The sequence below is a fragment of the Nothobranchius furzeri genome, chromosome 5, assembly GCF_043380555.1.
Source record: "Nothobranchius furzeri strain GRZ-AD chromosome 5, NfurGRZ-RIMD1, whole genome shotgun sequence".
NCBI classification, from domain to species: Eukaryota; Metazoa; Chordata; class Actinopteri; order Cyprinodontiformes; family Nothobranchiidae; genus Nothobranchius; species Nothobranchius furzeri.
Window position 1 is genome coordinate 71,127,231 of NC_091745.1, and position 72,089 is coordinate 71,199,319.

General features: G+C 43.7%; 1 protein-coding gene and 1 long non-coding RNA gene across 6 annotated transcripts; one reads left to right on the forward strand and one right to left on the reverse strand.

The window, feature by feature from the left end:
- The first annotated feature begins 8,608 nt into the window (after window positions 1–8,608).
- LOC139070148 (spectrin alpha chain, non-erythrocytic 1-like) lies at window positions 8,609–12,912 on the forward strand. Of its 5 annotated transcripts, none has more exons than XM_070551859.1 (9): window positions 8,609–8,765; window positions 9,967–10,089; window positions 10,160–10,377; window positions 10,462–10,566; window positions 10,651–10,755; window positions 10,831–10,863; window positions 11,797–11,844; window positions 11,957–12,048; window positions 12,129–12,350. In XM_070551859.1, the coding sequence occupies exons 2-4, from the start codon at window positions 10,080–10,082 to the stop codon at window positions 10,495–10,497; spliced, it is 264 nt and encodes an 87-aa protein (XP_070407960.1). In that variant the 5' UTR covers window positions 8,609–8,765; window positions 9,967–10,079; the 3' UTR covers window positions 10,498–10,566; window positions 10,651–10,755; window positions 10,831–10,863; window positions 11,797–11,844; window positions 11,957–12,048; window positions 12,129–12,350. The 5 variants fall into 5 exon arrangements, with proteins under 5 accessions (XP_070407960.1, XP_070407959.1, XP_070407957.1 ...); XM_070551858.1 differs by having other exon boundaries at window positions 10,490–10,566; XM_070551856.1 differs by lacking the exons at window positions 8,609–8,765; window positions 9,967–10,089; window positions 10,160–10,377; ... (1 more) ...; window positions 10,651–10,755; window positions 10,831–10,863 and adding exons at window positions 11,424–11,588; window positions 12,535–12,747; window positions 12,827–12,912 and having other exon boundaries at window positions 12,129–12,440.
- Window positions 12,913–13,532: 620 nt separating this feature from the next.
- On the reverse strand, window positions 13,533–14,802 carry LOC139070149 (uncharacterized). Its single transcript, XR_011520783.1, has 3 exons — window positions 14,679–14,802; window positions 13,711–13,774; window positions 13,533–13,623 (listed from the first exon to the last, which is right to left on the reverse strand). It is a non-coding gene; the product is annotated as an uncharacterized lncRNA (long non-coding RNA).
- Between the last annotated feature and the right edge of the window lie 57,287 nt (window positions 14,803–72,089).

The following is a 72,089-nucleotide window of genomic DNA, read 5'->3' on the forward strand; positions in this document are numbered from 1 at the left end:
TCATCTGTCTTCCAAAGTGATTAGCTGTCATTGGAGAATTTTTGCACTTTTTATGTTTCTTTTCTAGGTTTCAGATTGAGTTTGACGGCATGTCACACTTCTCTCTCCAAGGCTCTGTGTGCGTTTTGCATTAAACCGGTGAATAACCAACTGCAGACTAATTTAAACAACTGATTTACTCAAAGGGATGGAAAAGTGTTTGGTTCCCAGAGATCAGGAAAAACAGTCACCAGGAGAAAAGAAGAACCTGTGACACTGGCTTCAAGTGGACTTAATGCAGAATATTTTACTGGGCCGTTTTACGCCGAAGAACGGGATTCCCCAGGGATCGCTGTGATGTGCTCGGATTCAGAATGGCCATTCCTGCACTTTCACATCAAGGTAAGTTTGAGAGGTATTGATCTGAGGAGGAATCAATCTCCCAGATAGAGTCTGTTAGTGTTTTATTCATCACTTCATCTGTCAGTCTGTTTATCCAGACACATATCCTCTTATCAAAGGTTTTCCTCTGTCACTAATTGAAATCATCTTTAATTTTTCATTTGCCGCTGCCGTTCTCATCTGGTGACCCCGCTGATCAAGCAGGTGTAACACAGGGATGTGATAACCTTTGCCAAGCTCCTGCTTCTTCACTGAAAAAGCCTCCTGCTGTGACTGATTATATTAATAAAACCACAATATTAGCTATTTGCCGGAAACAATTGAGTATTACCGTGCATTTAAAGTTGGCACAGAATTAAAAGCCACATTTACCTTGTTTAGGCTTGAGCTTGGTGTATCTTATGGACGAAACCAAAAAGTCTGTGCTGTCTCTGACCAGTTTTTTACAAAGATGTTGTAGGCCACGGACAGATTTGTCGAGAATTAGCTTAACTCATCATAAGTTCAGACACACACTACCTTACATTTTCATGTCCCACTTCGGCATCAGCAAAATACAATATAAGCGTTAGTCAAGTTAAAAACTGAAGAACAATGCTAGCTGTAGCTACAGCTAACACTACCCTGGTACTGCTAACACTAGTCTAAGGTGCTGCTAGTGCTAGTCTGAGTTATTCCTAATGCCAGCCCCGAGCTACTGCTAATGCTAGCCAGAGCTACTTTTACCGCTAGCCCAATTAACTGCCCAAGCTACTTCGAATTCTAGTCCAAGTTACTGCTAATGTTAGCCTTACGCTACTGCTAATGGTAGTCAGACCTACTTCTAATGCTACCCCAAGTTACTGCTAATGCTAGCCCTACGCTACTGTTAATGGTAGCTAGAGCTTTGGCTCTTAACATGCCTAACAGCTGTTAGCTGTAATGCTAGCAGTTAGAGAAAAACAGAGTAAGGTTGGAGCACTCACATTCCAAGATGCACTGGGAATGCGAGACAGATCCATAGCTTGCAGTTCAGTCACACACACACACACACACACACACACACACACACACACACACACACACACACACACACACACACACACACACACACACACACACACAAGCCTAGTTCATACTTCTCCCTCTGCGGAAGTGCAGAGACACACAACACCATAATCTGTGGTTGAAAGGGCTTTTCAACAGGCTCACATGGACAGATGGGGTAGAGCCCAACTTTCTAACTATATGTCAAAAGCGAAGGAGGCCGCATGTCTGTGATTGATCAGGATACCACTTCCTTTAACTCATTTGCTGCCAGGCATTTCCTGATCGGTAAGCCCTTCGCTGCCAGCGTTTCTCACTGCTTTTAGAGTTTTTTTAAGAGTCACAGAACGTTGCGTGCTAGGATGATGTAGACGCCAAAACAACCAAAACAAAGCGGAGACTCACCTCTGACATCAGGAAGAATCCACACGTTTCGAGCTTTATCCGTTCTTTCATAATCCGTTGTCAAATTGTGATCGGCAGAAGCTTTTCCGGTTTGCGCCTCACTTTTTTTTTACAGCAGCGGCCCAACACGATCTCCTAATACATGGATTTTCTGCTTCCTAATCACGTGATGTATGACGCATGCGGATGAAGATCGGCTTTAGACCTGAGGTGTTTGTTCTCACGGTGCGGGGGCTTGTTCCGATGCCCACACAGTAAAAAAAATGCAAATGACGACTTTAGTCGTCATTGGCAGTGAATGAGTTAGCATCCTCAACAGCACTGCCATGCCTCCTCAGAAAAAAAGAATGAGAGCCAAATATATCTAGTGACAGACACAAAGTAACATCTCACGGAAAAAGTCAGACGATATAAATGTTAAAATGACTGTGACTGAAGGAGTACGAAGATATGCAGCAGATGTTTTATTAGTGTCGGGGAATTACCGGAAACGTGGGTTTGAAGGTGGTGACTGCATGTAGAGGGGGAGGAGAATGATGGACACATTTGTCCGCATTAAAACGTCTCTGAAATACATTAACACAATATAAAAACACTAGAGACGTGACTGCAATGATAGCAGGATACCCCAGACAAGAGCTATGCCCCCTGCTGTCCTGGCTGAGAATTGCTTCACAACAATGACACACCTACGAAGAAGTATAAAAGGAAAACATCTCTGTCAACACGTTTTTGTGTGAGCGCGAAGTTACTAATGAAGTATAAACTAGGCTTCAACCGCCAACCGGATGCACTGCGAACCCCTTCTTGGTGAACAGTCTTTCCATTGTCAGGCTTCATTATGTGTTTGGACATGCATTAGGGCTCCTGGGCCATTGTGAGCCCCAGAGCAAAGCTGCCCTCCTAGTGGAGGGTAACTCTGAAGTGCTTTTTTTCCCCTTCCACCTGAACCAATCCTCATGTAACCCTCTTATCTCCATTAAGGTAGCGCGACTCAGGGTTGCAAATGACCACAGTCACCAATTCTTGTCATGTGTCTATGCCTATGTATGTCTGATCTCTGAATTGTGTGCACTGAAACTCTAATTTCCCTCTGGGATTAATAAAGTATCTTTGATTTGATTTGATTTGAACAAAGTTTCATCTGATATTTAAAGGCTCAAGAACAATTTCTGTTGTAATAGAACAAATGTAATCCCACTGGATTCACAGGCCTGTACATCTACCATTGACATCCCAGTTTGGCACACAAGCAAAGTAATTAGAAACCCAAATTAGCCACAACACTAAGGTATGATTTGAAAGCTAATTTATTCTTAACATACTGCCAACTTATTTGACACTAGTTAGTGTCAAGGGTTACAATCCAGGAATCCCCTGCTCTCAAACCTCCAAAACACTAATAGTATGCAAATGCCCTTTGACCTGGGTACAATTTACGTGCCATGCTGCATAAATATTCATATAGTCCTCCTTGCTTTAGGGCTCAACACTTTCTGATACAATAAATTGGTCATAATTTATGCACAGAGCTGACTTCTTGTCAGGTGATGTCTGGCTGTTAATTATTATTTGTACTGAACCCGAGCCATTTAAATACGACAAATAGTTTTAATGACTGAAAAAAGAGAGGAAAACTAACTAAACCTGGGTAGTTGGGTCAGTTGTTGTCACCATCTGCACTCAGCCTACCACGTTCGCGGGAGCAGCGGCTCTGTCGCACAAATGAAGCCAAAGTAAAACGTTGATTAGAAGCCAAGGCAGTTAGCGATCAAAAAGGAAATGACTTTTCCTGTAGATGAATTGCATATCAGGATCAATTAATGCTGTGGTGTCTTAATTAAGTCTCTGCAGATGAGAAATGAGCAACTGCTGAGAGGAAACCTGGCACATTCGGACCAATTCTGTGGGTAGAAAACTGAGGCAAGTTAAAGCGTTATTTAAAAGAGATGTCTCGACATGAAAAGAAAAAGGTTGTTTTATGAAAATGCATCAAAACCTATATTTTGTACACAGATATTTTATTATCAATAATCAATGGCTTATTAGGAAGTAGTTCTAATATTCCAGCATACCCTTCTACTGCATCAATACTCTTGCAAGTAATGCCAAATCGCACCCTGGTACTAATTACTTGAGCTGAGTCTTGTCAAAGAAAATATACAAATGGCTACATGTTTATTTGAGAGGAAATCCCTGCATGACTTCACAACCAAATGCACCAGAAGCTCCAAAATGTGCTGCTGTGGGAAGCTTAGGTTGATGCAAAGGTCTAAAAATAACATTTGCGTTAACTAAAAGAACATTTTAGAGATTGGAGCCAATTTTATAGCCTGGCAAGTCATCCTATGTGTAAATATATAGTCTTGCCAATCCATGGTTGTCTTTTAAAAGCTTTTTATAAAACAATGTAAACAATTTGCTGCAATGCTGAGCCAGCATCAGGGAGCCCTAGGTCGTAGATGGTCAGACCGTGGCGGTAATGGTACGCAATCGTGTCCTTTTAACAAGAGATTACATGATGGTGGTATAAAGTGGGTGTGGGGGTGGTCTCTGCACAGCCGCGGACTTCTGTTTAGCTTGAATCAGAGTTGCGCTCATTAAGTTTTTTTGACAAATCACTCCTAAAGGTGTCTGTCCTCCACAGTCCCTGCGCATCCTCTGGTGATCTGAGCTCCAGCTGCATCGCTCCAGTTTATCACCTCAGCTAGTTCTGTGTACAAAGTGAAACTTTTGGCCCGCGTTTACTTTAATTTTCAATAGAGATGCCAGCCGCAGCTCAGCAGTAACTCCCCGCATGATCATGACACCACCCTCTGTTGCGCCAAGGTGTAATATGCATTCACAAGTCGGGTGATGTGGTAATGTTTCCAGCCGTGGCAGCACGAATGCCACAAAATTCCTGCGTCTCCATGCCAGTATTACAATGATTTCCCATCATGGCGTGTCTCCTATAAAGGGCTAAACTGTCTCCGCATGCAGTTGGACAGTGCTAGGTCCAATCAGAGCACAGTGTATTACAACAACATATTCATCGATATGGAAATCAGCCAATGGAGCAGTTCGCCATACATTGTCGAAGAACAAGGAGTACCTCTGTTTCCTATTTTTGTCGCCGCTCTACCGTCATCGTAGAAAATGAAGCTCTGCCGGAATGCTGCTAAGCCCGCCCAATGCTGTGATTGGCCCTACCTTAACTCAGCGGGGCCAATGGTAGACCTGCTCAGGCTACAATAGAGCATGGCTAGACTGACCAGGTGATCAAAATCTATTACAGCTCAAAATGACCTGTGCTTTTATAGTGCCGTTCTGAGTCAGAGGACTCCAACGCACGTTACACGACAGTCATTCATTCACACACATTCACATGCTAATGACGATTCAATTAAATTCAATTCAAAAATACTTAATTGATCCCAGAGGGAAATTGATTGCTGTGGTAGCTCAGAATAATAATAATAATCAAGTCATCAAAGAGTTGTTGTATATTACAATGGCTGTTGGCAGGAAGGATCTCCAGTAGCGGTCAGTGTTGCAGCCAAACTGAAGAAGCCTCTGACTGAAGACACTCTTCTGTTGTCGGACAGTCTTGTGAAGAGAATGCTCAGGGTTGTCAATAATTTTCTTGATTCTCTGGAGAATCCTTCTCTGCATTATCTCCTCCAGTGGTTCCTCAGTCGTCCCCAGAACAGAACCAGCCTTTTCAGGTCCCTGCTTCTGATGCTGCTACCCCAACAGACGATGGCTGAAGAGATTACACTCTCAACAACAGACGTGTAGAAGATCTGCAGCATCTTGCTACAGACACTGAAGGACCTAAGCATCCTCAAGAAGTGCAGTCTGCCATCATTGCATCCTTGGGCAAGACACTTAACCCCCCTTACCTGCTGCTGGTGGTCAGAGGGACCAGTGGTGCCAGTGCTCGGCAGCCTCGCCTCTGTCAGTGCGCCCCGTGGCAGCTGTGGATACATCCTAGCTCATCCCCACCAGGGTGTGAATGTGTGTGTGAACGACTGATTGTGTTGTAAAGTGCCTTGGGGGGGGGGTTCCAGGATTCTAGAAGGTGCTATATCAAGTACAGGCCATTTACTATAAGGCTTTTTTTTTAACAGAAGTGCTATTTCTCCAAACTAAGGCCATGCTTTCAGTGGTCAACAGTAGCTAAGGAAGTATTTATTACTTCAAAAAGGCAGGAAAAGTCTTGTTAATACACCTGTTCTTAAAAAAAGGTATTTTATGTGTAACAGATTTTGTGTCACCGACATTAACCCTTTGATGCATAATGGTCACTACAGTGGACAGGTACTCAAAATTGTTATTTATTTGTTTTTGCTATTAAGCACAGCTGTTAAGACTTTATTGCATTGGAGCCCCTCCATTTGGACTTCAGAAAGCCAAGCCAACATATTTCATGCTCAGAATGCACGCTGCCCACTGAAGTGGACATGTAATAAATTATTTGTAAATTATAAAATTTTACAAAAAATATTAGTTGAAATTTGTTTCATTCACACCTAAAGACGAATGAAAAAAAAAAGTTAAAAAAATCATGGTTGAAGATTTCATAATTCATGCATCAAAGGGTTAATATAAAAAAGCAATAATATCATTAACAAAAACTAAGTTTAATGTATTAACTGAACATATTTTCTTTGCCTTGTTTGTTTGGCAGATACAAAACAGTACACGCGTTCCAGTGTGCAAAGATCTGTGTTCATTCTGTAAGGTGAGATTTCCGACCATATGGTGTGTGTTAAGTGCCTTTGTTAGGGTTTAAATTTACATGAATCACTTTTAACTCTTTAAACAGATTCATTAAAGAACACATCCTTACACACAATTAAAACCACATGAAAAACAAAGGCTGACTGGAAATGAAATCAGGTTTCTGTTGTCCCTGCCGACTCTGCCTCTGGGACAACACGCGGCGACCCAGTCGCATCGGTAATGCATCCAGGGCTCCTGCTGCTGAGCCGATGCTCCCCTCTGCCCACCTGCTCACAGCGCGCTCACCAGAGGAAGGCCTCCCATTGACTCCATGCACACACCTCCATGATTTATGAGCCATCTGTCGCATCTGATGTTCCTGTCGCCTAAGACAGGATGTTCCCGGCTGGCGCTCTACATCGCTCTGCATGGGCACCACCTGGGTATGCCAAGGTCCAGTGTAATTAAATTAAACCAAGCGGGAACAAAGCGGCACCCGTAATGTAAATTTAAAAGGTAACGGGAAATAAAAATCAACAGCAGACGTTGTGGTTTTGCTGTTTTGTGAGTTATTTTTGTGTCAAGAGATAATTAAAAATTGTTACTAGCTCACTTTTGTTTTTCATCACAAAATTACGATGAACATAAATAAAAATCTAAACAAACATTTCTTAACTCCTGATAAAGCTCAGCTGCACCCAGACTTTGGAATTCCCTCCCAGGGCGTCTGAGGACACCACAGACTACTGGTGCTTTTAAATCTGGTCTTAAAACGTATCTTTTTACCAGAGCTTTCGGGTTAAATTAACTTTGTAGCACTTTGAGATTTGTTTCAAATGTAAAGTGCTTTATAAATCAAATGTATTGTTATTAAAGCCTGGGTGCAACATTTGGGACTTGCCTGGCAATGATTTAATCTTATTTTCCTGCTCATTTCAGCCAAAACTAAAGAAGTAGCTGAAGGCATGTTTGCTTACTTATGCATTAGGGTGCAAAAAAAGAAAGAGAAGTTAAAGAAAAATACAAGAAGTGTTAGGGAATAAATCCCTTCATGGCGTCATCCATTCTTGGTGGTTGAGTGGCGAGAGCTGTGGGGGAAAATCCCAGATGGAGGAGGTGTTTGTGTTGGAGCAGCGGGAGAAAAATCAAGCTGCAAAGGTGTAACGTGATGTGGTTTCAGCGCCTCGGTTCATGTATACTTCATGCAGCTGGCTGTTGCAGCATGACTGTTATGTTTTAAAAGTTTCAGGTGTGCTGGTTAACTGGATTTTCTGATGAAGTGGGGCCACTTCCCCGATGCAAGAAAAATATATGCAATCATATGTTAATTAGCAATATATGGATGCAAAAATGTAGGAAAATCTGAGGTGTCAGAATTATATTAGACAACATACCAGCGTTATATAGCGATGTATGTAGTAATACATAAGGAATTGCCCCTTTTCATATATTGGCGAACATGTTTCATTATATATTTATGTAAGTGACCCATCATATGAGAAATTGTATACCACAGAAATGTTTTATCATATATATCTAATTATATATTTTATTTATAATTTTTTATAACATATAGCAATATATGTAATAGTACATAAGTGCTACTTTTCATATATTACGATTTACGTAAAATTATATGTTACATATAAATATGTGATAGTATAATACTTTGCATATAGATACATTTTGTCATATCTTTCATTTATTAAAATTGATAAACAAACAAGCCCCCACAATGCCGCTCAGAAAATGGTCCCAACCCGGAAGTAAGAAAAATTGCAGTTCCACCCTCATCCGCTGGGGGCTGGTACCAGAAGCGAGCAAATCCTCATTGACTCCCATGTTAAAAATGCCATTTTCACAGCAGAAATAAACATGTTTACAGCCTGGTTCAAAAAATGTTTTTTTGTCTAAATTATCTAGTTTATACTCATGACAACTCTGAGGGGGGTGAATTTTTTTCTCACTCTTCTGTTTAAGTGTATTGAAAGCCTAAAATTCTGTATAATTAATGAGCATCCGACACACGTGACCGCCGCCTCAGACCCACGTGACCACAGAGCTAGCTCCGTGGAAAGGCCTCAGTACAGCCTCGGTCTCTCCTGGAAACTGTGTCGGGATTTTGAGTCTCTGTGCTTGTGAATTCTGTTTTGGATAATATTGGTGCAATTGTTGGACAAAATGACTTGCTGTGGTATTAATTGCACTAATAGAGCGTCCAAGGAGTCTCCACTTCATTTTTTTCGGTAAGTTAAAATCTATATTTGTATTTTATGTCACTGCTGCCTTTAAACTAGCTGAGTTTACCGAAGTAGCTAGCTAACTATCAGTTTAACATGTAGCATGTACTGTTTAACCATGAAATTTAAATGTAAAATACGGTAAAATAATTAATAGGGCATATTTAAATGGGTAATAGGGTAAAACCCAGTGCATTTAAGATAAAAATGGGTTGAAATATGACGGGGCGCGCCGCTTGGGGGGACACTTCTGTGCTCTATTCTTTCATCCGGTAATCCCCAGCGGTCAGGCCGGGCAGGCTGATCGATGCGGCGCCTCGCTGCTGCGGGCTGACCGCTCGTGGAACTCGGAGACAGATCTGACCGGAGAAATACTGCAGCTCGTTGAGAAGTCTATAGGGCATACAGCGTTTCCCTTAAATCCCACTGCCACGCCGACAAGATCCCAAGTTTCTTTGTTTTTGTTGGCGCTGTTTACCGAAGAAGCAGCGGGAATACCAGCAACTTTCATCAGACTCGTAAAGTTAGTTTTTGCAGGGGACCCCCTGTATTTTACTGCTCCCTCCTGCAGTCTTCCCCTATTAAAATTTAAAATGTGTAACTTCATGTATTGTGATGAATGACTAATATTCATGTTAACTAAAACGTTAGGTATTTAGGGGGAAAAAACAAAATAATAAACATTATACAGATGTCAAATAAATCAAACTGTAATTAAACTATATATTTTCAAAGTCTTGATTCTGGATAAAATCCAACAACATATGCTTTATAAATAAACACTACACATGGCTTTTACACACACACACACACACACACGTTACATTGTGATTTCTTAGTAAATATTCTATTTGGCGAGAGATAAACTTTATTGTATTTATCCTAGTGAATCTATAATTAAATGGGTAAACTAGCAGTAGTACATCCAACATCAAAGAAAGTAAAATGTTATTATCAGGAGAGGGAGAATGATTAAGTGGTTAGCAGCAGTGTGCTAGACGATGGGCCCCCTCCATGAGGCCACCACAGCTCAGCAGAACATCATTGTAGCTTCTTCTGGGGAGAAAAACACTTACAGAAAAAATAAAGTTAACAGCTGAAATAGCAGGAAATAATACAGTTAAAGAGCAGATTGTAGAAGAAAGAAACCCCTAGGTTAAACTGGTCTGTCTACTGCATAATGCTGAACTCTAACATGTGTCCTCAGGGAAGGACCTGATTGGTGTCCAGAACCTGCTGAAGAAGCACCAGGCTCTGCAGGCTGAGATCACAGGTCATGAACCTCGCATCAAGGCTGTCACCCAGAAAGGAGAGACCATAATGGAGGAAGGTAGAGCAGGTCTGGTCCTGACATGTTTCTGAGGTGTCTGCAGGTTCTGGCTCACTTTGTTTGGGTCCAGGTCACTTCGCTGGTTCAGAACCCTCGGCCCGTCAGAACATTCTTATCCACCACGTTCTAACACCAGACCTGTTAACCCAACAGCAACAAGTGGCTCCAACTGACGATGAGACCGGGAAGGAGCTGGTTCTGGCTCTGTACGACTACCAGGAGAAGAGTCCTCGAGAGGTCACCATGAAGAAGGGCGACATCCTCACGCTGCTCAACAGCACCAACAAGGTTCGTGTGCCCTTCACAGCCGAGGAACGACCTCCAGCTCAGAGCGAACATCTCCACACCTGCTTTGTGTTTGTGTGACTTTAGGTTGTTTTACTTGAACTCGCGTCTTTAGCTGAATGAGGATGGAGAGACGGGTCGGACCTGGAGCAGGTCGAGGTCTTGCAGAAGAAGTTTGACGACTTCCAGAAGGTCGGACTTTTCCTCCTCTCCGTCTTCCAGCAGCAGCTGTCAGATCAGCTCAGGTGATAATCAGCAGGTGCTTTTGTCCTGCAGGACCTGAAGGCCAACGAGTCCCGCCTGAGGGACATCAACAAGGTGGCATGTGAACTGGAGTCAGAAGGTCTGATGGCTGAGGAGGCTCCTATGGTTCAGGCTCAGGTGAGCGTCACCTGTCTGCAGCAGCTGGTCCCTCTCACTTCCTGGTTTGTTAACTCTGCTCGTCTCTGTTTGTAGCAACAAGAACATCTGGGTTCTGCTCCTGGAAAGGTGCGTGTTGTCCTCCGCCTCCACCAGAACCAGACGTGGTGTTTTTGTTACCACTCATTTGTTTGTTTACAGGATGAAGCCGACTCTAACCCCGGCTTTCCACAGGAGTCGTCAGCAGCACGTTTACTGCAGCAGCACGTCATAGCTGCTGATAGGAACCGCTGTGGTCAACAGAACCTTTTCCACCGGAGCCGTCAGCAGCGCGAGTCGGCCACGTCTCAGGAGCAGCATGTCGCGGCCTTTACGCGCCGGTTCTATTTTCTACGCGCGACGCCTCTGAAACGGGTCAAGTTCGACATTTTTGGGGAAGGAAAGACAGGAAATCGGACGCGGAAATTGAGAGAAGCTACCGAGATTTTCAGAATAAAGAACGTACTGCCTTCCGGTTGCTTTACTTTTAAAAAAGGTTACTAACTGTGCGTCCCCGTGAGAAGTTATCACCTAGCTAGCGGTCTCCTTTGTTTTTCAGGTCCGTATTGGCGATTATAAAACGGACAGAACATAAAACACAAACCATGTTGTAATTTTCTCCTGCTTGTTGTTGTGTTTACTGACGAAGTCACTCGAGTGACTTCGTGCTCGGTCGGTGACAGCTGCTCCCCTGCTGCTTCGCGTCTCGTGGGAAGGGCCAAGCAGCAGCTTACGCGAGCAAGACGTGCTGCTGCAGTAACGTGCTGCTGACGGCTCCTGTGGAAACCCGGGGTAACACGGCGTCACCCTAGAAGGTGAGTTCATTCAGCTGATCAGAGGTCACCTCTGATGGCCGCAGTCACGGCCGACCGTGCTGAAATCACACAGGAATTCAGGTGACCCGGCAGGCACCAGGTGCTGGTGAAAGTGGGGACATGTCAGCTGGTTGCCATGGCTACAGTTATCTTTATGCATCTGTATGACTGCTGACTGGTGTGTGTTTCCTGTGACCTTTGACCTCAGACCGTACGGTTGGGCGTTCAGACGACGGCTAACTTTAATTCCATCAAGGTAAGAGGAAGCTCTTCCCTTCCTGTCTGAGCGATCCGTCTCCAGGTTTCCTCGTCCGGCGTCCAGCCCGCTGGCGTCCACCTTCATCTCACTGGGTTTGGTTTCTCTCCAGGAGCTGAACAACTGCTGGCGCTCGCTGCAACAGCTGGCTGAAGACCGGAGCAACATGCTGGGCAGCGCCCATGAGGTGTAGCGCTTCCACAGGTACCCCGCACACTTATGCGCCGCTTACGGGTCAGTAGAGTTTGGACCCACACTCAGACGGAGTTCTGATGTCTTCTCAGAGACGCTGATGAGACCAAAGAGTGGATCGAGGAGAAGAACCAGGCCCTGAACACAGACAACTACGGCCACCACCTGGCCAGCGTTCAGGCTCTGCAGCGTGAACATGAAGGCTTTGAGCATGACCTGGCAGCTCTGGGTGATAAGGTCCGCTTTCCTGATCGGTACCAGGACCCGAGTTGTCTCTGGAGACACGTTCTTCATGGTTCTGGTGACTCCACCCCAGCCGTTCCTGATCAGCGATCAGCGGGGTGCTTTCCTATTTAAGGTGGATGGAGGACACAATTTGACGCCAGAAGATTGCCTCAGTTTTGGTAGTAACCAGCCACTCGTGTTACCTCTAGTGTTCCTAGGATTAATGTTATTTCGTAGTGTTTTTGCTCTTATATTGGATTTACCATTCTTCAGGATTCCTGTCGACCTCATTGGATACTGACCTCTACTCCAGGATTTGGATATTCAACACACGGACCTTATCACCACCCTCCATAACCCACCTCTCATCTCACCCAGTGCCCCATCCACCAGGACGCCCCGCTTCTCTCCACCTCTGCTCCCTCTCCTGCGCTTCCCCCGGCTCTCTACCTCTCTCTCCTCCAGCCAACACATACACCCACCACAGTAAGTCTGAACACCTCTGCCTGCCTACAATGGATTTTGAAACCAGAACCTAAGCTCACCTGTGTTCTCCCTCCTCCAGATGCTGAGCTGTTGTTGCAGTTCCAACCACAGACTTATCTGTGCACCTTAAGTTCCTCCTTATAAATAAATCATTTTTTTCCATCAGTTTTTGGTCAGTGTTGTATTCTGCATGTCTTGGGTTAAGTACCTTCCTCCAAACATGACACTCCTCCTCAAAGAGCAAATCTGTTCAGCACATTCTGACAGACAGACCACCATTCTTCTGTCATGATGCTGTACAGGACATTTTTAGAGTTTTTCTTTTTAAAGATAAATAGGATTACATTTAAATATCAATACTTTCACATTATCATTTTCCCACACTTCTGTATAACTGTATTTTGTTGTTTTTCAATAAAGAATGACAAATTAAGTTTGGATTTGTTGCACACAAATATATATCGGTAAAAAATATCTTCAAAGCTAATGTATACATAACAAGTATGATTGGGTTTTGCAATACGGCACTATTTTAGTAAGATTTTTAAACCAAGTAAAGTTAGTAAAGAACACATTTCTATTGTCTGCTAAGAAACTGTTGGGATTTAAAATGGGCCTGTTGTACAAATAACTTGTAAATGATTATTCCTCACTTTTGTCTTAACCAAAGAAATTCCAGTAATTGAGCAAAAACATTTATTTTTAACACTACAGTTTATAAAACAGGGCGCAAAGTGTCGGCACATGTATGTATGTATGTATGTCGATGGTCCGTCCCAACCGAACCAGGAGACACAGACGTCAGGGAGGCCAAGGTTGTCTCTGCAGCTCTCTGGGCACCACGCCTCACTCAGCTGTCTCCAATGATCCAAATGGCTATGGAGAAAAAATAACAGGTTTGTCATAATTGTTTAAAGTACAAAACCACACATGAAGTGGTGAGACAGGTATGTGGAACTTAACACTTGCTGCTTTGTGTAGCTGATGTTGGAGACACACAGGCTGCCATGGTGACATTTAAACAGATCTAACAAAAAAAATTAAAATTAAAAACTCCCAGACCTCATGTCATATTTACTAATCAGCTATGGCTGATTTATTGTTTGGATCACAGTGAGTTACACTAATTCTAATATATTTTTATTTCTATTATACATACATACTTTTTAACTGTTATTTTCACGACTGTTATCAGGCTCTCTTGTTCTGGTTCTGATGATAATTCCGTGTCTTCCAGTAAGTTATCTTGTGCTTACTTCATCTGTAGAATGTCTCTTTACTTTTGGTAAATTGTACTGAGTCCAGAATAAAGACTAGTTGGCTGTACAAGATACAAACAAGTATAACATTTTGGAAATATATGAAATGTATTTACGCTGCTAATTTAGCTCGAATACTAATAACTGCAATATTTTCCGGACTATAACTCGCACTTTTTTACATATTCTGGCTGGTCCTGCTACTTATACTCCGGAGCGACTTATATAACAAAATATGTAGGCTACACCGCGCTGCTGCGGGCCGACTCCGACCCACACAAGAATGAGTCCCCCTGTCCCGCTGGGAGGGTTTCAAACACCGCCAGCATCTGTTAGAGCCTGTGGCGGGGTGCTGAGGGCCGGCTCAAGCCCAGGAATGAGCTGTCCTCGCCGGCCGGGAGGGTTTGAAACACCGCCATCCTCTCTGCTGGCTGTTGTTCATTCTGTTATGGTTACCGGTGCTTGTGTTGCAATGTGAAACGCTTGGTCTCAGATTTTGTAAGAAAGATAATAAAATGTCCCCCCCAAAATACGACTTAAATATATTTTCTCTTATTCATGATACATTTAATGGCTGGTGCGACTCAGGAGTGATATAGCGCCGAAAAAAACTGTACTGAAAACTTGCTCAAAGCAAAATGTTTTCATTACGGAAATAAATTATAAACTTACCGATTTAAAACTTTTTTAATACAGGTACTTCTCACGAACAGGCGCAGAAAACCTCCACCTAAACTCCGTGTAAGGTTCAGGTCGATGGGTGTTCCAGTTAGCTCCGGTTGGGTTGAAGCTAGGTGGCTACATCCGTTAGCTCGGCTCCCACCTCCGCTTTAGCTTTGGGTTAGCCAGGGTTAGCTTCAGGTTAGCTCGTAGCTAGTTCGCCTGGGTGTCGTCACTCGAGCCCAGCCTTACAGCCACACCCTCAGCGCCTCCTCTCTTCCCTTTTATGGAATTGTCTGGGCTGGACGGAACCTGTGACACGGTCAAAATGGCGGTGGTGGCCACCTCCCATTATAGACAACAAACGTGTTATTGAAGCCAATGGAATCCGTTTGTCCAGTATATGTACAGTCTATGTAAACAAAATGGGCAAATTTTCATATTATGTAATTTCTTGCTATATATGGCCTATATCTCCACATATACATAGTTACACACACACACACACACACACACACACACACACACACACACACACACACACATAGTCAGATATTTGGTGTTCATGTAACTTTGCATATATTTTACAATGATTTATCAGATTTCTATATATTGGATTATATTGTTCAATATATGATTGTTTATTTTACAATATATTTTTCTTCTGTAAGGGTTAATGAGCAGATTGGAGACACTCACAGCCATGCTAATTAAGTATAGCATGGCAGCTAAAAGACGTAATCTATACATCTTCTATGTCCAAGACCATATTTCATCATATTATGGACTTTATTGGGACAGCTCAGTTCTTCATGCTCTCACGTGTGTGTACACACACACACACATTTTAAGTTGCACTAGTGCTCTTGACAACCAGTGAGTCCAAAAAAGTGAGAAACACCACAGAATGGGAACAATCTGAGTTAAAACTTTGTACTTAAGTCAAACTGAGCACTCTCAGCTCTGAACCAGCCATGGTTTATGAAGGTACGGCTGATTTAAATCCGGCTGGATTCGTTCCATGCAGGAAACAAAGACACAACATAAAGTGATTAGACAGGTAAACAGCATGTCAAAGCAGAGCGCATCGCTAATACTAAACAGTCTGATGCAACCGGACATGACTGGGACGAAAAAAACAACAACACAGTTGTCTTCAACTGCTGACTAGATCGTTTTGCAGTGTCTCTTCTAGTTTAACAGCCACAAATGTTCCTGGCTTCCTGGACAGCTGAAAACAACGTTTTATTTCAGTAGTGGTTGTACTTAAGTACCAAGAGAGTGTGACCAGAAACAAATTTCTGCTTCATAATTTATCGAACTGGCAGTGGCTCAAATATAACCTTAACGTACATTTTTGCAAATAAAATAAGAGGATAAAGGTAAACAAAATGTAACTAAATAAGATTGCTCATTTAAACATGAAATGGACTTTCTGCAAATTGGATTTGGTTTGATTTGCTCACTTCCTGTTGTAGAAGTTGCATTCAAAACAAACGTAATTCAAGTTAAAGTTTAGACATTTTAATTTGGGCTTTTGTGCAAAAACTATCAACAATAAATATCTGTCAATAGCTCCTTAAAGACCTCACTTTGGAAAAATACTTTTAATTTGACTGAGATGCTAACGGCTAATCTGTAGTCGATTACTTCTGCTTTCCAGCAACTCTAGATCAATTACTACTGTCTTACAACAAACTAAATCTCAAAAATCATATAAACACGATCTCAAAAGTTGATGTCACATGGTTATTTAGAGCAGACATTAACCATCCAGTCAGAACTAAGCTGTTTCTCTAAAGCAAGACTGTTTAAAGGGCTGTCTACAGCATCAAAATATTATTTGTTCACAACATTTAAAGAAACACTAAAGGAATTCCTGCATCTCTGTCCTACTGGTTGAAAGAATTACAAGAGTTGTGGAAAACCCTGCCGCAGCCTGCTGTAGCTAGCGCAAACAGTGAGCTAACATGAGCCAAATCATACTAAATTAGCCACGAAGCAAAAAGATCCATACTGTTGGACAAAAAACATTATTACTCACAAGCATTAGCAACAAAGCCAGGTCACCATCAGTCCATGATTCTGTAGACTCCTTCAGCTCCATCTCACCTCTAAAAACATTCCTCTTGGACTTTTACTTTCATGATGCAAACAAAATAGCTAAATTCTTCTTCTTTTTTTGTTTGGTAAATGGCTTGTATTTGTACAGAGCCTTCTTAGGGTTCTACAACCCCCCAAAGGTGCTTCACAGCACAATCAGTCATTCACTCATTCACACTGGTGGGGATGAGCTACGATGTAGCTACAGCTGCCCTGGGACGCACTGACAGAGCCAAGGCCTGCTGTACACAGGCGACACCGGTCCCTCCGACCACCATCACCAGCAGGCAAGGCGGGTTAAGTGTCTTGCCCAAGGACACAACAGCAGCATTCTCTGGCTGGACCTGGGATCGAACCCGCAACCTTCCGATTACGGGACAATCTGCTCTACCTCCTGAGCTACTGCTGTCCCTAATACTGATTGCACTAAAAAGGCTAACTACTAGCCTTTATATTAGCTATCGGCGGAGTAAACAGCTAACAGTCATAAAGCAGGTAGAGCGCTCCATTTAGTGAACTTACCTGTCCCACAGCTGGTTAAGTGTGGTTTCTGGTCACCAGAGGCTGGGGCGGATTAAGGACTGAAGAACATCTGGGGCTTAACACACACGCACGCGCGCACACACACACGTGACACGCACTAGTCAACATCATGTATGTCTTGTACCACATAATTTTTAATCTGAAGCTACATATTAAGCATATTCAGGGCAGAATATTGTTCCTGTTAGTGTTTAGTGTGAGATGATGGTAAATATTCCCTTTCTTTCTCCATCAACTTTACCTGACAGTAAGCTAACTTTAGGCAAACCAGCAGCACAACAAATATTTTCAAATAAGACTCACAAACCTGAGTCAACACCAGTCTCATCAAAGCTGGGGTTCTGTCGTTGTACTTTTGGTCTAAAAAACGTCCTTATGTCCATCTTCACTCATGCGTTTCAGGCAGAGACTGTAGAAGAAGCCGGCTGCTGAAGGGCTTCTTCTTCAGTGGTGGAGGCTCAGGCAGGCTGTAAAATGGTAAATGGCCTGTATTTGATATAGCGCCTTCTAGATTCCTAAAACCCCCCAAGGCGCTTTACAACACAATCAGTCATTCACCCATTCACACACACATTCACACACTGGTGGGGATGAGCTACAATGTAGCCACAGCTGCCCTGGGGCGCACTGACAGAGACGAGGCTGCCGAGCACTGCCGCCACCAGTCCCTCCGAACACCACCAGCAGGCAACGTGGGTTAAGTGTCTTGCCCAAGGACACAACGACAGCGACAGACTGAGCGGGACTCGAACCAGCAACCTTCCGATTACGATTAATTGTATACAAACTACTGCCAGCTGCTCCCTCTCTGTTGGACTTTGGTACTGCATGTTACTTCCACGATTTAGATCCGGGGCTTTCCATGAAACATCCGGGGCTTCGGCCCAAGTAGCTGGGCCTAACGCCGCCCCTGATCAGAGGCCTGAAGGGTGCTGTACAATCTGAAGTTACTAACGTTTCTGCATCAAGAATCACTGAAACTCACTTTGAAAGCAATAAGTTGAAGTGTTTGAAATCACATGAAACATGATTTTAATGTTTAATCAGACACTAGGCTGACTGTCCTTGCAGGAGAATTTGTATTCATGGTGTTTTTGAGGGTTGATTTTAGCATTCATTTAAACAATCAGATGCTAAATAAATTTAAAGTATTCAGAATTATTATTATTTGCGGCATGGTGGCATCCTTTCTAGTTTCTTCATAAATCATCAAAAAATCCTAAAAACAAGAATTCAAAACAACCTGAGTTTTAAAAGTTGTGTTAAAAAAATAAACACACCAAGTTAGTTCTTGGTCATGCCAGCTAACATCTGGCAGCCACGCAAGAAGACATCCGATTGATGGATCCACCTGTGCACAGTCACAACCTATTCTCTCAGGACAACTAGAGTTAGTTCACAGCTTTTCCCGTGAAACTATTCTTTTACTTTAATTTTTTGTATTATTTTTCAATCAAACTGGCATGTGGGTGCACTGTGATTCACTCTTAAAAATCTACACTGTTGGTTAAAAGTGTACTTTGTTAAAGCAGAGATGTGAGTTGAAAGCAGTGGGTTAGTAATTAGTGTGTTTTTGTGTCAGTTTCCTTTGACATGCTCAAGATTCTCACTTGCGATAATAAATAAGCTACGTTTCAACAAAAACAAAAACGTATTAATGCAAAAAAAGGCACTCTAGCCTATTTCAGTGAGGAAAACCTACTTTTATTAAACCAAACCGCAACCCAACCCCCCCCCCCGGAATTATTTGCAGCAAAGTGCAAGAAAGGATAAATATTTGATGAGGAAGCATATGTCCTAATGAACGAACAGAGATGTGCAAATGAGTGCAAAAAGGTGAATCTTTACAGAGTGGCTGAGGTTGAGAGGGATGGCCTTCACCAGCAGCTGCAGCGCTTGGCATCAACCCCACCCCCCCTTCCCTCTTATTCCCTGAATGACACCCCCTTGATCTAAGATCACTGAGTCTTCAACTAGAGTTGCTTCATTCTCCTCACCCAAAACACCAGACAGGCTCTGCATTGATGCTATATTTATAAGCAGGTAGCTGCAGAGTGAGGAGAGATTGTGTGCCTCAGGTCTTCTTACCTGCAACCCACAAGTTCACCTACGCACAAGAGCTCAGGTTATCTGATGTGAGCTGTTGTTTGATCCACGCTGACATGCATCAAGTTCGAGCATGTATGTTTAATGCGTGATGACACATCGTTATGAGAGTAATAAAATATAAATGGCCTAATGAGAAAAAAACAACATGCTGTGCACTGCCCTGACCGAGTGGATTTGTTGTGTAACTTATACACTTGCCGAGCTAAAAGTGACTTTGTGTCAAGGAAATGCTAAGTAAATGAACAAAGCGCGATCATCCATCATGCATCTTCCCTTGCTTAAAGTCAACCACCGAAGCTACTTTTGCATGATGATCGCAGCTTGCAGGCCATATGGCATTCCCGAGGCTTTCCTTGGAAAGAATTTTGTACTTATTGTTGCTGCTTGTGTGATTTATTTATTTTCTAATTTGGAGTGTTCAATATGTTTACACAATCTTTGATCAGAAAACGTCCTCCAGGGCTTTGAGTCGGGACAAAAAATTCTGTTTCACAATAAAAGCGTAGGTTCACTGAGAAACGTTCTTTGTTCTTTTTGAAATATGATCGATCAATCTCGGTTTCACATGCCTGCTATCCTATTTGTGTGAATATATAGTCTGGCCACGACACATAGACAAAGCTCAGTCATGGGTCGGAATCTATAGTTGTCTTTCAAACAGTCTGCAGGCAATTGGACAATGAATAAAGTGACATACTCATCACTATAGATCTCAGTCAGGGGGGCAGTCCACCATACACCATTGAAGAAGACATAAATACATCCTTTTGGTGAATAAAGGACTTAAGTATTGTTATGGTTGGCAGTTGTTTCAGAAATTATTAAGAGTAGACAATACTTTCTTTTGCAAGTTTTGTTCAAACCTGCATCACATGTAGCAGTCTCGGGCATCCATCTTAACTCCCTACACTTCTACTTCTTCTTCTACCTATGTTATCCTATCCTATACTGTCCTTAGTGGGAGACCCAAGTACCTCTATCTGCTCTTGACTCAAAGAAAAGCCCAACTAGTCTAATGTTGATGCCAAAGCCATTTCAAACAAGCCTCTGCCATCTTTGTTGTTTTTGTCCTGTTGTAGCAACATCCCACTTATTGTACTAAACTGATAGGGCACTGGGATTGGCAAGACACTGGCTGCAGTTCCTACGGAGCATGGCTAGACCAACCTGCAGAGTGTAGCTTCTGTTATGGTCTGTAGCAGTCTAGATTACTAGGCTACCCACTTCCTGCGTTAGTCGGAAAAAGAAAACAGATGAGGAAACTTTCAGGTCAGAAAAATCTATGACACACTGTAAATTAGCATTCATGGACTCGCCCATCTTATCTTATGACCGCGGATGACTGTGTTGTTTTAGCAGCCAGGAAGTGAGCAGAGCAACATCTCGACTAGTAGAAACTAACCGGTAGCGTAAAAGCTCTTCAACATTGCAGAACACATTCAGGCTTGTGGTTTTCCTGTAGATAAAATATCAACATTCAAATTTTTCGCCCAAGAAAGAAAAGCGAACGGAGGCAAAGGAAGAGTCGTGTTGCTGTTAGCCAATCAGGGGCGAGATGTTTGCATATCATGAACATTATTGAGTAAAACTCCAAATCCGGTCTTTTTCTGCCCACACTCATCTGATTATCTTGCACTTTCTGAAACAGGAGTGCCAGAGTTCACAAAGCAGTCATTCACACTAGACACGCATGCTTCTTCTAATTTCTTTTCAATTTAAAATTTTTATGCTTTTATATTTGGCATCTTGGGCGGGCGGCAAAGAAAGAATTTCATTGTACGGGGAAATGCGTTTCTTCTTTGAATCAAGCTGTGTGGCATATGGCTGGAAAACAACTCTCAAGTCCTACAGTTCTCCTCTACCTCAGATAATATATATAAGTCTGACACAATTTCATTCCTCTGTCATGGCTCGAGGTAAGTGCCTAACCCAAGACATGCAGAATCATCACACAAGTCCAAAATAGTAAAGTAAAATGTCTTTATTATAAACGGGTAACTAAGAACTGCAACAGGGAAGTCCTGTGCTGAGGAGCCAAGACGGCTTGAGTCTTTGAGGTGTCAGGTAGAATGCTGAGAGGAAGTGAAGCCGGGGAGGACGCTGAGCAGAGCGTGAGAGATGTCGTAGGAGTGAGGCAGCAGAGGGAAATCCGAGCAGGAACGTCGGAGGAGGACGAGACGTGTAGAATAATCCAGAAGTGAAGACAGCGAGGGTGAGATGATGATGAGGTGATCCTGAGCGAGACAAACAGGTATAAGGGAATATCCAAATCCAAATCCGAAACTACGATCCAAGGTCAATAATCCAAAACACGAGTTAAACAGGTTTCAAGGTTCAAGTCGAGTGGCTGGTGCTACCTAAACTGGTACAATCATCCGGCGAAATGAAGTGTCTCCGTCCTCCTTTTGAACCCGCGTTCCTGATTAGGGAATTGCCTGCAGCTGTAGTTCCCTCTGCTCCCCACCTGCGGAGAATGAACTTAGGTTCTGGTGAGAGGAGATGATGGAAACTCACCTCTGCTCAGGGACATGACATCCTCATCCACAAACATGGTGCTAAATACCAGGTTTATGAACAGATTCCATGAGGATACCCAGGATTTCATCAGCGTATTAGTTTAAAAATAATCTTTGATTCGCTGACTGATCTGATGTGTGTCCACGCCTGAATGTGTAATAGCTTTGCTGTGTTAGCTGCTTAAAAATGTCTGAGCGGTTGATATTATATTATACTGTACAAGTACGGCAAGACATAAGCAACAAATAAATACTCAACATTAAGTCATTTCTGCGTGCAAACTAAGTCAGTGTGCCCAGCATAAACAGCAGTTTTACTGAAGTTAGTCTGTCTGCTGTCTGGTCGCAGTCTCCCTGGAGTTCCTGTGCTCTGGGGCAACTCCTGGATCTCTGGGACTTGGAGCTCCCTCTGTCTCCTGCACATCTTTAGGGGGCAGATCTGTGGTCACTCACACTCTCTACTGGACGCTCCTATAGAGCTCCGGGAGTTGACGTCACTTCTCCCGGCATGCAACAGTTCAAATCGAAACGGCGCCATATTGGCAGGCAGAAGCCGGCAGCTGGACTATTTGTTATTGTCAGAAAACTCAATCAAACGGGAAATATGGTAGATTCCTGTTGTGCCCCAGGATGCAGAACAGACGTGGACGACATAAGGAATGAGCCATCTACAGGATTCCCCAAGATCCGGAGCGCCGCAAACGTTGGATGATTGTAATAAAACGCACTAGTGACCGGGCTAAAATGAAGCTGTGGGATCCCGAGAGTAAAGGTTTTCACTTATGCAGCGACCGCTTCATATCAGGTACTTAAACCAACGTTTCCTCAACTGTGTGTGGTATTTATTTTAAATACTTTTATTATGATTCTTAGAGGGCTTCCTAAACTTATTTTGGCATGGCTTTTTCTGTCTTATTACTCATAGCAGCAAGTAAACATCACGTAAAACGTTGCCTCGTGAGTTCTGCGTGCTGCCATTTCCGTGTTTTATGATGACAGCAATTAACCGGCTAAGCTGTATTTTATTTTAAGCAATGGTTGATCAATTGTCAGATCACACATAAAAAGCACTTTGGATTGCTATTATCTGTCTCACCGAGACTACTTATGTGTAAATCTGTTATTTGTCCGTCCATCCATCCATTTTCATCCGCGTATCCGGAGTCGGGTTGCGGAGGCAGTATCGTGACTTCCCTCTCCCCAGCCGCCGGAGCCAGCTCCTCCGGGTAAATCCCAAGGGGTTCCCCGGTCAGGTCCGGTGTTGTGCCGGTAAGAAGTCCGCTCCGACAGCTTCTGGCGTTTTTAAAAAGTATCCCAGGGGCACGGTAAGGGTCGGAGATGTTTAGTCTATTTAATTTCTGACTATATAAAACGATTTCTTCTGTTTTAAAGTGTGAAGTAAACTCCGACGAAGTAAAATCCTAGCGGATCCCGTTCACGTTCATGGTTACATCCGTGTTTGTTTACCTTTTTTGCATGCCAAAATGGCATCCACTAACTGAGAGTCACGTGGGGTCTGGAGCTCTATAGAGAAACCTTACATAAACAAGCGCGTGTACACACACAGGTGCTCACATGGTGCTCTCATAAGTATGGACTTGGGCACGTTCAACACATGTCTTAAGGCTATGGTGGGCACTAAATGCACTGTGATTTATTATCATGTGACTGTTCAGTTAAACAATGTTGATTATATATTTCTTCATCAAGTTGACGCAGTGATAACTGGATCTTGCTGTATTGTTGTGTCCCATTTTTTTTTTTTTTACTTTTTCATTTTTTTTCCTTCTCTCTTTCTGCAGGTCTAGAAGCAGACTCTTGTTCATTATTGTTTATTTTTGTGGACCCCCCCCCCCCCCCCAACTTTTGTCTCTTCCTTTCTCTTTCACCTCTGACTCCGTGTCCGGTCGGAATTAAAAAGCATTGAAAAACAATAACAATAAAGTTTTAAGTATCAGGCGTGACATTAAAAGCAGACGCTTTGATGCTCCACCTGAGAGTAAATCTGTAAGGCTTGTTACCAGCATTCAGACATCAGTTCTGTTTGCTTCACAGCCAGACAGGACACGGGGGGAAAAAAAAGAAAAAAGAAGTTAGTCTGCTAAAGAAAAGGAGTTATTATGATTCAATGAACTTCGTCTCTGTGTCTCTTTGTTGTCTTGCCTGAGGCCACATTGAGAAGCTCCTAAGGAAACATCTGGTATTTAAAGGAGACAGTTCTCCCTCTCACACACCTCCACATTTTCAAAAACAAGACCTTGAAAATTGAGTGCCTCGTTACTCCATTCGGCACCACAATTGGCACTAATAATAGTTCATGTCAGAGTAATTAACAAAACTAACCCTAATTAATTGACCAATAAAATGAATGCCTATTTACTTAGCCTTTTTGGACCTACACATTTAATAATAAGGTTCTCTGGAAGTTTTGTGGAAACAAAGATCAGTTGACATTTTTCACAAGAACTAACGGCAAGGCTAAACAGGGTCAACTATGGAGTGTCTTATTGTCTCAAAATCTTTGTAGCAGTTCATGCAAATTATACTTTCTAACCTTAAAAATAGGCATATACTCGTTATTTAAATACATGTGCAGTGGTCTCTGGTAAAAATGTATGCCTTGTGAGTTGATATCTATGTAAAAAAAAACACTTGCGCTCTTGTTTCAGGAAGTAGAACTTAGCTGGATGAGGGAGGGGGCAGTAAACGGCAGGATTTGGAGTCATAGGCCTGGATTTTACTTGTTTTTTTAACCTTGTGCTGATGCAGACAGCAGGCTGCATTGTCGTTCACAGAATTACTGCTACACTGCACTGCAGGTAGTACTGGAGTGTTCCACTAGGGGGCACAATAGAGAACTCAGACCAAACAGAGAGTTTGTGGGTACAACCAAAAGAAACGTGGCATCAATAGAAGAGATTAATTACTGGGTAATTTTGAGATCACAGCAAAAAAAAAAAAAAAAAAAAAAAAAAAAGAATAAATAAATAAAAAGACAACAGTGGTATCGTAGAAATCAAACCAGAGACAGAGTGACCATGGTGAGTGTGTTTTGTTCGTTTTGTGAACTCCGCCTAATGATCACTCGTGTATTGCAGTGTGCGAAGGCGTCGCGTTAATTTCAGGGGATGTGCTCAAACGACTTCTTCATCTCAATGCAAGTTACGCGAGGCAGACATTTTAAACATGTGTACGCGTTGCTAAAAACCAAGTATATTCCAGGCCTTACTCATTATTATTAGAAGTGGCTAACAGCAGCACGACTCTTCTACTGCCTCTGTTCGCTTTGCAACATTGGCGTTTTATCTCCACAAATAACACAAGCCTGAACGCTCCATGTTGTGGGGTTGCTAATGCTAATGGTTAGCTTCTACTAGCCAAAACACATTCGGCTCTCCTAGCTGCAAAAATAAACAGACTTCACCTGTTGTGAGCCAAGATGGGTGAGTCAATGAATGCATGACCTGATTGTTTCCCCGCGGCTAATGCAGGAAATACGGATAAAAGACTTTTTACATTCACCATGCATGTGAAACTCAGATTGACGTGTCATCAATGGCTTCTTCAGTTTCGCTGCAACACTGACCATTGAATTTGGATTGAATGGAACTGAATGCTGCAGCAGTTAGCTTCTGCTGCAAAATTTCAGATAATTATGTAAATGACCATGTAATGTGAATTTTCTGATGGTGTAAAGGTTTATAAACTAATTTGCACACTGAGACTGAAGTTTAGAGACCACACTTGTTCTAACACAGCAGAAATGTTTTCAACTAATCAGTAGCTCATATGTGTCCAAAATAATCTTTGTTTCTCTAGTCAGAGGTTATACAAAGCACCATTTACAGCACGCTAATGATTACCTGGAAGTTATATGAAAACTGGTAATCATATAAAACTAGTTTAATTCTTTATACCCCCAAATAATCACATATTATATAATTTTTGACATGTTAAAGGGTATTCACTATTTTAAGATATATGCAATAGTCTTAAACATTTTATTTTTCCATCTAATTCCAATTAAATCAACAAAAACCTGCCAAATGTGACAACATTTACTGTAATCATCACCTGTAGAATACTGGTTGGGAAAATGGTCATTTAGCCTGTACTTTGAGAGAGGAAGCTGAAGCAGAATGGATCAATATGTCACCTGCAAGCCAAGATAACGACAAGACAACAAAGTACATGGATGCACCCTTAAGGAATTTCTCAAGGCTCACTGTAAATGACCTTCAGTGACTACGTTTACATGCAGCCAATATCTGGGTTATGATCGGGTTAAGGTCGGTATTCGAGTTTCTGAGTTGATCAGAATAACCCGTTTACGAGCGTAAATAGAAAGAGTTACCCCTAACTTTCAAAACCCGATTTAAATGTGGACGTTGCAAGCATCCAAATTTGGAATATTTTAACGGTGACATTGGTTAAAGTCACAGAGAGCCCTGAAGGAAGTATTTTTTTTAGCTGAGAATGAGGACAAATGCACCAAGAGCTCCAGTGACCACAGTACTCATCGAGCAGTGAAACCAATGCCACATTTGCTTTAGGTGTCTGCAGTTAGTTCATGCTGGGGCTCACTCTAGACTTTTGTCCCCATTTTTTCTAGAAACTCTACGCATTCATCCACCTCCCAACTACAACTCACTATTTTTAAATGCAGTTTTAATGGGACTATGTTTATGCATAAAAGTTAAAGAGCTTCTTTCCTTATATTTTTTTGTACATTTGCAGTGGTCTCTAGTAGTAATTAATGCCTTGTAAGTAATACTGGGGGAAAAAAGCTCTGGTGCACATGATTCAGCTTGGAGAATTCAGCTGGAGAAAGTGGCTTTAGAGGACAGGATTTGGAGAGCTACTTCCTGATGTTTGGACATCTCACCTCTGATTGGCCAACAACAATGAGACTCTACCACTGTTGTTTGCTCTGCAACGTTGATGTTTTATCTCCAAATAACTCGAGGCTGAAGGAATTCTGCTGTGTGGTGGAATTGCTAATGCTATCAGTTAGCTTCTACTAGCCAAGGTGTTTTCTACTGTTTCCTGGACGCTAAACCAAAAACAGCCTTCCCTGTCGCAAGTCAAGATAGGTGAGTTAACGAATGTTAAGTGACAGTGTTGTTTGTGTATTAAATAACAGAAAGAGGCATGGAGCTTGTTTAACCAGTAAGAGCTGTATTCACAGAACTGGCGCCAATGCAATGAACGTCCTTCACTTCCTTACTTGGGTCATACCATTCTATGTCCCAACACATGGGGGGGTAAAGGGGCGCTACCATTTACTTAACAGGACATCTTATAACATCTTATAACCCCCCCCTGTTTTTAACCATAAAGCGTAACCGCTGTCTACAGCTCTTACTATAGGTTCAGTCTTTTTGGCACCTTCACCAGCCTGCCGCTGGCCGTCCTGTGCTCTGATGTGGGCGGTGAGACTTCCCTGGGCTTGAACTGCAGTTTCTTTAGGCTCAGTCTAAGCGCCACCTCCCGGCATCTCTCCATGAGCTCCAATAGTTTCCTATCATGGTCTGCCGCTGCTTCCCCATCCGTATCCCCATACCCCACCACCAGAATATCGTCTGCTATAGGTTCTACCCCTTTCAGCCTAGCTAGAAGCTCATGCTGTTTTCTCTGATATATCTCTGGGGCCACTGGCACCCCAAAAGGCAGTTTCAGCCAGCGCTTCCTGCCCAGAGGCGTCCAGAATGTTGTCGCATAACTGCTCTCCTCATCCAGCCGACACTGCAAAAACGTATCGTGCGCATCCACAAGAGTGAAAACACGAGCCTTGGGGAGTTTGTGTAAAACTTCCTCCAATGTGGGCATTATGTAGTGGGACCTCTTTAGAGCTAGGTTCAGTGACTTGGGGTCGATACAAATCATTAATTTCTCTGGCTGCTGGACTATCACCATGCTGCTAATCCAGTCACAAAGCTAATTTGGTTCGGACACTGAGGCTAGATGCCCATCTCTCTCATATTTGTCCAGTTGAGCTTTGACAGCCTCTCTGAGAGCCACTGGAACATTGCGTGGTGAAGCCTGCACTGGCGCTACATCCTTATCTAACACAAAAATGAACCTCACCGGGGAGAGCTTCGACTGGCGCATTAAAAACATCCTCTTAAGTGCTGATCAGGTGCTACCTAGTCATGCGGCCTGAACCGCTGTGCTCTACCACAAGTAGTTCCTTTGGTATGGTAAAATGCATTAATCCTAAACGTTCGCAGGTGTCGCCTGACAACAGGGGTCTCTGACTGCTCCTCACAATCTCAAAGTTCAGCTCATGGGTTTTGCTCCTCACTACACACTCAGTGTTGAATATGCCAACCGATGACATAGACTGGCCTGAAGATAACACTAGTCTGGTCTGGCTTGGTAATAACACAGCCTGAGGTGCTAGCCTCCTCATATCCTTCATACTCATAACGTTGCAGGTTGCCCCAGAGTCTAGCTGGCACCTCTGAAATCCTCCGTTCATTTTAATATTAGCAAACCACTTTTTCCCACACCCCTGCACTGCCCCTATGCTCTCTGTTGTGTATGTGTGCCTCCATGTCAGATGGGCTCATATCTTCCGGGCGTGCGGGTTCTGCGGCATTGACCTGTCTACGGGTCAGACCTCTCTTCATGCACATTTTTGCAAAATGGCTTGCTGTTCCACAGTGGCGGCAATTCCTTCCATTTGCGGGGCATGATTCACGTCTGCGCCGATGTCCGCTCCCACAAAATTTACATTGTGTGTCCTCGCCCGACCTGGGCGTCTGGTTATGAGATCTGTCATAGCGGGTCTGTCTCGGTTCAGTCCATGGCTGCCGGCTGTCTGTAGCATGCACTATCTCTGGAGGTCTATCATGTAACATCGCTTTTAGACCCATGTCGGTCAACTCTGCGACCCAGCATATTTCTATGGCAGATGCAAGGGTGAGCGTTTTCTCTCTAAGCAGGTGACGCCGCACAGCTTCATCACATACACCCAACACCAGTCTGTCTCTTATTAAATCCTCTTTGAGGTCGCCATACTCACATGATGCAGCTTTCTCCCTTAAACGTGTTACAAACGCATCGATGGGTTCTCCCCGTCCTGCCTGCAGCTGCCGAATACATATCTTTCAAATACCACATTCCTGGCCGGCTTAAAATGCGCACCCAGAGCGTCGAGGATGACTGTGGGGTCCTTCGCCTGCTCCACTGAAAGTCCCAAATTGTGTTTGTATATGTGTCGGTGATCATTGCCCATTACCCGTCGCAGGGTCGCCGCTTGTACCTCCTTGTCTTTGTCGTTCAGCCCCGTTGCCAGCACAGAATCCTCAAACTCCGACCGGAATTCGTCCCAGTTGTTCGCTAGGTCGCCGGTCATTTTCATCTCCCCCGGTGGTGGCACCGTGTTCGCCATTGTGCTGCCGCTGATGTCTTCCTGTGTAGCTCCGATTTCCTTCTTCACGTAGTCACTTCTGACACCATGTTTGTGTGTTAAACAACAGAAAGAGGCATGGAGCTTGTTTAACCAGTAAGAGCTGTATTCACAGAACTGGCACCAATGCAATGAATGTCCTTCACGTCCTTACTTGGGCCATACCATTGTGTAGGCCAACACATGGGGGGTGGGGGGGGGGGGGGTGGTAAAGAGGCACTACCATTTACTTAACATGACATCTTATAACATCTTATAACAAGTGTGACGTAGATCTGTCAGGCTTTTAAAATACTAGAGTTTCACCATCTAATTTCCATCAGAAGCAAATGCAGGAGATAGATGTAGGAGACTATTCTCATGTTCAGCCTGCACGTTAAACTCAGAGTGACCGATCATTTAAAAAAAACAATAAGTAAAAAATAGTTTCTGAGTGAAGGACCTCTTTAAGCTATTGATTTCAAAGTGGTTTCAGTGATTCTTGAAGAAGCAACTTTACTAGCTTCAGATTGTGACCAGAAACTGTCCATAACAGTTTTGTGGCATGGTTCAATAGATGGAGCTTTACAACTGTTAGCTGTTTACTCTGCCAATAGCTAATATAAATGCTAGCAGTTAGCTTTTTGAGTTCATCCACCATCAAGAAAAATCACCAAAATAAAAAAAAATTAAGAAATTAGACTGTTTTGTTAGCATCACAGCGGTGCCTGGAATTTAGAGAAAGATAATATTGTCTTTGGAGGTGAAGCAAAAATCCAAAACCAGAGTGAACATCGGCACTAGCCTACACTACTGGTCTACACTAGCTTGAGGAAGCTAAAGGAGGCTACGAAATCACGAACCGATGGTGACCTGGCTTTGTTGCTACTGGACTTGTAAGTATTAGGATTTATTTTTACTTTGTGATTTGTTTGGTATGGGTTGGCTTGCATTAGTATTAGCTTGTTGTTAGTGCTAGCTAAAGCAGGCTGTGGCAGGGTTGTTTACACCCAGTACGATGGAGAAGCAGGGAAAGCAGTGTTACTTAAAGGCTAAAGGTTTACCTCACTTCATAGTTATACAGACAAGAATGTCTGGAAAACTATATATATATATATATATATATATATATATAATGTGTGTGTCTGTATATATAGTCAAAATGCAAAGCACACCAGCTAAAAGGATGAGATTATTCTTTAAGTTCTTCATAACTAAAGCTTTAGCATTTCAAATTCTAACGTCAAACATCATATTTCCTAATATCAGCTTATTTTCTGGAGAAAAGCTTCGTTTGGCACTGAGACAATGTGTTTGCCGCTGGACTAGTTTCCCAAATCTCTCTGTACAAACAGCAGCTGCAGCGTATGTCTGGATATCTGGTCAAGTGAATTTGTAAATGTTAACCAAGAGCAAACATGAGAAAAATGAGGTTTGACTCATGTGACACGGATGTACTGAACATGAACAATGTGTGCTCAGTGGGCAGGAAAATTGATGAAAGCGTCTATCTGGTGGTTATTTACCTGCAGTGTTAAAGATGTCACTCAGCTATCGGCGGCAGCTCAGCGCCACTGATTAAAATAGAAAAGGACAAATATTTCTAACTAAAAAGCTGTCACTTTTTAATTCTCTCTGCTGCCTGGTGGGTTAGGTGTTCCCTAGTAAAGACATTTTTGCTCCAGTTTTAGTTGCACCACTTCTTTTTCCACCCCTTCAAACAGGATCAGCAAAGGATTAGTCATGTGGGGAGAACAGAATCAGCAATCGCAGTGACACGTTGGCTTCATCTCAGAGCGTGCTTGCTTGTGATAGAGACAGATATCAGCTCACAACATCTGATACACCTGCAGAAATGTGCATGACACCTGCACGAGACTCTTCCCCCTCCCCTCCCTCTTCTGTTTCCAGAGTCTCCTCTAGATGGCACTGTGCAGCTGCTTGTGGACCATAAACGGCCTGTTTGGCTTCACTAGCTGGATGTGCTGCTTTATTCAGAGGAGCGTTTCAATGCTTCACCCACCCTAATATGGTATTCTTCTTCTTCTCTGGCTATTATTGTTTTTCACAGCCTATTTTGCTTAAATAAGCGGCTCTTTGGTCCGGTGGAAGGGCAGCAACAGATAAAGAGCAGATTTTCAGCTCGCTGAAGAAAGTATCTTCATTAATTTGGTCAATAACAATTAAATTTTGACTTGATTTTTTTTAAACTCGCATCGTCACTAGGAAACAAGGAAACAGGCTGACCTTGATTTCACCTCTGGCAAAAAATCAAAACCCCAAAGCTGAGCTCCAAGTCTCGTCAAGGTCGCTACATTAGTTTCACAGGCAGGAGGATCCAATTCCTGATTTGTTTCCACTTTCAAAATTTGATCCCATTCTGCTTATTATAATGCTCGCAGGCTGTGACCCCCCTGGATACATTAGTCACCCCTCTGCACTCACTTTTCTCCCACTTTGGATGTCACACAAAGGACACAAAGCAAGCGTCGCATGCAGAGTGGAGGAAGCCCGAGCCACCATGATGGAATTAATCACCGCTGTTGTTTGAAATTTAATAACAAAAACATCTTTAAGCGGGAAAAACGAAACAAAAAGATGAATTTAGGTAGAAAAAATTTTAAAGTTACAACCTCTAGAGGAGAATTTTTATATTTAGATGTTACTTTAGTTTGTAATCATGAAAACAAACTGAACATTTCAATGGCTCAACTTGGATTTTTTATTCTCATGTGCATAAACTAACGTTGTATTCAGAATAATGATTTTCTTGAATTTTCAAACGCTGCGGTGAATGCCAAAAGGTGCATGCTCAGAGGAGTCAGTGAAGACCAGGGCTTTAGAATGAGGGGTAAAGAATTGTTGGTTTTACATGAAGCAAGAAAAACCAAAAATTTAGACAAAAATCCACATGAACTTGTGTTTTAATGACCTGAATGCATGTGAGATATAAACATCTATTTCTTTTGGCTCCTGTCAGTGCCCCTAAAATAAGGAAGGTAACTGAAAGCATCCTGTGGTTGAAAATTTTGTGGATTTTGAAGATCTATACAATTTCATTTTCCGGCTAAATTAACGATGATCATCAGCACGAACACTCAAGAACAACAGAAATACCAGAAATGAAATTACAATAGAATAGGATGAGAATAGGAAGTGTTACTCAGCCCTTATAGAAAAATCAATAAAGAGGAAGACACAAAAATGGCTCTTTCTACACAGAAATAAAACAAACAATTTGTATGTACAGAAAATGTATAAAAATGAATAAAAATTTATAAATATGTCCAAAAAGTATAAAAATGTACAGAGATTAAAGAACAAGAAGGAAATGTAACTAAAAAAAAATAAACAAATTGTACTTTTGTTATTTCTACTATGAGAAAAATGCAGTTAATCAACTTGTCAAGACTTATTTAGAAACTGACTGGTGAGAAAATTACCGGTATTAAGTTGATTATTTGCACAATGTGTTTCTTCTTTTTAAGTCCAAATCTTAAGTTTCTTTCTTATTTTTTTGTCCTCATAGGCTTAAACTTATTATCTGGAAAAACAGCATTTCCATTGTGATGAAATATATAGAAAAATGGAAATTATGGTTTTATTTTTCTATTTTTTTGTAATTATATAAAAACAGAAACAATATTTTTAAAAGACGAAAACAAAGTATCAAATATGAAGAAAACTAACGGAACATTTTAAATATTCCAAGTTTTGTCGGATAATTCTACGGAAGCGTATTGCTGTCAATGCAAGAAAAAAATATAGGAACAGTATCTCGTACTAATGACAAAGTTTCTCATTATAACGCGATATAAATTTTGTTTAACAAGAAACATTTTTGTAATATAATATAAAAGTCATTTTAACGAGAAAGTCTCTTGAAAGAACATGTTTAATATCACGCAATAATGACAATATGGCGGATATATGTTGTGGCATTCAACTCCAAATTTACCACTCTATTTTTCCAGTTCTTGATCTTTAACTTTCAGGAAGTACAGCAGCACCATTACTAAAAAAGAGAAGGAAAACTGCAGAACAATTTACACTTGTTGGCCATCTTCTCTGCTGGCTCCAGCACACGCACACACACACACACACACACACACACACACACACACACACACACACACACACACACACACACACACACACACACACACACACACACACACACACACACACACACAAAAACCAAACATCTAATGTAATTTCGGGATATGTTTTATACACACACACACACACACACACACACACATATATATATATATATATATATATATATATATATACATATATACACACACACACACACACACACACACACACACACACACACACACACACACACACACACACACAAAAACCAAACATCTAATGTAATTTCGGGATATGTTTTATACACACACACACACACACACACACACACACACACACACACACATATATATATATATATATATATACATATATACACACACACACACACACACACACACACACATATATATATATATATATATATATATATACATATATACACACACACACACACACACACACACACACACACATATGTATATATATATATGTATATATGTCACGAACAGGAAGTGGACAAGAAATCCAAGTGAGGGTTGTTTTCTACGTTGTTTTGAGAGTGAAGGGCGGTGTGGAGGAAAGAGGCATGAAAAAGCTCTCTTTGACTCTACTTCCTCCATTTCTTTGGATGAGATTCAAAGATCCCGCGGCGCGAGATGTTCACCCTTAAGAGCAATCTCATTATTACAAGGTATTAAACGCGTTATTTTGAGAGATTTTCTCATTAAAATTACGTTATTACGAGAAAGTTTGTTGTTAAAACAAAATTTAGGTCTCGTTTTAATGAGAACATTTTTCATTCATATGAGATGCCGCTCCTGTATGTGTTCCTGCACTGACGGTGGTGGGCTTCCATACGTTACAGCTGCAAACTGCAGACATTTTAAACATATGGCCAAAAAGTGGCAGGAAAGATTTATTTGAAGCAGCTGCAACATCAAAAAGATGTTTCTTTTTAACGTTTAATTCAAAATAAAGAATAAAAATCAAAACTCATGAGAGATTTGAGAATGTGCAAATCTCAGGGTCTTGTTCAGGAGTGAGGGAAAGATGGAGCGTGAGATGGACAGGCGGATTGGTGTTGTGTCTGTGTCATGAACTCCTCCTCTTAACCTCCTCTGCGGGCCGGGCTGGCGCTGCACTCCAGTTCCCAGCATGCCTGTCACCGACGCTTCCCGGTGACGTCATCCCGCTGAGCCTATTTAAGGACCTGTCACAGCGGAGCCGGCACTCAGTCATCATCTAACGATAGACGCCAAGCCATTCTAAGACCTAAGACACTAACTCTACGAACCATACGGGAAGAGAACTTCCCACGTTGCCACATATCAGTCTCCATCCACCATTCTCTCCGCGCCTGGGTCTCATAACCACTCCAGCTCAGCCCATCGAACCTGACAGGATGACTGAGTCACGAGTAGACCCAGCGGAGATCGCACAGCTGCGAGCTGAGGTAGCGCAGCTGCTCAGCCGAGTAGAACGCCAGGAGGCGGACAACGCCCAACTCCGTGTGGAGAACAATCAGCTGCGTGCTGTTACTGATCGCCTCGCATCCAAACTCGATTCCGTCACCGAACTGGTAGTCCAACTCTCCTCAGCCCTCCAACGACAGTCATCTGCCACTCCTAACGTGGTGGAGCCGTATCTAAGTCTCCCAGAGAAATGGGATGGGATTAAAGGATCCCCGGAGAGCATGTTGGCCGTTCTGTCAATGACTTTTGAGTGTCAGCCGGCACGCTACCCGACTTCCTGCTCTCACGTGGCTCTGTTAACCTCCCTGCTGACTGGGCGAGCCGGTGAATGGGCGGCTGCTCTGTACCATCAGAAGTCCCCAGTCTGCAACGACTATGAAGCCTTCGTGAAAGAACTGAAGAAGGCATTCGTTCATCCCAGCAGCGAGGTCGCAGATGAGACACGCCTGCTCCAGCTTCGACAAGGCTCTCAGACCGTGGCCGAATTCACCTCACGCTTCCGGACCACCGCTGCCCGTCTAACCTGGGGTGATGCCGTGGTGAAGGCTGTGTACTTGGAGGGATTGTCACCCCGCATCCGTGAGGGCATGATTGGTCACGAGGCTCCAACCACCCTGGACCAGGCGGTGGACCTGGCTCTCCAGCTGGACCGCTGCCTCCTCACCAGACCAGGAGTGAGGGCGGTTCCCGTACAATCCCGAACTTTCCCCCGCCGTCAGGAGAACCAACCCATGGAGGAACCCATGCAACTGGGTCATTTGCCCCCCGAGGAACGGGCGCGCCGTTTTCAGGAGGGACGATGCGCCTATTGTGGGGCTCTGGGTCATCCCCGTGCAACATGCCCCATACGCCCGGGAAACGGTCCCTCCGGGTCGGTGTAGGAGCTGCCTCACTCGGAGTTTCCACTCATGCAGCTCCTCATCACACCACCCTCTCGGTCTCCTTCCAGCTGAGCCAAGGACCGGTCCCCCTGGTGGCCCTCCTCGACACCGGAGCTGCAGAAAGCTTTATCGACCAGGGGTTGGTCAACCGGCTCAAGATTCCACTCACCCTCCTCGATCATCCCGTTCCCGTCACCTCAGTGGACGGGCGCCCTCTCATGCCATATCCGATCACGCACCGAACCCAGAACCTCCGGATGACCATCGGAGAACACGTAGAGACCCTTCATTTCTTGGTCATTCACGCCCCTACGACTCCTCTCATTCTGGGTCATTCCTGGTTCCGCCTCCACGACCCTCACATCTCCTGGTCCACCAGTAAAGTCATGGCATGGGGTGTTAACTGTCGCCTTCATCATCCGTCTCCAGGATCACAGCCTAGGGAGACACCATCCAAGGAAGTGGAATTAACACTCCTTCCAGGATCACAGCCTAGGGAGACACCACCCAAGGACGTGGATTTAACACTCCTTCCACCCCAATACCACGATCTGGCTCGGGTCTTTGCAAAGGAGCCTACCACCAAGCTGCCTCCTCATCGCCCCTACGATCTGGAGATCAGGCTTCAGCCCGGAACCACCCCGCCTCGGGGTCGGCTGTTCTCGCTCTCCCCGGCAGAGACCCAGGCGATGGACGCTTACATCAATGAGGCTCTCCAGAAGGGGTTTATCCGACATTCCACGTCTCCTGGGGCGGCAGGGTTCTTCTTTGTGAAGAAGAAGGAAGGTGACCTCCGGCCCTGTATAGACTATCGTGGGTTGAATAAAATCACCATCAGGGACCGCCATCCTCTTCCCTTAATGAGCACGGCTCTGGACGCCACTGCCCAAGCCACACTGTTTACCAAGCTGGACCTCCGCAGTGCATACAACCTCATCCGCATAAAGGAAGGAGAGGAGTGGAAAACCGCTTTCATTAAACCCACTGGACATTATGAGTACCTGGTCATGCCCTTCGGCCTCTGCAACAGCCCTGCCGTTTTCCAGCGTTTCATCACTGATGTCCTCCGTGACATGCTGGGTCGTTGGGTTTTTGTTTATTTGGACGACATCCTCATCTACTCCCGCACGGCCGAGGAACACACCCAGCATGTTCGAGCCGTTCTGTCACGCCTCCTGGAGCACGACTTATTCTGTAAACTGGAGAAGTGTGCTTTTCACCAGGAGTCCACCTCGTTTCTGGGATTCATCATCTCCTCCCAGGGCCTGCGCATGGACCCACAGAAGGTTCAGGCGGTCGCGCAGTGGCCACTACCCAAGACCCTGAAGCAGTTGCAGAGTTTCCTGGGGTTCTGCAACTTCTACCGCCGGTTCATCCGCAACTTCAGCGCCCTGGCGTCACCATTAACTTCCCTGACGAAAACAACCAATCAGCCTCGCCCTTTCCGCCTCTCCCCGGAGGCCGTTGCTGCCTTCCATGAGCTGGTCCGCCGCTTTGTAAGCGAGCCCATCCTCCTCCACCCGGACCTAACACGGCCTTTCGTTGTGGAGGTGGACGCCTCTGAGACGGGCGCGGGAGCCGTACTGTCACAACGTGGCCAGGACTCCAAACTCCATCCCTGCGCATTCTTTTCCCGGAAGTTCTCTCCTACCCAGCAGAACTATGGGGTCGGGGACCGGGAATTGTTGGCGATAAAGTGGGCCCTGGAGGAGTAGCGACAGTGGCTCCTGGGTACCCCCACTCCTTTTCTAATCTGGACTGATCATCAGAACCTCATCCATATTCAGACCGCTCGCCAACTCAACCCTCGTCAGGCCCGGTGGGCCCTCTTTTTCGAACCTTATAACTTTCACATCGCCTACCGCCCCGGCTCAAAGAACCTCAAGGCGGACGCCCTGTCCCGTCAACACACCCAGGATCCAAGGCCTCCTGAACCGAGGTCCATCCTCCCGACCGAACGGTTCTTGGCCGCCCTGCAATGGCCCCTGGAAGCCTCCATCCGGGCGGCTCTCCTGGCGGACCCTGCGCCCCCAGAGACGCCTCCTAACCGCCTTTACGTTCCGGCCGTGTGTCGACAGGAGGCCTTGAGGTGGGGGCATAGTTCACGGCTCGCGGGACACCAAGGCCAGGCTCGTACCTTCCAGTTCCTCCGCCGGGCCCTGTGGTGGCCCTCTATGAGAAAGGACGTGCGTGAATACACCGCTGCATGTGACACTTGCGCCCGGTCTAAGTCCACCACCCAACCTGGAGCCGGGGAATTGCAACCGCTCCCTGTGCCTAAAAGGCCGTGGTCGCACATAGGTGTGGACTTTGTCACGGGGCTTCCCGCTGCCGACCACCTGGACACCATCCTCACCATCACCGACCGCTTTTCGAAGGCTGTGCACTTAGTGGCTATGGCAGGGCTCCCCACGGCTAAGAAAACGGCGGAGCTCCTCCTCGATCATGTGGTGAGGCTCCACGGATTCCCCCAGGACGTGGTGTCTGACAGAGGGCCTCAGTTCATCTCACGTTTCTGGAAGGCTTTCTGTCGGTTGGTGGGCGCTTCCGCCAGTCTGTCGTCAAGCTATCATCCCCAGACTAATGGTCAGACGGAGAGAGAAAACCAGCAGCTTGGGCGTTACTTACGCTGCTTCGCCTCGTCTCAACCGTCCACCTGGCCTCGTTACCTCCTATGGGCGGAGCTCTCTCACAACCTCCAGACGTCCTCCGCCACGGGTCTATCGCCCTTCGAGACCTGCTACGGATACCAGGCCCCTCTTTTCGACCATCAGGTGCCGGAGGTGGAGGTTCCGGCGGCTCAGGATATGGTCCGCCGCTGCCGTCTCGCTTGGATCAGGGCTCGCGCCGCCATCACCCGGGCTAATACGGAGTACTCCCGACAACACCACCGCTGCCACCGGCCCGGCCCTGTGTTCCAGCCTCGTGACCGGGTTTGGCTCTCTACCGCAAACCTCCGGTTTCCGGCTGGTTCCAGGAAGCTGTCGCCTCACTTTTTGGGGCCCTTCCCGGTCCGAGATGTCCTTGGTCCGGTCGCTTACCGGCTGCGCCTCCCTTCCACTCTTAAGGTGCACCCGGTATTCCACGTCTCACAGCTCAAGCCGGTGGTGTCTTCTCCTCTCCATCCGCCTCCGGCCCGGGTGCCGACGCCCCGAGATGTCGATGGGGACCCCGTCTACACCGTCCGCAAGATTCTGGACGCCCGCCGCCGGGGCCGTGGATGGCGGTATTTGGTGGACTGGCAGGGTTACGGTCCGGAGGAGCGTAGCTGGGAGCCTGCCCGCTCGTTTCTGGATCCTTCCCTGTTGGCTGATTTCTGGTCTCGTCGCCCTGGGCCTTCTGGAGCCGTCCCTCGCGGGGGGGGGGGGGGGGGGGGGTCCTGTCATGAACTCCTCCTCTTAACCTCCTCTGCGGGCCGGGCTGGCGCTGCACTCCAGTTCCCAGCATGCCTGTCACCGACGCTTCCCGGTAACGTCATCCCGCTGAGCCTATTTAAGGACCTGTCACAGCGGAGCCGGCACTCAGTCATCATCTAACGATAGACGCCAAGCCATTCTAAGACCTAAGACACTAACTCTACGAACCATACGGGAAGAGAACTTCCCACGTTGCCACATATCAGTCTCCATCCACCATTCTCTCCGCGCCTGGGTCTCATAACCACTCCAGCTCAGCCCATCGAACCTGACAGTCTGCAGTGATGCGGGCGTTGTACTGATCTGTCGTGAAGAAGGAGCTGAACTGGAAGGCGAAAGTTTAGATTTACCGTTTGATCTACGTTCCTACCCTCACCTATGGTCACAAGTTTGGGTAGTGATCAAAAGAATGCAATCCCAGATGCAAGTAGCTGAAACAAGTTTTCTCCACAGGGTGTTTGGGCTCTCTCCTAGAGATAGGGTGAGAAGCTCGTTCGTCCTGGAGGGGCTTGGAGTAGACCCGCTGCTCCTCCTCATCGAGAGGAGCCAGTTGAGGTGGCTCGAGCATCCTCCCCTCCCGATTCACAACACTACTAATTTGCATTTCAATGTGAATAATATTTGACAGAAGTTTTTTCCAGAGATTATAAAAATGTCCTTCTAACACGTCCGTGTCAGTAACACCCGTAAAGTCTGGAGAACGTCTTTCAGTGTCCTGAAGTTCTCTCTGACTAAATGGGGTGAGATAGCCTTTAATGCTGGAAACTGGCAGCGGCTTTCAGACGTTAAGATCCCACAAATCCATCTGCAGAGGGAGCAAGGGTAAAAAAAAAGTAAGAGAAAAAAACATTTTGGTTGTTGTCAATTCCCACTGGAGCTAAGGCAATGCTAAGACTGCAGAGAATACTGATAAGACAGCAAAAGAGACTCTACACCTTATCTCGCCAGCACAGTCCTTGTTCACTCAGAAATCTTCCTTGCTGTACGTGAAAAACCCAAACAAATCACATTTTCTTCTCTTTTTTTTAATGAATACAACAATTCAGCTTCATAAGAATCTAGACGATCCTGTTTATACCCCCAACCAGAACACTTTGACAGTGATTATTATTAAAATTAGTTTTTCTTTTTAAATTCTCTTAAAAATGCCCCCCATTTGAATGCTCATAGAACAATAATTATCTGAGATCACGACCACGCGTCTCTGCTGCCGATGATAAGAACATCTGTATCAAGCAGACAGAAAGAAGAATAGAGTCCATATTTAGAGCCATCTCCACTAAAACAATCTGACTTTATTAAGGAAGACTAATAACGACGTCCTCTGGATTCTACGCGCTCGTGTTGTGGGTCATTAAGCTCGCCGGGATAAGAAAAAGTGCCAAACAGCACAGCTGGGTGTGTGACAGTGACAAAGTTAGTGGTTGTTAACAAAAGTAAAGGTCTCTGTCTACAATCTGATCTGAATGCAACATCTCTGAGATGGGATTTTATGGGGTGTAGACATGAGCCTTCGACACATAAAAAGTCACCTTGCCAGAGCTCGGAATTTGTTCCGCTCAGTGATCCGGCTGCACTCGTGACACGACAAGGGCCTGCAGTCATACGCCGAACATCCTGCAGCTCTGCACAATGACACTTGAAAAAAAAATAGAAGTATGGCGCACTCTTATCAACCACCGGCCTTCAACATGAGTGACTTTGTCTGTCGGGTGCTTAGCGAGTGTGTAGCAGTTCACACGCTGCCTGCTCCTACTCATGCTAATAATGCACTCTTGCAGTGAGTCACTTTGCGTAAATGCGAATATCATGTTTTACTTTTGTCGCCTAAGAAAAGAAACGTCTGAGAATCAATTTCTGCTGGCAACAACACATCATTTCCCTCCTCCTCGACGTTCCTGAAGATAAGAGCAAACAAGTGGGCCAAGCCGACAAGAGATGATATTTTTGGGAAGCAGCCATCTTTTTTTTTGTCAGGATCAAAGTGAAGTGGCTCCATCTTCTGCCCCCCCCCCCCCCCCCCCCCCAGGCTTTCTATCAACTGCTCCTCAAGTTTTAAACAGAGGGATAATGCAAAAGGCAGCTATTATGCTCCTGCACCCATTTCACGCTTGTTGTGTAATTTTCCATGAAAATCTTTAAGGAGCTGCATGCAAATCTCGTAATCAAGGACCTTTTTACAACAAACCCTTTCAGGTGTGACAGCGGGGAACTGCAGGAGGTGAGACACTTCATCACCGGGTGCACTGACGTGAGGTTGTGGCGTTTGTTTCTTTGTCACGTTATCCTGACTTGCCCAGCACCTCATGTGTTCCCAGTTTATTATAACCCTTTTCCAATAGGGGTGCATTAGCAACACTTAGAGCAACCTCCCCACGCGCCAAACCCACAGCTGTTGCACATTTAACCTCACTGTGTTGGAAGGAGCTTGTTGTGTGAAACGGCATCAGGACGCTTCGGGCTTAATGAACTACAGCGAGTGATTAGCGAAAATCACTTTAAAAACATACAGCTAACGCTGCAGGCACTGCTGAGACTCACATCTTACTCATTAATTGATAAGCAGATCTGAAATGTGATTGGCTGTTCCTTCCAGGAGCGAACGTCTCTTAGACTGCCACATTCATTATCCCCCCCTCCCCCCCACCCACCCCCCACGTCTTTATCATTAAAGAAGCCAATAGGAAACGGACAAAATGTTTTCAGGTGTATTCTTGTTGACCTCAGAGAATAGTTTTAATTGCTTGGCTGAAAGCTACATGCTGCTCCATCACCCCTCACAGAAGACAATTAAAAAACATGCATTAAGTGTAAATGTGCATCAACTGTGCACGCCACTCGCCACCCCTCTCCTTGTGTTCCAAACAATTATGTGCAAGCAGCAGCTATTACTGCTTGTTATCCTTTATGATTGGTTTTCACATACAATATGACTCGTTAATAACTGCGCTGAGGACATCAAAAGGACACCTGCCCCTTCTCATCAGCATCACTGTCAATGAACATCAGTTTGAACGGAAAAAGGAAGGACAGAAAAAAATGTGGAAACAGTGTTCCCGTGCATCACAGATGGCTAGCGGGGCAAATTCTCTCCAGTTTTACCACAAAAAGCAGCTCAGTCACTAGATGTTGCATTAAAGGGATCCTAGAAATGAAAACCATGTTTTCCAGTTTGTTGTTGAATGTAGGCAGCTACGGGTGACTAATGCTGCCTGTCAATGGCCTGCTTTCCTATGTAAATTAGTAAGGTTGTAATGTAAGAATTAACCCATCATGAGTTTTTTGGGTCTGTGTGATGTAACACATAACTAATGTAATGTTCGGTCTGTAATGTAAGGCTTGGAGGCATCTCCTTTCATCTGGATGTCCTATAGGGCTGAGCGATATGGAAAAAATTCCTATCACAACATTAATTTTCATATTGGTCGATAGACATACATCACAACATAAAATAGATCAAATTTTTTTGTCAGTCTTTAATGTTCTCTGGTACTTTCAAGTAATTTATTATTATTATTTTAAAGATTGCATCACAGGACAACATAGCTCGATAAAACGGACGTCAGAATATAAAATCTCAAAATCTCTCTGTTTATAAAAATAGCTTCTTAAAAGTAGGAAATAAAAATAAATACAATGAGACGAAAAGACAATGTTTTATATCAGTGATGATTGAAGCGACTTTAAAAGAAAAAAATCTAAACAATAAAATAAACATTGTCTATGCCCAGAAAGAAAAGGAATTTTAATAGTTTAGATCATCTTCGGTACGTAGCTGTAGCAATCTATTGTGCAGGGATCAATTAGTTTAGTCTGCTAAGCACGTCACATGTTACATGCATGGTGCTTAAAACAAATCTCTTCAAACTCGCTCTCATCTGGGATCCTTCTGCTCCAGCGGGTGGAGCTGCTTCTTGAGCACCAATAGGTTTCCCCATCTTTGTTAGAACCTGATCTTGACATCGTTAGCGTCTCAGCTATGATGCTAGCCAATTTACGTCCACGTAAACTCTTCGGTCACTTATTCTCAACGATGTCATTTGCTGTGTCCTCCCGCCTCTTTTTTTCCTGTTTGGGGCATTCAATTTTTTTTATTTATTTTGACCTGCCATGTAACCTGTTACCTGCAGCAGGCTAAAGCTACAAAAACCTTCGTCATTAGCGTGTCCGTCTAGCTGCTACTGAGCCGTGTGGCTCTGTTCTTTAGACCAAAGTTCCACCAACCTGTTTTCAATTAAAGGTTATTTTGAAATGTATATTTTTATCGTTTTATCACCCAGCCCTAGTCCCAACCAAGTTCAATATCGGTAATAAACATTAGTCGTAGTAAAGTTAACTGTGGAACAATGCTAGACTGAGCTACTGCTAACACTAGCCTGAGTTGCGAACTTCATTGCTGAACAAGAGAAAAACAACAAAGAAAAATGTTGGAGCACCACTCACTTTCCAGGATGTACTGGGAATACCCCGACTGTAAATTAATGCCAGTTAGATCCGTAGTCCTTGTCACGTCGTCCCGCGCTCATCCACATTGTCGACACCCCTGCAGAGCACTGACGAATCCATCACGACTGATACAGACCTGCAGAACTGCTGGTCTCTCCTTTCTGAGAGTGTTTAGCACAGAGGAATGTTTAAAATCAGTGATGTGATTGGAAAAAAGTTCAGGCTCTAATATTTGTGAACACATTCGTGATGGTGTACCTTCCCTCTCCACCCATTTTCTTCAGTTTATCTAAAGTTGGGTCATCAGACAACAGGTCATTGACAGCTGTCTCCTTCTCAAACTTGCCAGTGGGGATCCTTAGGCATTCACCAGAGAAGACATGCAACCCCTCCAGCAGGTTCTTGGCCTGGCCCTGGGTCTCATCCTTGAGGGCCCTGTCAGGAAAATCTTGATTTTGGCCAATGGGACTGTAGGTGATCCAATGTGGAGGAGGTTTCCCGTAGAGTTTTTTGATGGAGTCCAGCTGAGCCACAGCGCCCAAGGCCAATAGAAGAAGAGCTGCGTGCTCAAATGAAAACACAACACAGTTGAAAACTAACAACATTGTGGCTTTGACTTTTCCAACAAATTCTAGAGAACAGAGAAACACTGATGTTGGTATTGGTTTGGGTTCCCAAGAAATGGAGGAGGAGGCTGCATGGTGGTGCAGTTGGTGATACCGCTGCCTTGCAATTAGAAGGTTGCAAGTTTGAACTCTGTTTCGAGACGTTCTGCACTGAGCTTGCGTTTTTAGTATTATTCCTTTCTTTACCCAGGAGAAAACATTGAGATGTCGAATCTCATTTGCAAGAGTGACCTGGTCCAGGAAGGCAGCACAACATGGTTCATGTTCTCCATATTCATCTGAGGGTTTTCTCAGGGTTCTCCAGTGTTTTCCACAGACCCCAAAAACTCATGCTAGGTGAGGTCTCTATATATTACTTGGATCCTGGTTAGGTCTGAAGTGGAGTCCTCTCCTTTCTAAGATAACATCTCTTTTGCTCTCTCCCCAGTAACGGTGGATCGTGTGACATTCGATGGTCCGACCGTGTTGCGCGTGGGTGTGGTGAACAGAGTGCTGCGTGAGCTGTCGTCGGATCCCGACCTTCAGTTTCGACCGGTGTCTTACTCCTGGTCCTCTGCTGACTCTGTTGTGATATTCATTATAGGCATAAACATCTGCTTGATCTGGGCTATGTTCTTTCTCCAAAACCGTTGTTTCTTCGCCGAATTGAAACTTCTGGAGATGTCGATCGGTGCTGTTAAAGGCCGACTAGCTTGAACCTTGGCACCGCGTCGTGAAGCGTCGGCTGCCCAGAGGCCTGAGCCGGGGCCAGTCGGTTTCTCTCCTCCGCCTCCTCCTCCTCCTCCGTCAGTCGTGACATAGAAGGTAGAGGATTCCGGTTGCCAGACTTGTTGATTCACAGATTTCGATCTCAGGTTACACAAATTTGTTTGTTTTGGGAGTGTGCATGGTTGTCTTTCATGTTTATGCATCACGTGCAGACTTGGGGTGTGTTGAGATGGACATGCTGTGGGATCCTGGAGTCAGGTAAACGGCCAGGTAACAGTGAGTGGGTTAGGACACTTAGGGAAACTCTAAATTGTCCCTATGAGTGTGACTGGGTGAATAAGAATGGTTTGTTTTGTTTGGCCACCTCTTGCCTGATAACTGCTGGAGTTAGACAGAAGTCGCTTTTAAAAGCAATGCCATCCAATTTGCTGCAACACTGAGCCGGTATCAGGAAGCCGTAGGTGGTTTATAAGTGGTCAGATTGCGTCATTAATGTGGCGCAACCATGTCCTTTTTTACAAAAGATGTGGAGAGGTAGTCAACTGCTGCAGACTTCAATTTTGTTTGGGCATAACTTGCTTTTTACTGCAATTGAAGCAGCTATCCTTAAGTTTTTTGCCAAGTTGCTCCTAAAGGTGTCTGACCCCCATAGTCTCTGGTGATCTGAGCTCCGGCTCTTACAGAGAAAGGCTCCCCCCAAGAAAATGTTCTAGGGGCACCCCTGTTGGGCAACTAAGTTCATTGAACAAAAAAAAGGCATGTTTACTCAACTTTACTTGACTATGAGTTTGTAATTTAGTTTTAAGTCCTAATACTAATCCAAATGAGTGGATCTGACAAAGGAAACAAGCAGAGACGGAATTATTTTTCATAACAGGAATAATTAAAAGTCATCAACTCCTTTGGTAAGGATACGATAAATGATTATGAGATAGTGCTAAGTAATTAGTATGATTTGAATCTGCAGCTGGACTTTAAGTGTCGACTAAAATGAGGGTGTTAACCCAGAAGACTGGAGGCTCAGCTTGAACTCCAGTCAACGTTGGGGTGGAGAAAGTCTCTCTCCTGATTTCTCTCTACTGCTTTTGAGCCAGAAGCTTGACAGCGTATTGATCTCCCTCTTGTCTAATCAGTAGCCTTGTCACATTATAACAAAGGGGACCTGGTCAAAAAGAAAGCAATTTACTTCAGCACAGTGAAGATTGCAGGGCAGCGTCTAGTAGTTTTCTTTCCCTTTCACAAGACAGCCTCATCCAGGCAGAGTGGTTCGAGTAAAAATCAAAACAGTGTCTCTGCTTATTCAGTCTGGGAGGCTAAAACTGGGGGCAAACAACACTCTCGACGATTGTCCATCTTAAAGTCATCCATGGGCGCTGTTATTCAGTCAAAACGAGTCGGCGGGATGAATGTTTAACGAGCCACAAATCATGGCAGAAAAGTTAAAAGATTTTATGGTGCAATAAGAGAGCTGGGTGATGCACACAGGACTTAATCTGTGTGAAATAAACTGGGAACTAAATTGATTTTTAGAGATGAAGTATATTTAATCACGGCATTTTCTCCATTTATCTTTAGACGTGGCTGTCTATGTGATGTACAAAGCGGTGGCTGTTTCACAAGTGATTAAACATACTCATTATTCGAAGTGTTCCATGAGATAATAAAAAAATACGTTGGTGGAAGAGCATCGTTCATCAAAAGGTATCAATATAACACAGCACAAAAGAGCAAAGCACGATAAATGCACAAATAAAATGAAGACCGATCATCCCTTCAGTAAAGACTAACCCTTTCATCCAAGAGTTTCAAACAAAAATTATCTTATTCTGAAGAAATTATGTTTAATTTGTTTAGGAAAAAATACAAATATATTATCACAATGTTGTGGAACTAAGAAATCTATTGTGAATAGATTTATATAGAGCCAATTCACGATAAGAGGTACTTTACAAAGTAAACCTTCCAGTTGAACCTCCTTCTCAGTGCACTGAGTTCAGTCCATTAAAGTCAAGTTAAAGTCCCATCATTCGTCATCACATGCTGGTGAAATTCCATTTCCACATTTGACCCATCCCCGTGAGGAGCAGTGAGCTGCAGCAGTGGCTGCACTTGGGAACCATGTGGTGGTTTAACCCCCAATCCAAACACTGGGAGGGATTGGGTCCTATTTTTGAAGTTTTTGGTATGACCCGACCAGAATTTGAACCCTTATCTCTCAGTCCCAGGGTGGACACGCACACCGCTAGGCTACAGTAATGCAATTATGACAACTAAATGTTTTCTATGCAAGAAAACCCAGCAGAATGCAGGGAGTCACTGACTGACAGCAATTCCCATCATAGACATGAACACGCAGACGCCCCATTGGGCGCTGGGGAGCATTGCAGAGTCGCTGCCATATTGGATGGGTTCCTCACTCTCCAAACCCAACTGGAGTCAACGCAGGGTGAGCAACTATGTCCGTATTTGTGTAGCCTACAGCTGCAACTACTGGTGCACTATTGAACAGATCATGTGGGGTTACTGTTGACTTGTCTTGCCTACCTGTTGGTATTTTATATTTTCTTTTATTTTATTTTACTTATCTACCTTGTGACCACAGAAGGTTGTTGATTTCATTGTCATGAGAGAGCAGAGCACATTTCAGCTAGTAGAAGCTAACAGTTAGCATTAGCAACTCCAAAACATGGCTGAACTCCTTCAGGCTTGTGTTATTTGTGGCGATAAAACAGTAACATTGCAGAACAAACTGAGGTAACGGAAGAGTTGTGTTGCTATTAGCCAATCAGAGACGAGGTTTTCGTATGTTAAAAAAATAAATTCTGCAATGGTATGCAACTCAACTTATTTTGAATTTTATGTTGTAGTGAAGAAACAGACCTGCTGGATAACTTTATCTTTTAATTCTGCATCAGCTTTAGACCGTACCTTCCAGAAACTAATTCAGGCCTCAGGCTGCATGAAAAATAATGAAAAGCCAACGTTTGTAGAACCCTCCTATGTCATCTGGATGCGCAGTCAGTAACATTTTATTTTCCAATGAGGAGTACTGGTTTAGTAAACGGTCCTTAAAAGCAGCTGCTACACACTCTACCTCTATAAATGCGTGGCTTTTATGGGCTTTGCGTGTTTCCGTACTGAACATGTAAGCACTCTGGGTGTAAAGGCAGGGTTCAGAGTTTACACTGTTGCAGCAATTTAGGAGCTGGTGAGTCATATGAAATGGTTCGCTTTTGTGTCCCTCAGGTCATTGCTGGGGAAGTCTTGTTTACAGGCACACAAACAGTTGAGTTGTGGTTTACAAAAGCATCAAAATGACATTGAGGGCAGTCGCTATGCAGTCGAGGGAATCAGCGCCTTGCTTTGACCTACCAGGTTGACCGAGTCTTTCTGGCTCTGTAAGCAGAAATCACAGGACGTGAGCTGACACTGCACCTTCAAAAACAGGAAAAAAGCTTTCAAACTGAAAATCTTTCTCTTCAGCGCCTCTTGTATTTGCCTGTGCTTCCCAGTGTCATATCCTTTCCTTGGTGTTGCAGTGCATCCTATTCATCACAGCCTCCTCAAAGCTTAATAAAAAAAATGCCCTTTAAGGCCCTCTTTTTTCAAGCTCTGGATTTAAAAGTGTTTTTGATTTCTGCAGCCTGGCCTTCAGTTTCTCTGGAGTCCCTCTTCATTTCTTTGGGACTGGGATCTTTTTGGACTTTAGGTTCAGAGAGCAAATTCTCGGGGATGGCTAGAAGACCTAATAAAGCTAGTGAGGTGAAATCTCTAATCCCAATTGAAAAAGAAACTACAAGGTCTAATGGTCACATGCTTCTGTGCATGTGCCGCTGGGCTTAATGCAAACTGACAGAGCAGAGAAGCTAAGAGGAATGAACTTGAAGACATGAAGATCATGTCAGCGCCTGCAACAGCACTGAATGCAATAAACATAGACAGGAAACTCCATGTGCCAACAGCGATGTAACAATATTCTTGTTTTACACTCAAAAAACTCAAATCACAGATAAAATGTATGACTAACATAGACTAAAGTGTAATATGTTACCCTTATTTCATATTAGGAGTACTTAATTAAAAGCTAAATAAGCAACAGCAGCATGAATGTAGAAATGTGTACAAATCTTAGAGTTTTAGTGCAACGTCTACATCATTTCGGATAAAGATATAAAGTAAAAGGTTGAGGTTCACAGAGAAACATATAATACTTGTTCTTTTATTAAATTGATTAGTCACACTGAGTTTCACATGCATGCTGAACTCCTGTTGAACCTACAGGAACTGGTCAAGTCAGAAAAGCTACACAGATCTACCTCACACAGTAAAATTTTCATTCATGGACTCACCCAGCCTACCTTGTGACCGCAGAAGGTTGTTGATTTCATTGTCAGGAGAGAGCAGAGCACATTTCAGCTAGTAGAAGCTAACAGTTAGCATTAGCAACTCCAAAACATGGCTGAACTCCTTCAGGCTTGTGTTATTTGTGGCGATAAAACAGTAACGTTGCAGAACAAACTGAGGTAACGGAAGAGTTGTGTTGCTATTAGCCAATCAGAGTCAAGGTTTTTGTTCATCAAAAAAAATCCTGCAATGGTAAATCTGCAAAAGGCAAGGCAGCTTTATTTTGTCATGGTCTGCGGCTTCCTTCGTGTGTTTCCTGATGTTTCTCCATCCCTCTCTAGATTCCCTTCTGTGTCTCATAGCGCCCTCATGTGTCCTTTGTCTGCATCTCATTTATGTGTCTTCTGTTTGTAGGCCTTCATATCATTCCCTCAGGTACGGTGTTCATTTAGTCATCCTCAGCCCCTCCAGTTGTAGCTCCAGCCTCTTTGTCCCCAGCTCGGTGTGTGTGTGTCATTCCCCAGCTCGGTGTATGTGTGTGTGTGTGTGTGTGTGTGTGTGTGTGTGTGTGTGTGTGTGTGTGTGTGTGTGTGTGTGTGTGTCCACTCCCCAGCTCAGTGTATGTGTGTGTGAGAGTCCTTCCCTCAGTCTTTAGGTTTAGTTCTGTGTTTTAGAGTTTTAGGTTTATTTGCCCTCCTCTGGTTCTGTTTCCCCCATTTAGATAATTATATTCACCTGTCTTCCCTCCAGCCCTCACTCCACACACCTGCTGCCTGTTTCCCTAATTACTCCTCCCTGTGTATTTAAGCCCTGCCTTGTCTCGGTTTTGTGTCGGTCCATTGTATTATTGTCAGCGTTTGTTTGTGCTCTATGTTGAGCTTTACGTCTCCAGGTTTGAGTGCTCTTGGTGAGCTTTCAGTGTCCTGAGTTCCTGGACTTTAGATTTTTGGTTTCCTGCCCCTTTGGGATTTTTTGGGCGCATCTTCCTCAATAAAGGACGCTCCTGCCTCGTGTCATCTGGGGTCATCTGCATATTGGGTCCTAACCTCCTCCTTACTTCAGAACTTGACATATTTATAGAGCACATTCCAAACACAGAGGCAATTCAATGTGCTTTACAATTATCAGCACATGATATGAAAACACATAAAAACACAAATTAAAATAGACTTAGAATTACAGTTTAAAGCTAAAGGAGAAGACAACGTTACAGCGCAGGTTGCAGTGTTGAAGTTTCTTAAGTCTGGTCTGGTCTCTCTAAACAAGCTAGCTTTTAAACACAAACACGGTCACAGCATTCTCATTCTTCCCCTTTGCTATCATCTCTAGGCCACATCTGCCAGATATCGGAACCTGCAATGCATCCGAAAATGAGAGAGCGCTAAACACCCTTTGCAGTTTTCTATGTCCAAATGTCTTTTGTTTTCCGTGACTTCGAATGGTGTTTTTCTTTTTGGGATTCTGGTAGTTTGTCCTTAAGTTGAAGTGGTAGCAGCCGACCGTTTTTCCTTCTCTGATATTATTGAGCAGAGAACCTCTCACACTAGTGGTGTTTTGTTGCACCACTCCCAAGAATGTAATGAGTGGAGGACCTGGGTGATTGTAGCATTGTGGTGGTTTGGTGAGACAGACAACCAGATGGTCCAATCATTGCTTTTAGTCTGAGCCGCATTATTGGTGGAGGATTTTAGACAAATGCAAGAAAACCAATATATATTTTTCTCACAAAAGTATTTATAGCTATACTTGGTTAAAACGTCGTTAAGTGGCATGAGAAAAAATGTTAGCTAGCTTGTTTTGCAGATTTGCCATTGTATCGTTAGTGAATAAGATTCCAAATCCTCCCAGCCAGCACACATAGGTGGGCCCCATATGGAATATTTATGGGCAAGCTGTATGGGTCCCACCAGGGTTTGTCTGCAGATTCCATGGTGGCCCTACAGGAGTTTTCCCAGAAAGATTTGTGCCCACATAGATTTTCATGGGTCCTATGGGTTTTCAGAGGGTTTGACTCAAACACCAGCCCATTAAAATCTTTGTGGGCACACCTCTTCAGGGCCACCATGGAAATCGCGGTCACACTCTATGATGGCTAGGCTGCCGTTAGCCAACCTCTACTCCTCTGACTTACCCTGAAACTGGTACTCCAGAGCTTTTTCCGACAGAAAATGACTCACAAGGCATTCATCCATAATAAAGATCACTGCAAATGTATTGCAATAACGAGTGTATGCCTCCTTTAAAATGTAAAAAAGAAATGCTCCAAATAGACACTTCAACGGCTGTGGATAAACGTTTTTATCTTTCAAGCATCTCTAGGAATTATAACCTTGATCTGCATCTTGTGGTTTTGGCTCAAAGTAAACGTTAAATGCCACCTTTTATGTAGCTAGGCGGTAAGAAGGGATGCAAAAAAGGTTCAAAAGTGGTATGTTGTGGATGCTCGTGTCATCCTGGAAACCAGATTTTTGCATCCAGTCACGGACCTGTAATTAATGTTAATAATCTTTTTCACTTAAGTGCTTTAAATGCAGATGACGTTCACACCCTGACCTTGAATGTGAGCATGTTGCTAAATGCTGTGAAATTAATCCGCTCTTTACGAATGGTGATTATGTGACTTGGCCGATCTGCTTTTTCTTACATTTACAGTTTGCTGTTGAGGAAATGCAGTGAGCAGGATTTTGTCTGGTGCATTTATTCCTACTTTTTACATTTCCTTCTAAATCCTGCCAAAAAATTATGAGCGTCACTGTTTACCAGGTATTTGTCCTCCATTATGCATTTTACAACCCTTTATTAACATGTTGCGTGTGCTGTTGGATAATGAAGCATCTGCTGCTCGGTCTCAGGGGTGAACATAGGTGCACGCCATGCTGTACACTTGAGCCGCCATCACTTTTCTTCTCATCATGCAGCAGCGCCACCTTTGGACTCACGGGCGCCGCTGACGAGTGACTCCAGGAAACGAGACTCTTCACAAAGATTAGACTGCAGGTGCCTCTTATGCCACATCCTCCTCAAACAGAATTTCAATATGGCACCTTTATCAGAGAAATAAAAAGCTTTCTAACTATTTTACATACAAATCTGACAGCCAGATCGGGCTGGAAGATAGAAATATAATTATGGAATTGACATCTGGTCTTGAATGACAAAGAGATGGATTAGAACAAATGAAGGCTCCCTGTCGATAATCCCATGAGAAAATGGGAGTCAGTGGACCGTGAACAGGTTCCCAAATCAGATGTAATGGAACGGGGGGGGGGGGGGGGGGGGGGGGGGTCAGTGGGGAGGCGAAGAATGCCTCAGCTAGATGGGATTTTCTCCCCTGTCCTGTGCCACATTTCAAAGGCAGCAAGGTCAACGCCTTCATTAGATATAACACAGGACCATACAATGTTTACAGCTTTGAACCTTAAAGCTTTATTAGCACGCATCATTATTCTAGAGCTGTAGTGTTATGAATTAAGAAGGGGCACAGAAGTGATGTGATGGTTCATGGAGGGGAAAAGGGAGCGTTCTTTATATTCCAACATGTTTAATCTGGTTCTGATAATTTAGAGTTGATAAGGCTTTGTGTTGTTCTTAATGACCTTCATCAGTTTGATCTCACTAGAACCGGCGTAATTGACTACTTGCTTTAAACAATGACCCCGACCCTTCATTCTGTTTTCGGCTTCACAAATTAGCCTAAATTAACTGCGTTCCCAGGCACTGAAAGCAGACCTTTAACGACACAGACCGAGGAAAGAGGGAGAAATGAAATGATTAAAAAAAAAGGTTGTTGGTAATGCAGAAACCAACCTGTCAAAATAAAACGTTATTTGAGATTGGATATTAATGAATTTTCCGAACAAACCAGCAGGTTTCTGAGCTGCAAAAGAAGTCTACCATCATGATGCTATTTGTCTTTTGAGTCAGAACGACTGTTTCTTGACTCTGAGGCAAAAGAAAAAGAATAGAGGTGTGAATTAATGAGCATTTTATAAAAACTAGGCTGCATAACATTTCATTCAACTTTTGAAAAGGTAAATTCTGGCAATTCTGAGATGTGGTACTGTAGGGTGCTACAAGTAAAGTCAAAGAATCATAATTTGAAAGAAGTATTTTGGGTTATTTAGCTCATCATAAATGAAAATAACTGGAGTTCATTTTTTCAAAATCAGATTTTCACCATGTTATTCATACATTTATATAAATGTTAAAGTTCACTATTAAATATTTAGTTAGCAAGCCAAATATTTAATTTGAAGTTAAATATTTATTTTACAAACTAAATACCTGAGACGCCTTGCAAAAATCAAGCATATGCTGTCGAGAGCCCACCTGGAGCGGGTACTACATGCTTTTGTAATTTCTAAGCTTGATTACTGCAGCTCTCTATATGCAGGGTTGTGTCAGTCATCACTGCGTCGCCTACAGGTTGTGCAGAACAGCGCAGCCAGGTTCCTGACTGGGACCAGGAAACGGGACCACATCAGTCCGGTTCTGGCCTCCGTGCACTGGCTTCCGGTTTGCTATCGTTCACAATTCAAAATCCTCGTCTTTGTTTATCATTTCTTCCAGGGTGGTGGTCCCCCCTATCTAGCCTCACTCCTGAACAGACACTACCCATCACGCGCTCTGCGCTCCTCTGACCAAGGCCTGCTCGCTGTCCCTCGTTCTGGGTGTCGTACTCGTGGGGATCGGGCTTTCTCAGTCCTAGCACCGTCACTATGGAACCAGTTGCCACCCTCAGTTAGGCTTTACCCATCTCGGCCAGTCTTTAAGAGCCACCTAAAAACACACCTCCTTCGCTTGGCGTTTCCAGAACATGTTTGATTTTGGCCCTCTTTTATGTTGAATTTATTTCACAGTTTTCACTGGTTCACTCTATCCATTGTTTTACACATTTGTCCTGTACCAGAATGTTTCACCTATTTTGTAATTTGTATTTTGTAATTTGAATTGCTTTTATTTTTGATTTATTCAATATATTTACCTTCAACTGAACCATGTTCAGTGCTTTGGGCTTCCTGACAGGGTTGCAGAAGGCGCTTTATAAATAAAGCTTTGATTGATTGATTGATTGATTGAAAGAAATATTTAGGTCAGAACTAAAATAAATATTTAATTGACTTACTAAATAATTTGTTTTAGAAAAACAATATTTAATTTGGAGCAAAAATTTTAGTTTGTAAACTGAATATTTTGCTACAAAATAAATATTTAGTAAGTTAAATAAATATTTATTTTACAAACTAAATATTTAGGTCAGAACTAAATTTTTAGGTCAGAACTAAATGTTTAATTTGTAAAATAAATATTTAATTGACTAACTAAAAATTTTGTTTTAGAAAAACAATATTTATTTTGGAGCAAAATTTTTAGTTTGTAAACTAAATATGTTGCTACAAAATAAATATTTAATAAGTGAAATAAATATTTATTTTACAAACTAAACATTTTGCTCCGACCTAAATATTTAGTTTGTATAATAAACTAATTGTTTAATTTGTAACAATTTCATTAGTACAATAAATATTTACCTTCTTCGTCTCTCTTCGTCTTCGTCTTCCTCCGCTTATCCGGGTCCGGGTCGCGGGGGCAGCATCCCAACTAGGGAGCTCCAGGCCGTCCTCTCCCCGGCCTTGTCCACCAGCTCCTCCGGCAGGACCCCAAGGCGTTCCCGGACCAGATTGGAGATGTAACCTCTCCAACGTGTCCTGGGTCGACCTGGGGGCCTTCTGCCGGCAGGACATGCCCGAAACACCTCCCCGGGGAGGCGTCCAGGAGGCATCCTGACCAGATGCCCAAACCACCTCAACTGGCTCCTTTCGATCCGGAGGAGCAGCGGTTCTACTCCGAGTCCCTCCCGAATGTCCAAGCTCCTCACCCTATCTCTAAGGCTGAGCCCGGCCACCCTACGGAGGAAACTCATTTCGGCCGCTTGTATCCGCGATCTCGTTCTTTCGGTCTGTAGCGTTATGGATTTATGCTCTTTTATGAAAGAGAAACCATGCTACGTATTAATTCGGAATATTAATTTTAATAAATCAATAACCAAATTTTATATTGTTCAGAAGACTCAAAGGTTGTTTTCATCCATAAACTGCCGATAATATCTGAGTGTCTGTGTTTCAGTTCAATGAGGAAACAAGTTTGAAGGATTAAAAGTTTTAATTCTTCAAATTAAACTAATGATTTTGAAAATTGACAAACAGGAAATAACAATCACATTGGCAACTTTGTGGGACAATCTTTTAACAGTTTATATGCTGTTCTTGCTCAAATAGACCTTCTGGTGAATTTATGAAGATTGAGAATGTTGTGACATGAATGCGTGTGTGAGTCTGATTTTGCTTCAAGAAGAAACAGGTGTCTGAGTGAAGTGATGGTTTGGATAAACTTAGGTCTTATCAGAGAACTGCATCAAACGCTAAAACCGTGCTCTGTCTCACCGAACTCTTGTGGACCCTCTTTCGGATCCGGGCCGTGGAGGATGTTGTGGTTCATCCAGATGACACCGGCGGCTGACAGGAGACATAGGTGTCGAACGGAACCGGTCCAGAGTTGCCCTCGGTACACGTGGATGGTAGAGCGTTTTATCGATGCGCTTTCTTAAGTTAATTCACTCAGAAATCAAAAGACTCGGTAATGAGTCTTCGTTAGAAGTCGCGATTCAGCTATTCTGCCTGGCTTGGCAGAAACAGCGTGAAAGGGGGGAAGAACGAGCCAACAGGCTCTGCCCCCCCTTTGGTTTTCAGGTCTGTTCTCTCTCGTTGTCCAACACGAACTGAATCAAAAGACTGAAAACTTACCAAAAACCTTTCTCTTCTCAAAGCAAACGTGCGTCATCAAATGTGTCTGGAGTTTACTGTGAGCAGGTGTGTGTGGATGTGTGTGAATGTTTGTGCTTGAGTGTGTGTGAAGGTCAGTAACAAACATTCTCAACATTATTTAAGAATGGATTCATTAAACCATTATAATTACCCCAAAGCTAAATAGTCATTCATTTGATTAATCACATTTATAATGAGCAAAATGATAATGGTTACTTTAACATTAAAATCAAGAAAAAGAAGTTTAAACTTTATGTTTTGACTTGGTCTGGGTACAACTCATGTAAACACATCTTCTGGTAGACTGCAGGTGGCAGATGTTATGGTTTCCTCCCAGACTCGCTGGCGTTCAGGTCTTAATCTGTGGGTGAAAGTTCTCAGCGACCCAGCTTTGACACAGCTGAGTCCAACACCACCATTGTGACAGAAAACCCATATTTCCTCACGTTACAGGTCATTACCCAAAGCTCATGACCATAGGTGAGGATTGGGACGTAGATCGACCGGTAGATCGAGAGCCTGGCTTTCTGGCTCAGCTCCCTCTTCCCCACGACAGATCGGCTCAGCGTCCGCATCACTGCAGACGCCAAACCAATCCGCCTGTCGATCTCCCGATCCCTCCTACCCTCACTCGTGAACAAGACCCCGAGATACTTAAACTCCTCCACTTGAGGTAGGACCTCTCCCCCGACCCGGAGGTGGCAAGCCACCCTTTTCCGGTCGAGAACCATGGTCTCAGATTTGGAGGTGCTGATCCTCATCCCAGCCGCTTCACATTCGGCCGCAAACCTACCCAGCAAGAGCTGAAGGTCAGAGCTGGATGAAGCTAGGAGGACCACATCATCCGCAAAAAGCAGAGACGAGATTCTCCTGCCACCAAACTCGACACACTCCACACCATGGCTGCGTCTAGAAATTCTGTCCATAAAAGTGATGAACAGAACCGGTGACAAAGGGCAGCCCTGGCGGAGTCCAACCCTCACTGGGAACAGGTCCGACTTACTACCGGCTATGCGGACCAAACTCACGCTCCTCTGGTAAAGGGACTGAATGGCCCTTAACAGAAAGCCACCCACCCCATACTCCTGGAGCGTCCCCCACAGGGTGCCCCTGGGGACACGGTCATAAGCCTTCTCCAAATCCACAAAGCACATGTGGATTGGTTGGGCAAACTCCCATGCCCCCTCCATCACCCTTGCAAGGGTATAGAGCTGGTCCACAGTTCCACGGCCAGGACGAAAACCACATTGCTCCTCCTCTATCTGAGATTCAACTATCGATCGGACCCTCCTCTCCAGTACCTTGGAGTAGACCTTTCCAGGGAGGCTGAGGAGTGTGATCCCCCTATAGTTGGAACACACCCTCAGGTCACCCTTCTTAAAGATGGGGACCACCACCCCGGTCTGCCACTCCCTAGGAACTGCCCCCGATGACCACGCAATGTTGTAGAGACGTGTCAACCATGACAGCCCTACAACATCCATAGCCTTGAGATACCCAGGACGAACCTCATCCGCCCCCGGGGCTCCACCGCTGTGTAGTTGTTTGACTACCTCAGCAACTTCTGCCCCCGAGATCGGACAGTCCATCCCCAGGCCTCCCAGCTCTGGTTCCTCCTCGGAATGCGCATTGGTGGGATTGAGGAGCTCCTCAAAGTATTCCTTCCACCGTCCGACTATAGCCTCAGTTGACGTCAGCAGCTCCCCATCCCCACTGTAAACAGTGTGAGCGAGTTGCTGCCTTCCTTTCCTGAGGCGCCGGACAGTTTGCCAGAACCTCTTTGGAGCCGATCGATAGTCTTTCTCCATGGCCTCACCAAACTCCTCCCACGCCCGAGATTTTGCCTCGGCAACTGCCACTGCTGCACTCCGCTTGGCTATCCGGTACCTGTCTGCTGCCTCCGGAGACCCACAGACCAGCCACGCCCTGTAGGCCTCCTTCTTCAGCCTGACGGCTCCCCGAACCTCTGGTGTCCACCAGCGGGTACGGGGGTTGCCACCACGACTGGCACCGGCCACCTTACGACCACAGCTAGCAACAGCCGCCTCGACAATCGCAGAGTGGAACAAGGCCCACTCGGACTCAATGTCCCCCACTGCTCTCGGGACGTGGTCAAAGCTCTGCCGGAGGTGGGAGTTGAAGACTGTCTTGACAGGTTCTTCTGCCAGGCGTTTCCAGCAGACCCTCACTATGCGTTTGGGTCTGCCAGGTCTACGCGGCATGTTCCCTTGCCATCTGATCCAACTCACCACCAGGTGGTGATCAGTTGACAGCTCCGCCCCTCTCTTCACTCGGGTGTCCAAAACATACGGCCGCAGGTCAGATGATACGACTACAAAATCTATCATCGACCTGTGACCTAGGCTGCCCTGGTACCAAGTGTACCGGTGGGCATCCTTATGTTCGAACATGGTGTTCGTTATGGCCAAACTGCGGCTTGCACAGAAGTCCAATAACAAAACACCGATCGAGTTCAGATTAGGTGGGCCGTTCCTCCCAATCACACCCCTCCAGGTCAAGCTGTCATTGCCCACGTGAGCATTGAAGTCCCCCAGTAGGACAATGGAGTCCCCTGATGGAGCACTATCTAGCACTCGTCCCAGGGACTCCAAAAAGGGTGGGTACTCTGAACTAATATTTGGCCCATAAGCACAAACAACAGTCAGGACCCGTTCCCCGACCCGAAGGCGCAAGGAAGCTACCCTCTTGTCCCCCGGGGTAAACCCCAACACACAGGCAGAGAGTCTCGGGGCTAACAAAAAGCCAACCCCAGCCCTCCGCCTCTCACCCGGAGCAACTCCAGCAAAGTAGAGTGTCCAACCCCTCTCCAGGTCTCGGGTTCCAGAGCCAATGCAATGTGTCGAGGTGAGTCCGACTATATCTAGCCGGTACCGCTCAACCTCTGCCACAAGCTCCGGCTCCTTATTTACCTGTAAAATTAAATATTTCTAAATTATGACAAATATTGATCAATGTTTTCCATCAACAAATGCAAGACGACAAACAAAAACTGAGAATAACAAAAATCCAATCAGAAAACGGAAGATTGAAGAATGGAAAAAGAACCAATCAGCAAATGGAACAAATAACCAATCATAGTCTGGAGCCGGCCACTGTTTGAACAAGCTGCTGGTAAGTTTAATATTTTATGCCTAAAAGGAGAAAATGTCCACGGGTGGGAGGAAAAGCATTAGCTGTATGTATTTGCTTGGTGAGTACACATCCGGGGTAGTGCGGGGGTGGGAGAGACGTGCATTCGTGGAGGCGAACCGAACCAATCGTACAGAGTGGCGCATCTGGTTGTTTAATCGTTTTTGTGACGATGCTACAGCCGTAACGTTATAAGCGTTCTGTGTTTGATAGAGAGCTGAGATTAGCATAACACAATACCAAGCGGGCCTGCTGATGGTTCCAGTGAAGTGCGGCTAGATTAACACGCAAAGCAAAATTATTTAGTTTTGGCTACAGTCCGTCTAGATTTTTAGGCTAGCTAAATACAGCACTGACAATGTTTCCAATGATCAAGCCTAGTCATTAAAAACCGTGTTGGAAAAATGATGACGGTGAACAGGTTAAAAAAATAAAGTTGCATAAATTACAACGAAACTTTGGATATTGGCAATTTTAGGGCAGCCGCTCTGATTTTGGCAGAGCTCAGAAAAGCTGTTAGCTCATCAATCTTTAGATCTAGTTTTCCAAACAAAGCTCACTCAGGGGATCACAGCAAATAATTCTAACTTTTATATCTGAAACACCCATTTGACTTTGAGCTTTGTAACCCTTACCTCCATCTATTTTAAGTAAAAAATTAGCAATTTTATGGTGAAGGCAATGTTTAGTTCTCCACATAACAATAATCCTATCAGGATTTTACTTACAGAGCTGAATGAAAGGTTCTTAAAAGTAATGCAACACTGAGAGAGGGGGCATAATATTCAGCTCCGCAACAGTTTCACATCATTTGACATTTCATATCATTTGGTTTGATATTAAGGAGCCTGTGGCATTGTCTTTAGTTCAGTGCCTTTTCCAATTTCAGATCCACTGCCATCTTGATTTTACCCTAATTTGTAAATGTCACTTAAGTGGAGGAGATGGAAATCATTTAAATATATATCTAATATTGGAAATCCCAGTTTATAAGTGTCTTTAATGTCAACAGTGTAACATGTTACTGGGCTGTGGCCGCATAGGTATCACGTAGAGACAGTCCTAATTTCTCTGTGAATCTGTCTTTCATTTTTCCCTACGAACAGAAACTTTTCAGGTGGCAGGAATCCCAAATGAGCTGTCTGTGCTTGGTGATGTCAGGCGGAGGCATGACCTTCCATTATTAGCCTATTGTTGCCGGGTTTCAGTCAATGTGTCACACATACTCTCCTTCCCGATTTTCCACAGTCACAGCTTGTCCCACGGGGTTTGGCTTTGCCCTTTGTGTCTTAAACAGCGTTAGGGTTAGAACTGGCTATTATGCGGCACATAATTGCACTTCGTCATGCTGAAGATTGTCCCAGTGGGCAGAACCGCGGCCAGGGACATTCCTATTTGAAGAGGATATTCTTGCAGAATACTACCTAGTCATAGCAAATCCGTCTTACTGTCCCTAGAGCAATGTCATGCATTCAAGCACAAATGTTCTCCACAGATACTCGTTGTATGTGGATGGCAGCAGATGCAAATACAGAAATTGGGAGTCTCTGTAGGATAATAATTGGTTGGAGAGCTCATTAGAGAGTGCATCAGAATGCCTGAAGGTAATCACGGAGGCACATTGCACTCCAGGTAAGATGAAGCGATGGAGGGATGCGACCTCGGTCTGTAACCAGGAGGGATCTCTCAGCAGCTGACACAGTTTTCAGCAGCTCTCAGGCTTCAGAGGCAAAAGAAGGTTTCTGACAGACAAGTTTAACTCCCCTGTTCTGCTAATTTTACTTTGGGTTTTAGTGACAAAACTGATCTTTGGTAGAAGGATTTATTCATAGCATTATGGATGTTTGGAGTAATTAAGTAACTGAAGGATGCAATATATTGTAAACAGGGTTCAAAATACACACAGGCTTCCGGGGGAGCCTCACCTCTGTTAAAATGAATGGATCACATTTCGAGCTCCCCCCTAACTGTGTCAGGTCAGTTGAGGGCTTCTGGGGGAGCTCATCACCCTTTGGGGGAGCTGGGCTCCCCCTATCTCCCCCGTAATTTGAACTCTGATTGTAAATGAGCTTCATATTTAAGTGCAACGATTATATACATACTTAACTGATACTCCTCTCCTATTGTTGGTCTAAAATGTAGAGTAACATAAAAGGTAGACCAGAGACAGAATCTCCAGACAGGTTTGATGACAAATTGGAAAGAAAGTCAGGCAGAATAGAGCGGAAGAACCCATGAGGGAAAACAAAGAGCACAGCTGTCGGATTTGACTAAGAACTTGAGAGAACAAGAGGGCATAAATACCAGGCGGGGTGATAACTAGTTGACGACCAGGTGAGCTTGTTAACAGATGAGGAGCAGGTGTGGAAGGAGCTGGGCGACAAGGGGAGCCGAGGGAAAAGACGGCTGAGAAACTCGCAACCAATAAAAGGACACAAAAAACAACAATTACTGAAAAGCAAAGAAACATATAATATATGATGATTTACAAACTAAATTCCTTAATCCTAAATTATCCAGAAAAGCCAAAAAAATATTTTTTCTGAAATTGCAGGACTGTAATATAAATAGACGAACAGCAAACATCTTTTTGTACTTTTATGAATTTGTTTTGGCTTCTAAGTTTGTGCAGCATGTTCGCTAACAAAGCCAAAAGAACCACACCAACCACCAAGACTAAGTCAAATTTACACCACAAAATGCCCAGCTTGGCTCAAGGACTCGGCGGCCGACAGTTGCTTGTTGATGCCCGTGCCTCCTGGCAGAGCATGACCTGGGTTAGATGCGACAGAGAGTGCTGACTGATGGATTGCTAATTGTCTCCTTGGTAAGCAGCAGATGCTCCATCACAGATGCTAGAAGCAAATTAGATTTGCACACGAAGAAGAAGCAACAAATGATGCTCTTTTAGTTTACTAATTGTAAGCAAATTCACATGGTTTAAGTCACACGTTACACTTAAACTGAACTCAGAAACAACAAACACACTTTTTTTTTGTTCTGTAACTTTTTAGGCATTCTTCCAGAAGTCTGTTAGTGAGATGTTGGCTTTAAGGTCCCGCCTCCTGCCTCTGGTCTAAATCATCTCAACGGGTTTTATTTGGTTCACATCAAGACTTTTGTGCTGGCCAGTCACATCAAACTCACTCATCAGCACGCTTAATACATGAATACATTTTTGGGTTGTTTGTACCTTGCACCTTGCAAAATCACAGATTATCTTTCATTCTTTTTATGCGGTGTGATGCCATCGAGGTAAATCAAATTATCTCGGAAGTCCGAACTCAAACTGGGAATGACATCACACTCGAGAACAGCGTTGTGGTTTGCAGGAGAAGTCGGGATTCCAATATGGCGACATCCTTTACGAAAACAGATGAATACTAAACACATATGCAGCTCATCTGGAGTTTAGAGTTGCTCGTGCTACGTAAAACATTGATTTTATACGCTTTCTTATAAATGTGTCTTAAAATGAACACATTTCAACCAAAATTGGCTGATATCTATATCAGATGTCAAGGTGTGGGTTCTAAAGCTTTTCCCGACTTCCCAACAGGGACGTCCGACTTTGAGGGCGTTTCAGTAGATTTTTCCCAATCAAAAGTTGGGATTTTTGAGTTCCAAAGACAAATTGAATGCACCAAAAGCTACGCCTCATGCACACAAATAGTCTTGAAGCGCTAACAGCAAAGTAATGTTTTCGATGTATTCCTGCTCAAACACATCTGCTCAATTATCTCCTAAGCCTTCATGAAGTTCTACAGGAGCTGCTAATCACCCGGTTTTAATCAAATCTATAGTGTTTAAGCAGGGAAATGCCTAATACCAGCAGAAATTTAGCACTTGTGATGCTAGCACACCCCTGCTAATGCTAAAACAAGCTAAAAATACAGTCTGGTGTAGCGTAAAGTTGACTGCTACGCTAGTCAGTTAGCTCCAAAACATAAAAGATAGATTCTTTTTCATTCCTCTCCCTCCTTTTCCACTGGAAGTTGGTGCGCTAAGCTGACTGAGGCGTCTGCGTCACCCCGTAGTGCATTCTCGTTGCGTGGCAGCTCCCTCATGAGGATACGCAACTCTATTGGTCAACGGTCTAGGCTCACGTAAATGATTTGTTTAGCTGTAGAGGCCAGGAGAGGGATTTGGAGGAAATAGGGTTATTTAATTAAACTACAAACCCTACCTTTAAAGAAGAGAATAAAAAAAGAATAAAAAGGAAATTTGAATATGTCATCAAATGTAAAACCTAACTGTCAAAGATTTCCAAAATACGGTTAACAATAGTTTACAGATCATGCCCGTCACAAACAAACAAACAAAAAAAAAACTTTGGCATAATCCATCATCTAGTAGGAGCTTTTTGAATACTTGTGTGTTTCATAGAGACTAACTTTAGTGGATGGTGTGTTCAGATGTGAGATTATTAACAGTATAATTTATTCTCCAGATGAAAACAATATGTGTCAAAACCTTTTAAACATCAATCAGCCCTACCTAGCTTTCCTTTACAGTAGTCGTTGCCTCACTAATAGCCTAAATATGAGCCTCTGGCTGGTAATAAAACTTGTTTTTGCATTTTATCTGCCTTGGAAGGCCCACTAAGGCTTAGTGCTTGACCCACTATAATTTTACTAAAACCTCACAAAGATGGGATAAAATTCAGCCAGCAGAGGCAAGCATTCCTCATGCTTCCTGTTTGCTTCCTAGTCAGCAGCAAGACATGATAAGCTGATAACTCAGCTTCTATGTTCTTGTTTTGTTTTATTTTAGTCCTACAAAATATATTTCTCTTCAGAATCAAAATTGTTTCCTCATGGAGGACGTTGACAAAAAAATCTCCTCCAAACATCAGTCTCACGTTTTATTATTAACAACCAATTACAGACGTCTCATGTTTAGATTCTCACCATTTTGCATGTTTGTCAACTTTATTGGTCAAATATTTTAAAGACAAGAACAATCGAAACTCCCAAAGAGATAATTCACCAAAGCAGTGGCGTGTCCAGATCTTTTAAAATGGGGTGGCCCAGGTGACGCACAACTTTGTGCATGGGCGGCACCAATGGTTATGCTATTTTTTGTTTTACTCTCAAGCCTTTTGTGGACAATGAAAATCCTATTTGAAGGTAAATTAGTGTGGAGGCACCTGGGGTGGCCAATCAAATTCCAAGGGTGGCATGTGCTACCCTAGGCTACTCCCTGGACACGCCCCTGCACTAAAGATGTTGATTTAATGACAGTTTTTCTCATAATCTGCTTTAATGTCCCTGTTAAAAGGTTTTGCCATATGAATTAAATGAAATGCAATAGCTGCGTAAAGGACGCCTCTCTTGGCTTATTTCATACAAAGTTTAGCAGACGATGCTGAATGAGCTTTCGTTTTAGAGTTATTCTTTCTGCTGACATACAAATGATTATTTTAGCAAGTTTCTGTTTCTTCTGGCAGAAAGGCGCTCAGACTCTGATGCTGTATTCTTTGAGGGTGATATTATTTATGCATCGTTCATGCGTCAGAACTGGGCTAAATGAGCAGCAGACTTTGTGTTTATTTTGAACATTTATGGTGTATTCACATATTCACATTATAAATATTTGAAGCGTATATATTGAGTTGCTATCTTTTTTTGTGCATCGAGTCTTGTTGGATCTTTTTGTAGAACTGCATTTGCAGACAGCACACAGATTTTTACAATTGAATGCGTGGTATTCTTTTGCCAGCCATCTTAAATAGTATTGGTAAATAAATAAGTGAAAGTGTGAGTTTAATGCACATCTCTTTTAAAGGTCAACATCACTGAAATACCATTTTTTAATTGAAATAACGTATGTTTATCTGCACATGACTTTTATTTTGAAAGGTTCCAGATGTTTCACACTGCTTTCGTGTTTGACTTCTATTCTGGCTCGATTTAAACTAAATAATCTGGCAGGTTTTTTTAAGCATAGCACATAAAAAAGAGGCTAGAAATATTTCTGATCGTTATCGTCACTGTGAGTTTTCATGCAGGCTGAACATGAAAGAATAGACCTTCGTCCATCTCCTGCATTAGCTTCTCATAGAAAATAGACACTGAAACGCTAGAATTTGAAAACGTCCCACTGTCACCTAACATTCATGGACTCACCCATTTTGAGTCGCCACGGGGAAGGCTGTTGTTGGTTTAGTGTCCAGGAAACAGTAGAAAATGTCTCGACTAGTAGAAGCTACCTGTTAGCATTAGCAACTCCACCACGCGGCAGAACTCCTTCAGGCTTGTGTTATATGTGGAGATAAAAAGATCAATGAACAAATTAAGTCAGTGGTGGAGTGGCGTTTCTGTCAGTCAGAGTCAAGATGTCCAAATATCAGGAAATAAGACTTCAAATGTTGCCGTGCTCACTTCTAGTCCCTGAAAGAGGCGCACCAGAGCTTTTTTCCCCAGGGAACACCCTACAAGGCATTCATTCCTACTAGAAACCACTGCGCATGTTAATGCTTTAAAAATATGAGTAAAGTTGACCTTTAAATGCTCATTAAATTCTGTTTCATCATACACGAGGTTAGAAACAATTCTGTTAAATGAACACAAAAGCTCCTGCAGAAACCAGCCGTGTCAGTCACTAAGGACCTTAGTAATGCATCATTTTGTTGCACTGAAATCATTTTGAATATGTCAGATTTCTTTCTCACTATCAAACCTTGAAATTGTAACTTATTGTTGGGTGGAATAAAAATGTAGGAAATGAGACGTAGTGAATGGATGCAATCAGTTTTCACCATTGCTGCCAGTCCTTAAAACGACTCAGCAAGAGCTTTTTTTTTTTTTTATCACAGGCCATTCAGCTGCAGCCTTTTACTCTGATGAAACGGGCTGATTTCCTACGTACCGTATTGGGCATTTGTGTCCTCGGCCTTTGGCTGATCCGAACTTCCAGGCAGCTGGTTGCATCTGCAGCTGCTCGCCTCTCCACCCGTAGACATTCTGAGCGATAAGGACTCAAATCCCTCATGTCTCCCCTCCACAAGGTAAATAAGTCCAGTTGAAATGCTTACACTAATGTCCTATTACTGACTAAGCTTTGGACAAATCTTTGAGTTAATACCAAGTGACTGACTCTGGAAATGGGCACCGGCTCACGATGGAAGTCACAATAGATTGGATTGTCAGTGGAGTAATGGAGTAACAGTGTTCAAATTTCTGCTCCTTGTCCTTTTCCTTCTGGATCACGACAGAATGTAAGTTATTCTCTAACAAGTGGTTAAATCAACAAGAGTCAGCGTATACATCCCATTTAGAAACAAAGGCGGGACTTTCAGCCTCTAGTAAACAATGCTAGCATCTTTGAAATAGATTTTCACCCAAAATGAAGAAAAAGTGACCACCGTTACTGTAAATCCTTCCACCCAGTAGCTGTATGACTGTTTTATTTTCTTATAAATAATCTGTTGATTTTTAAAATGCACACATATTTTCTGTGAAGATATTTTGTTTCTATTTTTCTTATATTGTTTGTTTACCTTGTGGATATGCATGTTTGCTGGGACACCTGAATTCCCCCACTGTAGCACAACAAACGATATTTCTATTCTGTTCTAAAAATCATCATTAAAGGTGCATCACTCATTCTTGGTAAAATTCAACACATCCTCACACCCAAAGTGGCTAAAACTGATGAAGGGTGACCAAGCGTTTGTTTCTGCGCTTCGCCAGAACGTTGCTTTCCGACGCCCGTGGTAAAACGAATTGTGACTGTTACCTTCTTGCAATTTAACCTTCCCATCACCCCCATCCTGACCCTCCCCCACATGCACATGCAAAACTTTGTTTCTCATTGTATCGTTTCTCCCAAACACGGTTAATGGGAAATGTAGAACGAGAAACTGGATTATGGGCTCGACACACGGGAGGCGACATCGCCTCTCCTCCATTCATTTTCAATGAGACATGCGCGACAAAGCAATAATCGCGGGTCTCCCTCCTACCAAGCGGAACGCGAAAAACATGCGTGTGAAATTTTGCGCTCGTGCACGTGTCGTGCACAGGCGACCCAGTGACGCGATCCCAGAAAGTTGAAACATTTTCAACTTTTCATCGCTGTCGCTCGGACGAGGACCAATCAACGGAGGTTTCATTCACTGACCATTGAGCGGACAGGATGCTCCGTACATCTCCGAGCAAACATGGAGGAGAAGTTGATTATTATTATGTTTTATAAAGTAAAATCAGAAGTAAGATTTCACATAACTCTAGCAGCACCTTGTGAAACATCATATCTACCACTTTATTAACTCTGAACCACTTAAATAACCTTAATTCCCTCCAACCTGACACAGCCAAACAAAACAATGGAAGTTTCGATTTTGCCATGGAACAGAACGCGTAGACGGCTTTGCCGCTGCCGCGGATCGCCTCCCACGTGTCAGGTAATAAAAGCGACAGCGACAAATTTAGCTGATTGCGGTCGTTTGTCGCCTCCCATGTGTCGAGCCCATAAGGGTTAGGATGAAGGCAGGGCCTAATTTGAGCCGGATCTTGTCGGAACAAGATCCGGGAACTATTTTATTTTGAAAGGACCGTTCCGGCAACTGTCTGCTAGGATCTGGCAACTCATGTGACAAACTTGTGCTATACGCAGGATTCAAATTACAGGTGAGCTAAAGGGAGCTCCTGGAAGCCCTCAACTCCTACACCCAGGGGGAGCCCAAAAACGATCCTGGTTCTACTTATATGACATTTTCTATGTGGACTCTCCAGGGATTATTTTGAGCTGGGAGGCGCAGAGCTCTGATTGCTGACACGCTCCAGACAGATGCGTCCTGAGCACGGCCACAGTAACATTATCAAAGTGTCGCCACCTCAAAAACAAGTTTAACACTCAGTCGATTTTGTCGGCTCATATCCTTTCATGCTTTCTGTCTTTTATTAGTGCCTGATGCATTTTGCTGCTGCAGTGCAGAGCGCAACACCTTGTGGACTCAGTGGACTCCTTTAAAAAGCAGCTGAAAACCCACTTGTTCAAGCTGGTTTTGGTGTGGCCTTCATCGCCCTCTCCTTCTTCTGCTCTCCCTACCTATTCCATCTTCCTCAGGATCCACTGATATCCCTCTTTCCTTTTCACACTCTCTCTTTCTTTACATTTTTAATCACACTTGTTTATTTTGTGCTCATTTTAAATATATTTTTAATCATTTTATAAATTCTTTTTTATATTTTACATTATTGGTTTTTGTGAAGCGCCTCGTGATTTTTATCTTGCGAGGCACTATAGAAAAGATCTTTTCTTCTTCTTGACCTGTTTTGTCCTCCGGCGACTTCACCGCATCGGTGCGGTCAGCGCGCGGCGCGCACTCCTCTATATCTGCGGTCGGTAGGTGTAAGGTGAAAAATATGAAGCCAGATAGCAGTTTTTCTTTAGGATTGAGAGGAGATGCAGATAATAAACAGAGACAGGACAGAAAAATAGTCAAATAAAAACAAGTTCATTTGTGTACCTGGTGGTTGCAGCAAACAGACACAATTGACACTATTTAGCCTTTGGTTGAACTTTGATTTGACATCAGTATTTGCGTTCCGGGAACGTTTGATTTACAAATTAAGCACTGGATGAAGGTGAGGGAAATTAAAATCGCAAGAGGTTAAAGGTTAAATGTCAGTGAAATTTCTGTTTTACCGCAGGTGTCAGAAAGCGATGCTCTAGCACAGCGCGTCGCCTCACAACGGGTTGGGAGCCCCAACAAACGCGTGGTTACCCTTCGCCATTTTCAGCCGCTTCGTTGTGTGTGTGTTGTAAAACTATACAAGCAAGCTACATTTTGAAAAAACAAAACAAAACAAAAAACTATTAACTTTTCTGACCACTTTCTTCTTCTTAGCATCACAGAGTCTGATGGTTGCAGGAACTGATACAACACTGGCTAACGACACACACATGCATGAGCTGACACACAGCTCTGCTGAGGTCAAAAACTCTAAACCAAACTGAACCTCCTCCAAACCAAACTGAACCTCCTCCCACTCACTTCCCAATTCAGTGTCAAAAACACCAAGCTAAATATATGCTAGGATATATATAGCTTGTTGTTTTTGTGGTTATTTGGTTTAATCTGAGCATCAAGTTTCAGCTTCCTTCCAGCATGACTGAGAAATTGGACCAATCTGTGATTATTTCAATGTAAACGTAGATTAGAATAGACTTCATTGATCCCACAGTGGGGAAACTCACTTGTTACAGCAGCACAAACACGTTAGTGAATAATTTGAAGAAAAATGATAACAAAGGCACATGTGTATACATAGGCAGTAAGCTGTTATTCTAACCTTCCATAATCGGAAAGTCGCAGGTTCAAACCCTGCTCAGTCTGTTTCTGTTGTTGTGTCCTTGGGCAAGACATTTTACCCATCTTGCCTGCTGGCGGTATTCAAAGGGACTGGTGGCGTCTGTGTACTGCAGACTCGCCTTTGTCAGTGTGCCCCAGGGCAACTGTGGCTACAACGCAGCTCATCACCAGCAGGGTGTGAATGTGTGTGTGAATGACCCACAGTAATGTTCAGATTTACAGTTGTGGTCAGAAGTTTACATACACTTGTAAAAAATATAATATAATGGCTCTACTGAGTGTCCCGTTATTTCTAAAACTCTGATTTTTCTCTGATAGAGTGATTGGAACAGATACTTCTTTGTCACAAAAAACATTCATGAAGTTTGGTTCTTTAATGTCTTTATTATGGGTTAACAGAGAAAAGTGATCACATTTGCTGGGTCACAAATATACATACAGCAGTGCTAATATTTGGTTACATGTCCCTTAGCCATTTTCACTTCAATCAGGCGCTTTTGGTAGCCATCCACAAGCTTCTGGCAAGCTTCTGGTTGAATCTTTGACCACTCCTCTTGACAGAATTGATGAAGTTCAGTTAAATTTGATGGCTTTCTGACATGGACTTGTTTCTTCAGCACTGTCCACATGTTTTCAATGGGGTTTAAGTCAGGACTTTGGGAAGGCCATTCTAAAACCCTTATTCTAGCCTGATTTAGCCATTCCTTTACCACTTTTGATGTGTTTGGGGTCATTGTCCTGTTGGATCACCCAACTGCGCCCAAGACCCAACCTTCGTGCTGATGATTTTAGGTTATGTTGAAGAATGTGAAGGTAATCCTCCTTCTTCATTATCCCATTTACTCTCTGTAAAGCACCAGTTCCATTGGCAGCAAAACAGCCCCACAGCATAATATTCCCACCACCATGCTTGACTGTAGGCATGGTGTTCTTGGGGTTAAAGGCCTCACCTTTTCTCCTCCAAACATATTGCTGGGCATTGTGGCCAAAAAGCTCGATTTTTGTTTCGTCTGACCACAGAACTTTCCTCCAGAAGGTCTTATCTTTGTCCATGTGATCAGCAGCAAACTTCAGTCGAGCCTTAAGGTGCCGCTTTTGGAGCAAGGGCTTCCTTCTTGCACGGCAGCCTCTCAGTCCATGGAGATGCAAAACACGTCTGACTGTGGACAATGACACCTGTGTTCCAGCAGCTTCTAATTCTTGGCAGATCTGCTTTTTGGTGATTCTTGGTTCACTCTTTACCCTCCTGACCAATTTTCTCTCAGCAGCAGGTGATAGCTTGCGTTTTCTTCCTGATCTTGGCAGTGATGAAACAGTGTCATGCACCTTATACTTACAAACAATTGTTTGCACTGTTGCTCTTGGGACCTGAAGCTGCTTTGAAATGGCCCCAAGTGACTTTCCTGACTTGTTCAAGTCAATAATTCACTTTTTCAGATCCATGCTGAGCTCCTTTGACTTTCCCATTGTAGCATTTGTGGGCGTTTGTATCCAATGAGCCCTATTTACCTGGCCTAAGAGAAGTCACCCGCTGTAGTCACTCATAATCACTCACAAGAAGTTAAGAGGCCATGCTATGAAGCTCAGTTCACTGACACGTTTCTAAGTCACCTAAATTGCTAGATCATGTTGCTGTATGTATATTTGTGACCCAGCAAATGTGATCACTTTTCTCTGTTAACCCATAATAAAGACATTAAAGAACCAAACTTCATGAATGTTTTTTGTGACAAAGAAGTATCTGTTCCAATCACTCTATCAGAGAAAAATCAGAGTTTTAGAAATAACGGGACACTCAGTAGAGCCATTATATTATATTTTTTACAAGTGTATGTAAACTTCTGACCACAACTGTACATCTGGGATGCCTCAGTCGACCTCTGAAGGAGCTGTCGATGGCCTCAACACTGGAATGCAGTGGGTGAGAGGGTTTTTTTAAGATGGAGGCCATCTTTCCCAGTATCCTCCTATCACACATCAACTGAATCCAGTGGGCAACCCAGAACCGAGCTAGCTTTGTTAACTAGCTTTTTGCAAATCTCTTGTAAATCTTACAGATTGTACCCTTAAAGGGACACTTTGCAGCTTTTTTCATACATTTAAATCACTTTCTTGAGTTAGTCTGTGCTAAAAAGACCCTTTGCAGCTAATGAAAGGCCATCCAGCCCCTATGCCTATGAAAACATTCCAGACAGTGATTTTAAATACCAAACATTTCCGCGTCCTTCCTTGAGGAGACGGAACAACTAACCTTCTTGGCTTTATTGCAAAAGAACTTGTGCATGTTTGTTTCAGCCTGAAATGTGAGCCGAGTTCTTTTTCTGTGTGCATCAGTCGAGATTCACCAGAAGTTTAGAAATGTGGCTCTGAGCCAAGGTGCCCTTGGAATCTGTTCTATTCATCCAGAACACTCCACCTGCAAGAGCCCAGAGACTCTAAGATGGGGAATTTTTAAAGGACAACAAGA

Bases quoted from the DNA above. Each gene is read 5' to 3' on its own strand.
- LOC139070148 (XM_070551856.1), top strand. From the start codon at position 12,233: ATGAAGGCTTTGAGCATGACCTGGCAGCTCTGGGTGATAAGGTCCGCT. The intron at 12,441-12,534 runs GTAGTAACCAGC...ACCATTCTTCAG, and splicing joins AGAAGATTGCCTCAGTTTTG to GATTCCTGTCGACCTCATTG. The intron at 12,748-12,826 runs GTAAGTCTGAAC...TCCCTCCTCCAG, and splicing joins CAACACATACACCCACCACA to ATGCTGAGCTGTTGTTGCAG.